We start from the raw sequence: 72,089 nt of genomic DNA on the forward strand, positions 1-72,089 counted from the left end.
TGAGGATAGGAACTCAGTGCTGGGCACTGAGTGAGCTGTGGGTGCGGGGCTCGGGAGCGGCTGGGGGGAGCGGGTAGGTACTGCGCGCTCCCGACAGCTGGCGAGGGCGGAGCGGCGCCGAGGGCTGCAGTGTCCTGGCCTGGCCCCCGCGGCTGGCTGGCTCCACGCGGGCGGAATTTCCCCAGGGTCCGATCTGCTGCGGCCGCTCTGCGCGAGGAAGCCGCGGGCGCCCCCTGCTGCCCTAAACTGTGCAGAGCCACGGCCACCGCACCGCAAATCCCTTCCTTTTCCATCCCTCCCTGCCCAGCCTGCCTAGGACTCTACCAGGCCCACCTTGCGCAGAGCCGGCTTCTACCCTCTTTCTTGCTCTTTCTCACTCCTTCAAGAGACCAAGTCCTGGTTACCAAGGGCACCAGTCACTAACGGTAGCCCCTGGACACAGCCAAGGACAGGGAGAGGTCTTGATGCCCCTCGCATCTCACTCGGTGGGCAAAGAACATCCTGGAAGGAATCAGGAGAGGAGAAGAAAAAGCAAGAGAGGAGGGGCCCGCTGAGCGGCTGTGATGATGGCGAGAAGCACAGAGTTCAGCTCCCTTTGACCACCATCCCCCTACCTTCCCCCACGGCCACCGCCAGCGTCCCCAGCTGTGCCTTTTGCTCGCAGGGCAGCCTGGCCTGCTTGGCTGGCTGGTCTCCCAGGCTTGAGAGGACAGGTTGGGGCACTCTCTAGTGAGCACGCACTGTGTTGGGTGCTGGACCCAGTACTCTAGTGTCCCTCTGTGCCCTGAAGAGAGAGGTGAAGTATCACATGGCCATGAGGGTTCCGCACGAGGCTGTCCAGGCGTTTTGTTCATGTACAACCCCATTCTCTCTCACTGGAGTCCTCTCACTGGTCTTTTGTACTCATGTTCAAGGGTGGGTCCTGACAGGAGAGTCATAGATTACAAGGTCCAAGTGCAGAAGACAGAAGTTCACAAAAGAAAGTCGAACAGCCAAAAATAAGCTGGTTGAATGAGCGGAAATGAATGACCTAGACTCAGAGACTTTCTGCCAAGCCCACTACTGTTCGTCCCCACGCTTGGCAGGAAGGGAGGGTGAGGGCCTTTCTGACATGCTTTGTTTAAACGCAAGTGTATGTGTGTGTGTGTGTGGCTTACAGTTCACAAAATGCATGTGTTGAATGCCCACTGAGTAGTAGCGTCTGCATTGAATACACACCCGGATCCCCACTGGCGGTGGTGGGAGGCTGATGCCCTGACGTGGGCCCGCCCCTCTGCAGCGTGAGTGAGCATCCTGGCTTTGCTGCACCACTGCTGTGCTCTGCAGCAAGAGAGGAGCCAGGCCCTTCCTAGGGAAAAAAAAAAAAAAGGTTTTTGGAGCCAGAGGTAATTTCTATTTCTCTAAAGCTAACTATGTGATTCTTCAGCCCCTCAAAATGTTACTTTGTGGGGAGAAGAGCCTGATGGGAGAGTGAGAAGACTTGAGTTCAAGTCCAGGCCTTGCCAGGAAGTAGATGCCTGTCATGGAGCAAAACCAATTCATTCCTTCATTCATTTAACCAATATGCATTGAGTACTTGCTACGCACCAGCATTGCTCTGCGTGCAAGAGATATAGCAGTGGGGGGCCACCTCTGCGTTGGTGCAGAGTTTATATTCTAACAGGGGACCAGGCAACCGACTGTGGGAGAGTGAAGCGGGGCAGGAGCAGAGGGAAAGGGTGCTACCTGTTAGACTGGACAGGGAGGAGTGGGCTGCGACCACAGGTGGAGCAAGGGATTTCTGAGCAGAGGAGCAAACAGGTATAAAGGCCCTGGGGCAGGAATGAACTTGATGAGAGAACGGGTGTCCTGTCCCTGTCGCAGAGTGAAGGAGAGCGGTAGTGGGCAAGGGCAGAGACAAGAGAGGCAGATCACGTGAGCTGTGGAAGGGAGTTTCAGGTTTTTTCTAAGAGTGAAAGGGAGCTGTTGGGAGGATTAGAGCAGGGGAAACACATGGTGTGGTGGACACATGGAAAAGACCATTCTGGCTCTTGTGTGGAGGAGACTCTGGTGGGATAGGGTGGTATGGCGAGAGCGGATATAAGGGGCAAATCAGGAAACCCCTGCAGAGTTTAGAAAGGAGAGGAGGATGGACTGGCCCAAGGGCGGGGCAGCTTCGGGGGGTGTGGGGGAGTCATACTTGAACCACATTTGGAAAGTAGACTGGAAATGATCTGCTGGTGGATTGACGGTGCTGTGTGAGTGAGAGGCTCCAAGGGCAACGCCTGGATTTCCGGCTGGAGCAAACGGTCAGATAATGATCCTACTTACTGAGGTGAGGGTAGGGTTGAGAGGGGAACTTGAGAATTCCGTTTGGGATATAATAAATTTAAGCAAATAACTTTTCCTCCTCTCTTTTGGGCTCTGTCTCCTCAACTGTAAAATGAAGGGGATGCCCCCTCCATCCCCAGGATCTCTCTATGGTCATTCAGTTCAGTTCAGTTCAGTCGCTCAGTCGTGTCCGACTCTTTGCGACCCCATGAATCGCAGCACGCCAGGCCCCCCTGTCCATCACCAACTCCCGGAGTTCACTCAGACTCACGTCCATCGAGTCCATGATGCCATCCAGCCATCTCATCCTCTGTCGTCCCCTTCTCCTCCTACCCCCAATCCCTCCCAGCATCAGAGTCTTTTCCAATGAGTCAACTCTTCGCAGGAGGTGGCCAAAGTACTGGAGTTTCAGCTTTAGCATCATTCCTTCCAAAGAAATCCCAGGGCTGATCTCCTTCAGAATGGACTGGTTGGATCTCCTTGCAGTCCAAGGGACTCTCAAGAGTCTTCTCCAACACCACAGTTCAAAAGCATCGATTCTTCGGTGCTCAGCCTTCTTCACAGTAGGGTTATTTTTCTTAATTCTTCCACATTCTCATGTTTTTCTCATTGGAAACCCCCTGGTTTCTGCATTGAAGCCGTTCCAGTTTTGGCAATGGCACCCCACTCCAGTACTCTTGCCTGGAAAATCCCATGGATGGAGGAGCCTGGTGGGCTGCCGTCTATGGGGTCGCACAGAGTCGGACACGACTGAAGCGACTTAGCAGTAGCAGTAGCAGCAGTATATTTTTAATTCAGAGAAAAGAAATGATAAGAAGATAGAAGATGCCAAGACTGGGGTGAAGAGGAGATGGAGACCAATGATACTATTTTATGTAAAGAAGTTAGGGAAGGTCTTCAGGCAGAGGATAAGCTTCTAATTCTCTGGACAGCGAGAAAGAGATAGAGAGAGAACAAAAGCAAGTCCCGGAAGGGGTCCCACCCATTGCTGATGCTTTGACGACCAGGAAAGGGGAAATGGGAAGGGTGAGGGGAGTGAACCAGAGCAGACTGCACAGATGAGGAAGAACCTCCGAAAACGTGTGGCTGGCCACAGTCTGACTTAGACTTCATTTCCTATATTTCTTTGGTTTGCACTTGAGAAGTCTCAAGGGCTCCTGAAAGGAAAAGCACTTTAGACTTTCAATTACAAACCACCTCAAAGTTTGTGATTTGAGCCAAAACAGTCATTCAACCTGTATGAAACTCAGTTTCTCTCCTGGAAATGTGAAGACCTCTGCTTTCTCTATGAGCGCGAACATTCTGTGGTTCTATGGCTTTTAAGGCAAGAAAAACATCCAAATGCATGTGAAAGTCCAAGAAACTTGAGAACTGAAGGGTTAATTTTTTTCTTTTAAGTTTTGCCTTTTCATTCAACACAGTATTTATCGGGCACTGACTATGTGCCCAGGGTTGTAAAGATAACAACCTTAAGAATGCAGATCAAAAATTCTTTCCTTATGGAGTTTTCAATCTGGTGGGAGATAGATAGATAGATATGGTAGTACCCATAGAAATAAAGCAGAGAAGGAGGGTAGAACATGCCAAGACTCGGGTGAAGAGGAGATGGAGACCAGTGATACTATTTTATGTCAAGGAATTTGGGAAGGTCTTCAGGCAGAGGAAACAGCAAGGACAAAAGTCCTGAGGTGAAGTCACGGTTAGAGTGTTCCAGGAAGAACAGGGAAGGCAGCTGTATGACTGGAGATGAATGTTAGAAACGGGAAAAAGAGGAGAGAGATTCAGAGAGGCAGGGGCTCCAGACCATCCAGGGCCTTTGGATTTTTGTGTGAGTGAGATGGGAAGTGACTGGAAGATGGAGTGCTGAGGACGGACACAGAAGGACAGAGTATCCACTTGAGGACTTTTCTGTAAGAATGGTGTGATTCTGCCTGAGCCTGGTCACGGTGCTCACCTTTGGGTGTAAAGGCAACACTTGTTAGGCTGGAACAGCCTGTGAGACATCAGGTGGAGGTGGTCTGTAGGAATTCTCTGGAGTTCACAAGGAAGGCTTGGCTGGAGCTTTGCTCTTGGATACCCTGGGATGCTGCATGGTATTTGGAGCTACAGGAGTGGTCAGGTTGCCTAGGCTGAATGCGGAAAATCTGAAGAAGGCGGCCCAGGACTGAGCCCTCGAGGGAGGGGTGACAACATTTACAGGTGGACAGGGAAGGGGTCAGAAAGGAGACCAGGAACGAGCGGGGGCAGAGGAGAGACAGGGCTGTCAAAGGAGCCCCGAGAACAGTGGCGCGAGGAGGGGAGCTGGACGGTGCCGAATGCTTCCCAGAGGTTGCACAGGATGGGGACTGAGAGGCGGCGTTTGATTTGTCACATAGGGTCAAGCAGAAGCCACGTTTGGGTTGATGTTTTAACTTTCCGCTCCCTTGGGTTGGGCTAAATGGCCAATAGCATAGCAGATTAGGTGTTCTGGATAACCCCTTAACTGAAGGAGCTCAAATGCTGGGTTAACCTTTATAAATGTCTCCCTGAGATAGAATGAAAGCAATAAACCCATAGACCCCCAAAACAAAGTAGAACTAGGAACCCTGGCAGGTGAGTGGACAAATCTCACTTTTACCCTGAGGGTTTGCTGATCCCTAGGGATCTGGACCTTTCACTGGCAGCTGTGCACATACCTGCCCAAGATGGCAAGACTAACAGTATTCTCCTGCATGAATCCGGAGCTCAAAAGGCTATATCCTCAGAATAAAGGTGAACAAGAAATAAACCTGCCTTGAAGAAGGCAACGAGCTTGCCTTGACCTTGGCACTGGGTGGAGGGAAATGAATCCTCTCAGGATTTGCAACCATAAGCTAGCCTCAAATATTTCTGTCTGAATTCATCCATCTGTTGGCCTTGAAAAATCTCAAGCATTTAAATTTAATTTAAATGGACTTGGGTTGGTAGTACTCTCAGATAACTGGCAGAATTAAAAAGAAATTCTTTCTGGGTACCCCAAAGAACTTCAATCCAGACTTCAAACAATTCTCACAGGTAAAGTTTTAAATGCACAGTTTACCTTAAAAATTTATAAAACACACAAAGAAATAAGCTCTATGTCTGACAATCAGTTTAAAAAAAAAGCAAACAACCAAAGATTTCAGATATTTGAATTTCCGACGTAGAATATAAAACAATTATGTTTAGTACACTTAAATGAATAGAAAAGAAGCTTAAAAATATGAGCAAGAATAAGAGATTTTAAAGAATGAACAGGCAGGCTTGAGAAATAACCAAAAAGGCCTAAATGAGAACTAAAAATGAGAACTATAACACTAGAAATTTAAGTGGATGGGTTAAAATTAGATTAGATGCAGCTGAAGAAAGAATTAGTTAACTAGACAACAGATTCAAAGAAATTATTGAGAATGCAGTTTTGAGTGATAAAAAGGCGCAATTTACAAAAGAAGATGAAAGCATAAAGGGTAGAATGATAAACACTATTATGCATTTAAACTGGATTTCCCTTTCAAATGGAATCTAGAGAGAATGGGAAGGAGGCAACTAGCATTTAGTATTAAATGCTGATAATTTTTCAGAACTACTGTAAATAATTCCTCAGATACAGGAAGTTTAACAAATCCAAAGAAAAAGCACGATGGGTGGTGGAAGGGAAGAGAGAGGGAGAGAGAAAAGAAGGAGGAAGAGGAAGAGGTGGAGGGGGTGGGGGAAGGGGTGGGAGAGGAGAAGAAATTCAGAACAGCCAGAGAGAGGAAGCAAAGTAACACCAAATAGCCTAGTGATTGACTTGTCAACAGCAACACTGAGGCTAGGGAAGAGAGTGGAAAATATCTTCAATGTGCTGAGAAAAACGGTGAGGTCCTGAAACATAACACTCATAAAAACTATCTTTCAAGAATGAAGGCAAATAAGGACAGTTTCAGACAAATAAAAACAGAAAGCTTACTCTTGCGGACTCTCACTATAGCTCATGCCAGAGCATATCATCCAGGCAGCACGAAAGTGATCCTGAATAGGAAGCTTGAAATTCAAGGAGTAGCAAGTACAGATAGTGATAAATATGCCAGTAAAATATAAATGATAATGATTACTTACATTATTTATGAAAGATTATATTATAAAATTATAAAAAGATGTGGTACAATAGAAATATATGAAAGTACATTTATAAATAATAATAAAATATCCATTTTACATGTGTGTGTATGTGTGTGGAGGGGGGCGTGGTGGCCAACAGGCTAGAACCAAAATCCCGCCTCAGAGCAGCAGGTACCGTGGAAGGGGGACGGCAAGGAGCCAAGTCTTCTAGATTCCTTGTTAAGAGAGGAGAGGAAAGGCGCTGGCCAACATTAAACTACAGAGTTTAGTCTTTACGTATAGATTTGTAACCAGTAAACGGACAGAGATAGGGTATGAGCCTTTTAAACTGGTAAGGGGGTGGGGGGAAGGAACGAAAAAAGCATTAATTTTTTAAAGGCAAGAAGGTGGTGTGGGAGGCAGAGCAAGAAATGGGTCAAATAGACAGAAAGAAAGAAAGAAACAAGAGATAATTACATCCACATACATAATTCAACAGAAAAGATGTAAATGGACTAAGCATTAGAGTTTCAGATCTCAACTGCCAGATGGAATTTTTTAGAAAATCAGCCATTTACAGGAGATAGTTATTAACTACATCAGTAACAAAAACATAACTCGAGAACACAATATATTTTTGGAAATATTACTTTGTAAAAAATTCTAAGCACCTCATGAGTCAAAGCAGAAATCGTGGTAGAAATTGACAAGTAAATAGAACTGAAAAGAAGATGAAAATACAATATACCCAAAGAGACACAAATAGAGTAAAAGTTAAAGGATGGGAAATTATGTACTAGGTAACAGGGAAACAAAATAAAGTGATGTCACTATATTGATATCAGACAGAATCAATGTTTAGGCAAGATATTTACAATAGTTTAAAAAAGATCACTTTCCAATGACAGAATCTTGGATTAACTGGGAAGATGTAAAAATTCTAAATCTGTATGTTCCTAACAATATCATCTCAAAGTATATTAAGTAAAAGTTTGACAGAATGATAAGGAGAAATGGAAAAATCCAACTCATAATGGGAGATTTTAAAACAACTCTCTCAGTAAATGTTGGAAAATGCAGCCAAAAGGTAGTCTGTGGTATACAGAAAATTTGAGCAGTACGTGATCTAGGTGACATTTCTTGAACATTGCCTGTAAACTTGTACCCCTTCTTTGTGTGACACAAAGTCATGAAGCAATGCTAGGCTAAAAAAGCTCAACTTGAAGGGTATCAGAGGATTGAGGCCTTTCAGACTTCCCTCTGACTATAATGCAATATAGTTAGAAATCAGTAACAAAAACATAACTAGGGAACACAATATATTTTTGAAAATATTACTTTTTAAAAAATTCTAAGCACCTCATGAGTCAAAGCAGAAATCATGGTAGAAATTGGTAAGCAGAATTGAAAGAAGATGAAAATAAAATATACGAACAGATGTAAAATTTCACTAAAATGGTATGGACAGGAAATGTACATAGTTAGAAAAGCAGAAAAGCTGGGGAGCTAGGCATTAATTTAAGAATTTATAGAAATAACATCAGGATAAACCTGAGGAAAGTAGAGGGAAATAAAGACATGAGCAGAAATTAACGAAACAGAAAACAAGTATATAATGGATAAGCAGTCACCACTGATTCTTCGATTAGTCTCAAATAGATTGCCAAGAAAGATGCACACAGATGCATCAGAATTCAAACAGGTAATCATAAAATACTATGAACAAGCTTGCCAGTAAATTTGAAAACAAATAAAATGGGTGGGTTTCTAATAAAATACAAATTGACAATACCTGCTTAGCAAGACATAGAAAACCTGAATATCCTTTATCCCTTAAGGAAAAAAATTAATAACTTAAATCTTCTCACAAAAAAAAAAAACAACAAAAACCCACACAATGCCCAGATGGTATCTTCAGTTCAGCTCAGTTCAGTCACTCAGTTGTGTCTGATTCTTTGCGACCCCATGAATCATAGCACGCCAGGCCTCCCTGTCCATCATCAACTTGCTGAGTTCACTCAGACTCATGTCCATCGAGTCCGTGATGCCATCCAGGCATCTCATCCTCTGTCGTCCCCTTCTCCTCCTGCCCCCTATCCCTCCCAGCATCAGGGTCTTTTCCAATGAGTCAGCTCTTCGCATGAGGTGGCCAAAGTACTGGAGTTTCAGCTTTAGCATCATTCCTTCCAAAGAAATCCCAGGGTTGATCTCCTTCAGAATGGACCGGTTGGATCTCCTTGCAGTCCAAGGGACTCTCAACAGTCTTCTCCAACACCACAGTTCAAAAGCATCAATTCTTCGGCACTCAGCTTCTTCACAGTCCAACTCTCACATCCATTCATGACCAGTGGAAAAACCATAGCCTTCACTAGACTGACCTTAGTCGGCAAAGTAATGTCTCTGCTTTTGAATATGCTGTCTAGGTTGGTCATAACTTTTCTTCCAAGAGTAAGCATCTTTTAATTTCATGGCTGAAATCACCATCTGCAGTGATTTTGGAGCCCAAAAAAATAGTCAGCCACTGTTTCCCCATCTATTTGCCATGAAGTGATGGGACCAGATGCCATGATCTTCGTTTTCTGAATGTTGAGCTTTAAGCCAACTTTTTCACTCTCCTCTTTCACTTTCATCAAGAGGCTTTTTAGTTGTTCTTCACTTTCTGCCATAAGGGTGGTGTCATCTGCATATCTGAGGTTATTGATATTTCTCCCAGCAATCTTGACTCCAGCTTGTGCTTCTTCCAGCCTAGCGTTTCTCATGATGTACTCTGCATAGAAGTTAAATAAGCAGGGTGACAATATACAGCCTTGACGTACTCCTTTTCCTATTTGGAACCAGTCTGGTGTTCCATGTCCAGTTCTAACTGTTGCTTCCTGACCTGCATACAGGTTTCTCAAAAGGCAGGTCAGGTGGTCTGGTATGCCCATCTCTTTCAGAGTTTTCCACAGTTTATTGCGATCCACACAGTCGAAGGCTTTGGCATAGTCAATAAAGCAGAAATAGATGTTTTTCTGGAACTCTCTTGCTTTTTCCATGATCCAGCGGATGTTGGCAATTTGATCTCTGGTTCCTCTGCCTTTTCTAAATCCAGCTTGAACATCTGGAAGTTCACGGTTCACATATTGCTGAAACCTGGCTTGGAGAATTTTCTTAGGGGAGTTTTACCAAACTTTCAATAATAATTTATGCTTGAAATAGAAAAGAATAGGAAAAAATAGAGGGCACTTCCTAAATCCAGTAAAAGGTACAACTATAAAATTTTAGAGACCAATATAGGAGCATATGTCTGTGACCCTAAAAAAATGGGAACGATTTCTTAAACAAGACCCAAAATGTGTCCCGTTATAATGGAGAAAGTCAGTGAAAATTCACATCCGTTAAAATGAAGGATTTAGATCTGTGTTACCACTTCAGAACATATATTGACATTACCTCATAAATTGAAACATAATTTATTTTCCTTGAGCTTGAAATTTCACTCTAATGTATGTAAGGTTAAAAGACTTAAGAGTATCAGAAGACATGTATAAAACTGTGCACAGAAAGAGTTCTAATCACTGAAACTAGGAACAACCCAAAGGCCCAACTGACAGATATATAAAATGGCATAATCTTACAGTGGAATATTATACAACAGCTAAAAGGAACAACCATGCCACATGCATCCACATGGGAGTTTCAAAGGCATACTGTGGACATAGATGCCAATCACAGAAGACTTCACGCAGGATGGTTCCATTCACATAAAGCTTAAAAACTAAAAAGACAGTTGGGATGTACATAGGTCACATTTTGTTGATTCTAAAATATACTTTTTCACACTTTAAACTCTCTAAAATTAGGATGCATCTTACAGTTTATGGTGTTTTGTAATTACCCTTAGGAGTACTTTCTCTTTCTTAGACATGAAATAATGATGCATCTCACAATTGTTGAGGACTTAGGTTCAGTGAAATACGGTAAAACGAAAGAAAAGCAATAGAATGATGAAAGGAAACCTTGGGAGCATGATGACCTATGTCACGGAGGGAGGGACCTGAGGGACAGAAGAGGAACCTAGGAGGATTCTAAAGAAGTGGCAAAATGTGTTTTTGTTTTTGTTTTTACCTAGATATTGAGCATATTGGTATTTGTTTTACTATAATTCTTCAAACAGTTTAGACTCTCATATGTATGATATTTTTCACATTAGAAAAGTGTGAAGAAGTATGGAAATGGAGACACATGTATAATTGAGGAAGCTGGAGAGAGAAAGGGGAGAAGAGATGCAGGTGATGATTAGGGGAGGGTGCAGAGGACGCTACAGGAAAGACATGGGACGATGACCCCAAGATGCTAGGAGGCTTCAGCCCATCACACATGGAGATATCAGGAGAGATATCTCTTCCTATACTGTAGCAAGAGTGACGAAGGAAAAGATGGGCTTATGGAACATATGGAGGGTGTGTTTTGGGTGTGTTATGGGTGTGTTTTCCTTGTAGTGATTTCTAATTTTTTAATGAAGAATTTATCTATGGGGTGGCAGTAGTTATCAGAAATGGCAGAGGTGCACAAATGGACTTGAGGAATAGGCATCTAAAAGGCTAAACGTTTATTCAGTGGTTATATGCCAGCTTTAAACAAACAGCTTTTTACATCCATTGTTCTCTTTATCCCCTCATCAAACTGGTGAGGTATATGTTCTCTTATGATGTATTAGTTTCCCAGGGTCACCATAACAAGATACCACTGACTTCAACAGCATAGCTTAAACAACAGAAAATTGTTTTCTCGCAACCTGGAGGCTACAAGGCCAAGATCAAGGTGCCAGCATTGCTGGTTTCTCCTGAGGCTGCGCCTCAATTTTCAGGTGGTCATTTTTGCACCCGTCCACTGTGTCTCTTCTGAGAACATCAATCTTATTGGATTAGGACCCCACCCCAACAGCCCCTAGCTTTGAAGCCCCTAGCTCTAAATACAGTCGCATTCTGAGGTATTGGGGGTTAGGGCTTCAACATATGAACTTTGGGCCATAACAATGCCCATAAAGTAATGGAGATTTAGAGAGGTTGAACAGCTTGCCAAGGGCATGCATTTAGTTTCAGAAGTGGGATAGGAATGCAGACAGATCCAGTGCAATCTCTGAATGCCAACTATTCCACTAAAAAAATAGCTGGGGGACACCTGAAGAGTGGAGATGAATGGAAAGGGGCTTTGGGAGAATTAAAAAAAGCTGACCTGAATAAAAGAGAAATATTATGAGATCTCAGAGCTGTATAATCTATCCCAGGAAATGGAATAGATGAACGATCCTCTCATAGACTCCGTTGTGAAGTTTGAGCTTTAATCAGAAAGACGGTAATTTTTTGGCCAAAATGGCAGGAAAAGAACAATTCAGCATCAGCTGAAGTCCTCTCCCCTTGGTTCCCTTTTTGCAGAGGCCAGTTTAAATTATGGGCTGAGAGGGGCGACACCTGCTGGGCTCTGCGCTGTATGGGTGGGAACCTGGCTCTTTTCATATGCAGTCCCCCACTGCCCTCTGCTGGCCAGTAGTAGGAACACCCAGGAATGTGCACATTGCTGTACTTGCTTCAAAAAAACAAAACTGTAGGGAAAGGTGGGAAGAATCGACTGGAATCAGGCTGTGGAGTATGTCAGTCCCATTCCTTTCCGTACACATACATACACTTCAGGTCAACGGTACAATCAGCTTTCATTTTTTGGAATTCTGTGACTTTTAAAACTTGCATCAGCTGTTTTCATCATTAGAAAAATATATCTGCCACCTTCTCAAAAAAGATGTTTCTCAAGAGAATTCAAATGCAGAATAACCAACAAAATATTGGTTTGCTCATAATTTCATGTTTTTTCAAAACTATAAACTCATGGTATGCTTGTTCAATATTTAAAACCATGATTTCCAACGCGACAATGCAAGGACCCCACTACTTGCTTACAGGATTTTTGTAAAAATAATTGTATCATTTTCAAACATGACTTTTCTTTAAAAAAAAAAGTCAGCAGTTCATGCTTTTAGAAATTATATATCTGGGGGAAATGTTCTAAGTGATAAGGGATTCCCTTGAATTGAGAAGCATAAATGAGTTTCAGAAGAAACTGAATCCCCCAAGAACTCCTAGAATTCCTTGTCTGTGTGCTTCACAGGATGTGTGGCCTTGATGATCTCAGTGAAATTCAAATACATGGGCTCAAGTGTCTTCAGGGTCCCCATCCTAGTGTGGGTCCCCAGACCCCCTTTATACAGTTGCTAGAATGAACATTTAAAATGCAAATCAAGTCATGATACCTTTTGCTTCTGGAGAGGTCAAATGTCACACCCCTGATTTTAGAGTAAAATACAAATTCCTTACCAGCTTTACAAGGCCAAGTGGTCTGACTCATGCCAGCCCCTGGCCCCCCTTTCTTCCCTTTCAGCTGCTCGCAATTTCATCCTCTATTTCATGGCTCTCTTTCAGTATTCTGTTTATTTCCTTTGGGGCATTTGCAATAATCGTATTTATTTATTAGGTGTTCATTTCCTGTCTCCACCATTAGGTGTCATCCGCATCAGGTGAGTCCTCGCCTACCTTGCTTTCTCTGCACCCCCAGTACCTAATGAACATATATTTATCAGTGAACAAGTAAGCAAACCAGTGAGCAAAGAAAGAAACTGAGAGGGGGATGACACCAAAGTCATTCCATGCAGATCACAGCACTGAGTGTCTTCCGTAAGTAGAGGTCCCACCCCAGACCCACAGCATGGGAAGCCAGCACCGGGGTCACTGCACTTCCACCTTTGACACCATTACTCATCAAAACCACGCCCCCTTTCTTAGAGAACACCAGGGGACCAGGTAGACCCACAAGCCCCAGCCAGCATAAGGAGAACTGGAGGGCACAGGGGCCACACAGGCATGCTAACCACCTAGCAGATATAATCAGTCAACCAGTTGTGTTGCTACTGATCCTGAATGCAAACCCCAGCCACTAAAGCAACAATAAAACGTTGTGTTGATCCAGCGCCTTCCCCTTGAAAGGGCAGCAGCACAGTCCTGTCGGCTCACACCCCTGCTCTGGGGGAGGCAAAGGGATAGTCCCATTTAACAAATGGAAAATCATGAGCCTGTGCTCAGTGGGCTGGAAAACCACTCCTGGGAAGCAGGATGGTGCCTGGCCTTTCAGGGTTCTCATCCTGCATCCTCCCCGTCAAGCAGAGCCTGAGTCAGGGAAAATAGATTCAGAAGCACCATCAGTTCAGAGTCTACGGCTCAGGGAAGCCAGTGAGAGCCATCCCCGGAAGAGGTAGCTCGTGGGGCAGAAAGGCTTGCTTGGTTGCAGGGAGCGTGGACCAGACATCATGGGGCAGAGGTTTCCCCGCTGAAATGCTGCTGGGTCGATGTAATTTCCACTGCCATCTGTGGCTTCTCTCCCAGACAGGATCCTGGCATTTGACTGAGGAATGATCCACAGAGAGTGAGGTCAAGCTTGAATGAAATGCCCGAGAATGTCCCAGGGCAGGCAGCATCAGGGCAGGCTGACCTGGGGGTCCTTCAGGAAGAAGGCCAATGTCTGGGCCAGGGCGTCCAGCTCGCAGGAACTGGCATGCTGCAGGAGGTTGCTCTTCCGCACGAAGTAATGCTTGAGGAAGTGCTGACTCACACACTTGTGCAGCTTCCTCACCAGGCGCAGGAACCCCCTAGTGAAGACTTGCCAGTCCTTGGGATAGGGGTACTTCTCACAAGTCCAGAAGAGCACGGTCTGCGGAAGCAAGAGGTGGTGTCTGACATCGTCCTGGGCCACTGAGGAGGGTGTCTTCAGGAGCATTCCTGAGCTCATGTGGCCTTGGGAGGAGGAGACAGGAGCCCCAGGGTTCTAACCACGGATTCAGGATCCCCAGCCTCCTCCGCCTGGCTTCCCTGCCTCTTTGGTACTTTCTCCTCTGACTTTCTTACCTGGTATCACTTGGCCATCTGAAAGTTATCTCAGTCCATATGAGGATGAGATGGTTAGACGGTATCACCAACTCAATGGACATGAATTTGAGCAAACTCTGGGAGATAGTGGAAGACAGAAGAGCCTGGCATGCTACAGTCCATAGGGTCACAAAGAGTTGGATATGACTTAGCAAGTGAACAAACATAATAACAGGTCCAAACTGAACTCCTGGCCCTCCCTCAGGTACCTGGTGTGCTTCCAGGGTTGTTTATTCAGTCTGTTATGCAAGATAGAAATCTAGGAGTCAGCCCCTTCCCTTACCACCTCCTATCAAGTCCTGCCAATCCTCCTGCCTATGTATTTCTCAATCCACCCACTTACCTTCATCACTGATATTATCATCCTCTGGCACAGCCTGCACCTCTTCTAGTTACCATCCTATCTATTGCCATCTATCCATTGTAGCCATTGTGATCTTTTTGAAATATCAATCTATGTTTCTTCTTGTCTAAACTACTTCAAAGTCTTCCCATTGCTTGTTAATTAAAAAACACAATTGTTAGCATGGTTTGGTTGACAAAGCTTGGTCCCTCCTTTCTTTTCAGGTCTCACCCTGTGCCCTCCCTCTTTCTCTCCTTCCATCCACGCTGGCCTCACTTCATGCTCTCGTCTATCACGGGGCCTTGCACAACCCACTTCTTCCATATGGAGCATTCTTCCTGCCCGACTTGTCCAGGAAACTCATCCTTTCAGCTTAGACTTCCCTATGACACTCTCTCCATCACATTCGTTTTGTTTATTCATCACATTCTCATCATCTCAGCAGCAATGATGACAGTGGTGGTCGTTTTCCTGTGTATTTATGTGTATTACTAGATGGCAAGGGCTTCCCAGGTGGCACAGTGGTAAAGAATCCACCTGCCAATACAGGAGATGGAGGATACTGTGGGCTCGATCCCTGGGTCGGGAAGAGCCCCTGGAGAAGGAATGGCAACCCACTCCAGCATTCTGGCCTGGAAAATCCCATGGACAGAAGAGCCTGGTGGGCTACAGGCCATGGGGTCACAATGTGTAGGACATGACTAGTGACTAAACAACAACAGCTAGATGGCAAACTCCATGTGAGCAGAGAATACAGCCTATTCAAATACAGCCTATCTGTATTCACACACATTGTTACTAGCATTCAGCAGAGGGACTGGCCCAGGACAGGTAGTTAGTAAACATTTTTTGACTGAGTGAAATAATGAATTAATATTTGGGTTTAGATACTGAGTATTTTAAAAATATAGTCTTTACTAAAAAGTAAAAGAGCAGTTTTAGGTTCACAGCAAGATCCTGAGTGTGTTTTGATTTACAGGACATTGTTTTGAGTAAATGAGTTGGAGATAATTTCATGCTAGTCAAGATAACCTAGATACAAAAACATGTTTTAATTCCTCTTGTAGTTAAGCTTTTATCTCCCTAAACAAACAGAAGCACTTAAGCCTATTATAAGCTAGCCTCTGTGCCTTTGAGCAGGTTTAAGCATAAATAAGCCAATGAAAGATAAGTTATTTCTTCCATTGAAATTGCTATAGGGGAGGGACTTCTCTGGAAGTCCATTGATTAAGGTTCCATGTTTCTAATGCAGGGGGGCACGTGTTTGATCCCTGGTCAGGGAATTAACATTCTACATGATATGAGGCAAGACCAAAAAAAAAAAAAACAAAAATGTTTAAAAACCCAATTAAAAAAATATTGTTGGTGGGGGAAGCCTCTTTGGGAAGGATGTAACAATCTTCTGTGAGGTGACCGTGATTGGCACATCCTTCCTGATGCTGTTCTGCAACCCAGTCTCTTCCACTTTCCCTGGACTAAAGCCTTGGCAAGGATCCTACACACTCAAGCCATCACCCAGGGTGGTGTTTAATAGCACATTGCCATCAGCCAAGTCCATCCCAGTGTCTGCACATGAGAGGATTCTGCCCTTGGAGCAGGAGTGGAAGACGAGAGGAAAAGGCAGTCAGTACTGTTTTGATTTCTCAACCAACAACCCTGCCCCCTTTTAAATGCCCACTCTTAAGAATGTTCAATTTTATTATGCCATGCAGGTGGGCTAGGGAAGACTAAACAGAAAGCATTTAAGGAGTTGCCCTGAAATCCTCTAGATGAGCTGGAAGTCACTGGAATACAAGTAAATCCTGGCTGGAATACAGCTTTGAGAGCAGTCAAGGGCAGGAAGACCTGTGGTGGCCCTATTCAATCTTCCTAAAACACTCATGCTACTCAAAGCATTTTTATTCAGCCTGATTGCTGTTCAGTGGTTAGTTAAGAGTATGAGATTTGATATGAGATAGCCAAGGGTTTCCTTCTCAGCTCTGACTCTTGCTAGGGTGGTCTGTGGAAAGGTATGTAAGAAAGAAGCTAAACCCCCCAGATGAATCAGACTACCTTCAGAAAATATGCATCCTCGATCCAGGAGAATAGGTGTATGTTTTTAGGGGGACATGCTTGGGGACACTTTAAGAATGCTGAAACAGAAGAGGAAGGCCTCGCTATGTGCAAATAAGATGTTAACAGATTCTCAAGATCTCCTGGAGAAGGAAACGGCAACCCACTCCAGTACTCTTGCCTGGAAAATCCCACGGACGGAGGAGCCTGGTAGGCTACAGTCCATGGGGTCGCAAAGAGTCGGGCACGACTGAGCGACTTCACTTTCTTTTCTTTCAGGCAGGACAGGGAGAACAGGTTATCAGAAAAGACAGAAAGCAAAGCAAAAACTAGTGATTCTGCAGGGGGGAGAGAGAGGTGAAATGTAAGGTCATTCACGACCATGATCAGCAAGTATTTACTGAGCAACTACTATGCACGAAGCATTGGGAGAGATGCAAAGGGTTTGGTACTAGCTGCCCTTCAATAGCTCGTGTTAGGAGTGAAAGAGTAACACAGGGCTAGAAAACAGTCATCCACTGGATGAGATGGGGCACAGACAGGAGCGTGCAGAAGGGCACGGCACACCCCAGGGACTTGCGCTATCCCGTGCGGAAAGTCAAGGAGAAGGGCTGATGCTCTGAGGTGGGTAACAGCGGGGCTGGGGCTATGCTGTCTGTCTGTAAGAGTCAGATACCTCCACCCTCAGTGTGATGCACACAGTATTATAGAAGTATCCAGTTCACCAAGTGTGGTTGGAACTTTGAGAAAGAGGAGTTGAGAGTGTGATCCAAAGCCCTCTCCCCAGGGTGAGCCCCTGATCCCTGAGTCCAGGTCAGGTTCTGCTGCCCTGCATCCTAGGGCAATGCTCCTCTCCTTCCCAGTATCTCCCACGTGGCACGATTCCACGTGCACCTGTAGACTGTTGACCAACATCTGTCTCCCTTGCTGGACCACAGGCTACACAAGAGCAAGACCACGTCGTGTTTGCTCAGCTTGCACCTCCATGTTTAGAGCACACAGCAGGTGCAGGGGCGCAGGTGACTGGCCCACAGACATCTCAAGAAACATTTGCTGGGTGAATGAATGACTGAGTGAATGAGGGAATGCATTCATAGCGGTCTAATGCTAAATCCTTGCCAGGGACCTCCCTGGTGGTCCAGTGGTAAAGAATCTGCCTGCCAATGCAGGGGACATGGGTTTGATCCCTGATCTGGGAAGATTCCTTATGCCTCAGAGTAACTAAGCCCAAGCACCACACTACTGAGCCCGTGCCCTAGAGCCTCTGCTCCTCAACAAGAGAAGCCACTGCAGTGAGAAGAATAGCCCCGGCTCACCAGAACTAGAGAAAGCCCACGCACGGCAACAAAAACCCACGGCTGTCAAAAATAAGTAATTAAATAAAATTTTAAAAAATAAAAATAATAAATCCTTGCCAGGTAGTTTGCTGCCATGTTCGTGGGGTAACCCCAACATTTCCTGGTTTCCTCCTCTGCACAAAGTGTGTGTGTGTGCATGCACACCTGGGCTAGAGTGTAGACTGAATGCACGATAACGAGGGAAAATGCGAATCCACCTGAGGTCTGAGCAGCTCACAAGATCTCACCAGACTCTAGACTTCTCCGGGGTAGAGAATGCATGCTGTAATTCATTTCCGAACCTCAGCAGGGTTGCTGGCACACAGTGGGCACTTGGGTTGGTTTGTTGAGTGAAATAGGGGGAGAGAGAGAGGGAGACAGAGAAGGCAAGACAGAAAGGGAGGAAGAGAAGAGGGGAACCGGAAGAGGGAAGGGAGGAGGCGGAAGGAGGAGGCAGAAGACGGGAACCCTGGGCAGAGCTGCTGTGGGCACGCAGCGGGGCTGTGCTTCTACACACATGCACACACACAGACACATGCACAGACACACACACACAGACACACAGATACACAGACACACAGACACAGGCACAGACACACAGATACACAGACACACAGACACACACACACACACTCTGCAAAGACCCACCCCACCCCAGCCCCTCTGCGCTGGGGCCACCCCCTCACCTGCAGGTGGTAGGACGTGATCACAGGCCGTGTCCCCGGACACCAGACATCCTCCTTCATCTGTCTTAGGGCCTGAAAGCACTTCCGGCGGCAGCCCCCGTCCTCGTCCAGCTGCTCCAGCAGCACCTGCTCCGCCCGCAAGAAGCTCAGCTGCCAGTGATAGCTTGAACAGGCCAGTAAGCTGAACCCGAATGACTGGGGGGGAGAGAAACACCGCGGCAAGTGAGAAGGGTGGGGCTGGTCCGGGAGAAAGCCACCTCTGAAGCAGCCCGCTAGGGTGGGGGCCCTGCCAGTGGGCAGGCAGCACGGCCCACGTGGGGATACTGAGAGAGCCTCCGGGCCAGCCCCTTGCACGTGGGCAGTTCACGGGGAAGGCTGTGCCCACTTTCTCTCGTGCAGTGGTTCTCCGACTTGAGCCTGCCCCAGAATCACCTGGAGGCCTCATGAGAACACAGACTTCTGGGCCCTGCCTCCCACGTCTCTTCAGCAGGGCCAGAGCGGGGCCCAGGAATCTGCATTTGTAACAGGTTCCCAGGTGGCCCTGCAGGTTCTGGGGATCTAGTGAAATCTCAGATATCCTTCCGAAGCTGGATGGCGGCCAATGATGCCCTGGGTGGTTAAGCTGAGAGCGCCTCTGGTGAGCCGAGTCCCTGCAGGATGATACCTTGATGCATTGCACTGTCTCTGGAGAAGGCCAGCGCTTCAGACACGAAGGCCACTGGGCTTTCTTGGACCAGGCGGTGGGAATGTCCACGGAGGGGGTCAGCTGTAGTTCCACCTGACCTGCAGAGGTTTCCACGACAACTCGAACTACAAGGTGGTCCATTAGCATGCGGACCCTGCCTGGTGGTAAATGACAGACAGACAATGAGAAGACAAATAATGGTTCAATACCAGCGTTTGAAGAAAGAATTTGTGAGCTGTGGCTTGTACCAGCCCCTTGTAACTGGTGGCACAATTTTCAGAATGTCATCAGCACCCCCAAGGTGGCATGGTTAGGTCAAAGTGAAAGTGTTCGTCATTTAATCGTGTCTGACTCTGCACAACCCCATGGACTGTAGCCCACCAGGCTCCTCTGTCCATGGAATTCTCCAGCCAAGAATATTGCACTGGATTGCTGTTCCCTTCTCCTGGCAATCTTCCTGATCCAGGGGTTGAACCTGCATCTCTTGCATTGCAGGCAGATTCTTCCCCATCTGAGCCACCAGGGAAGCCCACGTTTATGTCAACATGAGACAGTTAGCTAAGTGAATACTGATAGAAGCATTACTAGAAAATCTCACTGTTGGTGGGGTTTTCTTTTCTTCTTCATCCTCTCCCCCAAGGTTTGACTGTACCTTTTCTAAAAAAGCAGTTGACTCTTTCCAGAAGGCTCAACTGAGCCATAGTATACAAGGAAAAGAAATAGTTTTTGCTACTGTAAGATGAAACCCAAGCATTTTTCTATAACCCAGGTTCCAAGCAGGTTTAGGATAGCCTCAGACCCCTGACTTATTCATTTGCCTTTGGTAGAGTTCAGCTTAACCTGTCTCTTAACCAAGTTCCAGTCTCAGGGATGGTATTTGTTCCCACCACCCATTAACTAGCCCAGCTTTGGAAGATTTATCACTGTAAGCCTTGTGATCATAAAATACTTCCAAGTGTGTCATGGCCACTGGCTTAAAGGGTCAAATGGGCAGAAAGAAGCCTTCATTGTCTTTTCCAACCAAGCAAAGAGAGGGAGAGAAAAGGAATGGGTCTGGGGACATTTTCTAGTTGATAGACTAGAATTTGTTTCTAATCTGTTTCCCCTTTCTTTCAAAAGATAAACAGTAGTTTTTTTGTTTTTTGTTTGCTTGCCTTCATTATAGATAAGGATGAGCCATCCTGAATCGAAATCTATTATTTTGTTTTTCGTTGCTCAAAGAAGGAAATGAAAACTCATTCATTAATTGTGTTAGGTTGTTCAAAAGGAAAACACTGCTCTCCTTGACTGGGGTGTGATAAACAGCTTATTGTCTGTATCTCATCAGAGCCGCCCAGACAGGAACATGACAACGTCTGGCACTTCAGCATTATTTACTGAAAGCACCTCATCAACCTGGCCCAGTTTGAATCTCTTATTTGCTCTTTCACTATTAACAGCGTTGAGTGAAGAATGAGGAGGTAAGCAAACGTATCAGCTCCAGCCTGCCTAGTCCACACCTGGCTTCTGCAGCTCTGCTTATTTGGTGTGTGAAATTCGGCTATTACTTGATCTCGCTAAATCTCAGTTTCTTGTTTGTAGAACAGTTAGAAAAATGATCCTAACTCTAACAGGATTGCCAACACTATTAAATTAAATAATCCATGAAAGCATCCTCTACATTGTAAGAAACCATTCAACATGAACTATCTCCATTACAGAATCTTTCAGAACTATTCTGTCTAGACAAGCAAAAGTACATGCAAATCTTTGCTTTCTACACAAATGGAGTTTCATATTGTTCAGCAGTTTGGTTTTTCACTTAACTATGTTGCACAGATAGAAATCAGTCCTGAATATTCATTGGAAGGACTGTTGTTGAAGCTGAAACTCCAGTACTTTGGCCACCTGATGCAAAGAGCTGACTCATTTGAAAAGACTGATGCTAGGAAAGATTGAAGGTGGGAGGAGAAGGGGACGACAGAGGATGGGATGGTTGGATGGCATCACCAACTCAATGGAATGAGTTTGGGTAAACTCCAGGAGTTGGTGATGGACAGGGAGGCCTGGTGTGCTACAGTCCATGGGGTTGCAGAGTCGGACATGACTGAGCGACTGAACTGATGTTGCACGGGAATTTTTCATAACTCTGTGTGTATACACACACACTCCATTCTTTTTTTAATCCTAATTTCTCTCCATTAGTGTGAAATACATGCAAAATGTCAAAGTCAACAAAGTATTTTAAAAGGGAAATTAAAAGGAGGGTTTCCATTAAAGTCATATATTGGATTGGAGAATTCCAAACCCATGGCCTCTAAGACATATAAAAGTTTGAAAACATTATTTGCAAGTAAGGAAAGAGACTGCTAGAAAGTAGGAGACTCATATGGAATTAGAAATGAAGCAAGAACATCTATCTAGGAAAGTACTAAGTGGGAGACTTGCTAAAATACCCTGATGGCATTAACCCTTGATACTTACAGCTTCTGTGTATAGAAACAGCACAGAGAGGCAGAGAGGGGGTCTAATGGGCCAAGGCTAGGTGGTGAGCCTCACAAGCCTGGAGTCAGGAAAAGCTGTATCTTGAGGAAAATTAGGAACTAAGAGAAATAGACAGATTTTTCTTGTGGGCTCTGGGTTGTTGATTCAATATAAAATGCAACAGCAACAAAAAGCAAGATTTTCCCTCCTCCCTAGAATTTCAAAGGCATTAGTCACCCTCCTGTGTTTAGGGCCTGAATGTTTCCATCCCCAAATCATCCAGGTAAGGTGGAACTTCTGGGAGTACCAGGAAAAATCAAACATAAGTCTTCTTGGAGAAACATACCCCAGGACACTCATAGAGCGTGAATAATGTTGCCTAGACAGATGATGTGAGTCCCTGGTCTCATATTGACAAGCCTTATTATTTTTAAAAGCTGCTTAAAAGTCCACTAGGCAGATGTAGCATAATTTATGCAGTCAGTGTTCCTTTGTTAGCCATCAGATGATTTCTGATTACTCACTATTACCGAGCCTATTTCACTGGATATCCTTGTGCCTATTTCTTTGTGTATCTGTAGGAATGGATTTTCGGAGAAGGCAATGGCACCCCTACTCCAGTACTTTTGCCTGGAAAATCCCATGGGCAGAGGAGCCTGGTAGGCTGCAGTCCATGGGGTTGCAAAGTCGGACATGACTGAGCGACTTCACTTTCACTTTTCACTTTCATGCATTGGAGAAGGAAATGGCAACCCACTCCAGCCTGGAGAATCCCAGGGACGGGGGAGCCTGATGGGCTACCATCTATGGGGTTGCACAGAGTCGGACACGACTGAAGCGACTTAGCAGCAGCAGGAATGTATTTTAGAACTGGAATTGTTGAATTGCCAAGTAAGCACATTACAAATATAAAAACCCTTTTTTAAAAAGGGGGGATACCAATTTACACTTTCTAAAATAATGCATGAAAAATGCCTATTTAACCATACTCACCCCTGCACTGAACAAAATTGTAGGTTTTCATCTCTGTCAATGTACCAGGTGTTTTAAATGTACATTTCTTAAAATATATGTTAAATGGGACAATTTTAAATTTTTACTAGCCTTTTTTTTCCTGTGAATCATGTCTTTTGGTCAGTATTTCTATTGGTCTGCTCACAGATTTTTTTTTATTGGTTTATAAATACACTTTTATAACTAAGGAAATTAGCCATTTCCACAGTTTGAAATTCACCATTTTACTCTGTGTGAACAAAACGTGAATGTGGGACTTCTCTGGTGGTCCAATGGTAAAGAATCTGCATGCCAAGGCAGAGAACACGAGTTTGATCCCTGGTCCAGGATGATCCTGCATGCTGTGGAACATCTAAGCCCACGTGTCACAACTACTGAGTCGAGTGCTGCAACTACTGAATTCTTCACGCTCTAGAGTCGGTGTTCCACAACAAGAGAAGCCACCACAATGTGAAACCTGTGCACAGCAACTAGAGAGTAGCCCCTCCCTTGCCACAACTAGAGAAAACCCGTGTGTAGCAACAAAGCCCCAGCACAGCCAGAAATAAATTAATTTCAAAAAAGTATGTGTGTAGGCAGGTGTGCACATATGGTACACTGAACTATAGCTTAGGATTTGGGGGTTGTGAGAAAACTGTAATTCAAAAAGATCCATGCACACCAAAGTTCATTGCAGCATTATTTACAATAGCCAAGACATGGAAGCCACCTAAATGTCCATCAACAGCTGAATGGATAATGAAGATGGATATATATGTCTATGTGTCTATATATACAATGAAATATTAGTCATCCATAAAAAAGAGTTTATCATACTAAAGTCAGAAAGGGAAAGATATGATATCACTTGTATGTGAAATCTAAAAAAAAAAAAGCATACAAATCAACTTATTTACAAAACAAAAATAAAACTATAGACATAGAAAAGAAACCTTACAGTTACCAAAGATGAAAGGGGCAGACAGAGGGATAAATTAGGAGTTTGGGATTAGCATATACACACTACTATATAAAAAATAGATAACCGGGGGGGACACTCTCTGTCCCCCTTCTGATGTCTATGTCAGAAGCTTTCTATGTCCTTTTTATACTTTAATAAAACTCTGCTACACACACTAAAAAATAAAATAGATAACCAACAAAGACCTACTGTATAGTACAGGGAAATATACTCAATATTTTGTAGTACCATATAAGGGAAAAGAATCTGAAAGAGAAAAGACACATATATATCTATACCTGAATCATTGCTATACACCTGAAACTAACACAACATTGTAAATCAACTATACTTCAATAAAAAAAGGGGGGAAAAAGCTTTTGTGGTTGTCAAACATAATCGGTTCCTTATAGCTTCTGGCTTTCATTATCTGGTGTAAGTCAGTGTTTCCCCAGTGAGCTGCCACAGAACAGCGGAGGGATACTGCAGTCAGTTGGGTGTTGTGGTGAAAATGTGCTAATAACAAAGATCTGAGCTTTATGAGAATTTGCTTGTTCATGAAAATACCCAGGTTTTGAAGCTAACATCTTGGAAAGGGTACATAACCCAAAGACTGCCTTATCTGTGCCAGGGCAGTAATCCACGTGTGTTGTGAGTTTGAATTCCATTCTGTGTGTCACACCAGAAAAAAAAAAAGAGCAAATTCACGTAATGAGGATTAGGCAGATGTAAAAAGCACATGATTTTATCCTCATTTTAGGGGTGTGAGCTTCAGGAAACACCCAAGCAGAGGACACTTTTGTTTTTAGAGCAAAACAGAAATGCCAGACACTTTCCTTGTATGCTCCCCCACTGGCTCACCTGACAGGTGACAGGTCTCAATTGCGTTTTCGACCAGTTTCCGGAACACCTGGAGGACCTTGGCGGGCACAATGTCTCCCTCGATGTTGACGTCTGCCTCTTGCCACTGCCCGGGGCTCTTCAGAAACTGCTCCACCTCCAGCCACTGCTGCAGGCCCTCTGGGTCCTGCAGGGGGCGGGGCAGACGGGCGCCCTTCAGGCTGTAGTAGCGCCAGCGCTGCTGCCGGGCCTCCCTGTACCCGGCCAGGCCTCTCATCGGGACTGTGATGAGGAACTGGGTGGGAGCCAAGACCTGGGGTCAGGAAAGCGGAGAGTGGGGGTGTCAGTCCATAGACTCGGGAGGTGACGCAAGCCCTGGGGGAGCTGCCCTGCTGACCCAGGCCACTCAGTGAACCACTCAACCCTCAGCAATCTGACAAGGAGGACAGAACTGCGCCCACCTGCCTGCCTGTCGGCAGAGGATTCCATCTCTGTTGTGCCACTAGCCCATTGAAATGCTTTGGGCAAAGAAATTAACTCAGTGAGGCCTGGGTTTCATGGATCTGCAAGAAAAAGAGTGAAGTGGGCCCAGAACTCTAGAGTCTCCTGACGTTTGGGGTGGGGTTGGGGTAGGGGAGAAAAAGCAGGGGAGGGAGCTAGTAGTCACCGCATTCTGCGCATACCAAGCACTCCAATGCTGTGCATCCTCCTATCTCGTGTTCACAGTCACACACAAGTTGGGCTTTGCTAACATTGACCAAATGAGGAGCCTGAGGCTCGGAGGGGTTCAAAGTCTCCCCAGGGACACACAGCCAGTCAGTGGTAGAGCTGGAACCTGACCTTGGATGTTCTGATTGTTCATTCAGTGGTTAATTTTCTCTCCTGAGCTGGTTCTTGGTCAAGAATGAATGACCTGGGGAGACTTCCCTGGTGGTCCAGTGGCTAAGACTCTGTGCTCCCAACGCAGGGGGCCCAGGTTCAATCCCTGGCCAGGGAACTAGATCCCTCATGTTGTAACTAAGAGCTTGCATGCTGCAACTAAAGAACCCACGTGCCACAACTAAGACCTGAGGCAGTCAAATAAATAAATAATAATAATAAAAAAGGATGAATGACCTGGGATGGATGAAAGATCTGATAATAAATTAAGGGTGGGAAGGGGTGGAGAGGAGGTGAAACCATTTTGCCAAATGCAGAATTTTTTTTACTTGGACTGATGATCCGCAGACAGTTTTAATGACTAACCCTTACAGAGTCACAGAAATGAAAACCTTTTTGTTGAGACAATGTGAATTACTGAGATGATTCTAAGTTAAATGGGAAAAAGGTGAACACGAAGAATCTACATAACTCTATTTTTACAAGAACCAGGTAAGCAGCTGTCACGCCAATAGTCCAAGAGGTAGAACATGATGGTAAATGGTGCGGTACCACCAAAGGGAAATGATGCTTAACCACATCACACAGCAGCCCACTCCACCCTGTAAGTTTCCCCATCACTCAGTTATACACTGGAGGAGCTACCGCTTTTCCATGGAAAGTTCTGACAATGGAATTGGATAACTTTTGCCCAGGGACCTGTCGGTGCAAATTCAGAGGTGAACACTGAAATCAGCAGCAACTGAATCTTCCTCATTCTCAGGGAACAGTAGTTTGATTCTTGAGATGACGGGTCTGAAACAGAGGAGGAACCTATGGTCCTTCCCCCCGACCCCATGTCCTCTGCCGGCCTTTTGTCTGTGGAAAACTTTAGTCAAAAAAGTTTAATCACAGAAGCGAGAACACGTGGAAACAAAGGAAAGCAGTGAAAGGAGATGAAATAATAATAATGTAGCCATGAAGCACGGGCAAGGGCCTTTAGTTCCCCCCCAGGGGCTGTCATTAATATTCTGAGCCATGTCCTGGAGAAGTCTTACAGATGCTGAAAGCCCCACCAGCTGGAGAAGTTAACTACACAATGCCCAGACTGCAGCCGTGACATAAGCTGCCTCAATTCCGAGAATTGGTCTCAAAGACACGGAAACAAACTGACCCTGCAACTGAAGATTAACTGTACCTAAAACACCCAACACGATGCTGGTCAGACCACCGATGACCAATCTGAAGATGGCTGTCAGAGGTGCCTGTGCTGTTTTTTCAAGCAGCCCCCTCTCTGTCTATAAAAGCTCTTGCCGCCGAGTGTCAGGTGGGGAGACAGCCTCTGGACAGAAGCCCTCCCTCCCCCACCAGTCACCGAATCTGAAATAAACCTTTCTTTGCACCAATATGGCCTGTTTATTGGCTTTTGACTGGTGAGCAGCCAGACCCCACGATTCAGTAACAGGTCCACATGACTTCTGGTATCCATTGACATGTGGTAGGATTAAAATAAGAGGGGGACCTAAATTATGACATTCAAAATCTATACATTTTTTTGAACCCACTTGCACGTGAATCCAAAAACCCAAGTATCATGTCATTAGTCACATGATAAATGGTGCTTAATACATCCTTATCAAATTTGGTCCAAGAGAAAATAAAAACATATTTATATGCCCCACTGTAACTATTTTTTTCAAAACTTAATGTATTATATAGGACATGATGTATATAAATGCAAGATGTATTTTAAGTTATGACTTCTAAGTGAGACAACAGCAGGAAATTTCCCCAGATATAGTTCTAGAAAAAGTGATGTTATGTTTCTATTCATAGTCACTGGTCTATATTTGTCCTGTCTAAGTTGGCAGTGTGGTAGAGGTGGGCAGATGATGTTCTGACGTCCCAAGATCCAATCTAACTTTATAACTATCATCCTGGGGTAAATCTCCTAAAATCTGATACTGTCCCCAAACCCACAAGTCCCAGAATCTTGTGGGTGGTCCTTGTACCCACCAAACTTGAAATGTACTGGACTGACTTCCCAGGTGGCGCTAGTGGTAAAGAACCCACCTGCCAATGCAGGAGACATAAGAGACTTGGGTTCGATCTATGGGCCAGGAAGATCCCCTGGAGGAAGACATGGCAACCCACTCCAGTATTCTTGCCTGGAGAATCCCAAGGACAGAGGGTCCTGTTTAGCTACAGTCCATGGGGTCACAGAGTCGGACACGACTGAAGCAACTTAGCAGAGCAATGGTTTTTCATTCAGGTAGTAATTCTTTTGCTTACTTACTCATTCAGCAGAAGCTGAGTGTCTACCATGGGCCACCATGCTGGGTACTATGAGGGGACAAGCAAGAGATGTGATCCTTAAAAGCAAGGAGCTCACGGTCTGATGTGAGAGCTGGGGCATGTGTACATATAAGTTTACTACTTATATTAAGGCTTCCCCTGTGGCTCAGCTGGTAAAGAATCCACCTGCAATGTGGGACCTGGGTTTGATCCCTGGGTTGGGAAGTTCCCTGGAGAAGGGAATGGCTACCCAGTCCAGTATTTTGGCCTGGAGAATTCTATACAGTCCATGGGGTCACAAAGAGTCAGACGTGACTGAATGACTTTCACTTTCACTTATATTAAAGTATAATATAATTCTTTAATTCTTATGTGTCATAAGAAAAATCAAAATATAGGAGCATGGGGGGCTTCCCTGGTAGCTCAGTGGTGAGAATCCATCTGTCAATGCAGGAGACACAGGTTTGATTCCTGATCCAGGAAGATTCAAATGCTGTGGAACAACTAAGCTCATTGGCCACAGCTATTGAGCTTGTGCTCTAGAGCCCACATGCTGCAACTACAGAAGCCCTCGCTCCCTGGAGCCTGCGCTGCACAACAAGAGAAGCCATTTCAATGATAAGCCCTTGCACTGCACCTAGAGAGCAGCCCCTGCTCGCCACAAGTAGAGAAGAGCCTGAGCAGCAGAAAGACCCAGCATAGCCAGAAATACGTAACATTTTAAAAAACGGTGCAGGGGGAGCGGGAAGCACAGGGATTCAGAATGATTCAGAGCCTTGTTTCTCTCATCTCTAAGGGAGCCAACCATAATGTCTCTTCTACTAGGCTGTGTGCAGGCTTGGGTGCGATCTCTGTGAGCCTAGCTCTGCCCACGCTGCAATGCCTCATGAGTGCTTGTTGTCACACAGGGGGCCTGGGGCTCACAGTTCTGTGGGACTCCTCAGCAGGGACCGGGTTTCCAGGCAGCTCCTGCAATCTCTAAGGGCCACCTCTTCTACTTTCTTTCTTCTCCGACTTGTAGCTCATTGACTATCACTTTCAACTATTTTTCTCATCAATGCCCTGAGTCCCCTCTCTACGCAGTGCCTAGTCTATTGCGTGGGTGCTTAATAAATGACGTGTGCTTCACTGAACATTAATCAGTACGCTAGGACTTGCTTTGGGATCAGATGCCCTGGGTGGAATTCTGGCTTTAGTGTCTAAAAGGCTTGATCAAGTCCCTTGACTTCTCCAAGCTTCCATTTTCATCATCTGTTAAGTAAAACGTGGGACCGCAACTGCAGTAACATCTATGCAATGAGTGTGCAGATGGTAAATACTAGGAAGACTTATTGGTACTCTTGGTGGTGTGAGTGCCTGACACATACTGAGACTACCCACCCATTTCCTGGCTCACTGGGTGGGCACTTAGAGCCAAGTGACCTGCTTACCTTAATGTTCTCATTGTACGTGTCACAGTAAGGAACGGCTTGAAATCGAAAGTCTTGGCAGCTTATTTCTGTGGTCAGGTGATGGACAACTTTCTGCACCTCTTCCACCATCTGGGAAATCCACTGGCGCCTCAAGTCCACCTGCATGCGAAGGGATCAGCAAAGGTGGTTATACCTGGATCAGGCCCCGGGGAAGGGAGGAGACAGAACTTGGTGGTGGGGACCAAAGCAATCAGCTCAGAAAAGCCTGCTTTCCCAAAAACTCCAGGAGAGATGAACTCATATCTGATGATACTCACTGGTGCCTCAGTGTTCTCTTCTGAAATAGAAGAATTTCTCAATATTGATCTAGAACCTGCCACGTGGTAGATGCCTGTCTAGGTCCTTGGCATGACAGTAAACAAAACAACAGCAAACAAGATAGAGATGCTTGCCCTCTAGTCGAAAACACAAGATACATGTATAGATGTCTCCTGTATATATGTCTAAAATACATATATACATGTATATATGTCTCTCTATATATATATCAGTTCAGTTCAGTCGCTATAGACACACACAAATACACACATGTATAATGTAAGATCAGATATGATAAGTCCCAAGAAGAACAATAAAATAGGGGAAAGGACTAGAGAATAAAGGGACTACCATTTTAGGACCCCCTGGAGAAGGAAATGGCAACTTACTCCAGTATTCTTGCCTGGGAAATCCCATGGACAGAGGAGCCTGATGGGCTATAGTCCCATAAGGTCACAAAAGACTCAGACAGGACTCAGTGACTGAACAACAACAACTTTTTTTTTTAACTTTTTGGCCATGCTGTCTGGCATGTTGGATCTTATTCCTTGATCAGAGGTCAAATCCATGCCCCCTGCAATGGAAGTGTACAGTCTTAACTACTGAACCACAAGGGAAGTCCTGGGGCTGCTATTTTAGACTGGGTGGGCAGAGAAGGCTTCTGGAAGGAGGTGACATTGGAGTGAGCCCTGATGACAGCTTGGAAAAGCAAATTCCAGGACCCCTAAAGCAGGAGTAAGCTTAGCAAGGCTCAAGGGCCAGCAAGGAAGCTGCTGTCATTACAGGAGGGTAAAGAAGGAGGGTAGAGAAGATGAACTTGGAAGGGATGGTAGGGGACAGGCTATCCCACAGGGTTTTGTGAACTTGGTGAGACTTGAAAATGGGATAATCATGCCTGCTCTCCAGGTTGGTGAATATGAGACAGTCTAACGTATGCGAACATGGCGCAGCTTGCTTCCTGTATGTCATCGATAAATGATGGTTCCCTTCTCCCCTGTGTTCACTCCCTCCTTTGGCTCCCAGACTCATCAGAAAAGGTGTGCAATGATGTTTCTTCTGACTCTGCACAGAAAGTCTGGAAGAACTGGAAGGGGCTCCTTGTTACTTCACGTGGGAGGCACCTACAGGCTGGCGTGTGATAAGCACCTCCCTCACAGATGCTGGGGAGCACGGTTCTTGTCTGACCTTAACTATGAAGATCAGGTCTGCATGCACATGTGCTCAGTTATGTCTGACTCTTTGCAATCCCATGGACTGTAGCCTGCCAGGCTCCTCCAGCCATGGAATTTCCTAGGCAAGAATACTGGACAGGGTTGCCATTTCCTCCTCCAGGAGATCTTCCCGACTCAGGATCGAACTGGCATCTCTTGCATCTCCTGCATTGGCAGCGTGTTTCTTTACCACTGCGCCACCTAAGAAGCCCGGATCAGGCCTATACTAGCTTCTGATTTCATCTTATTGCCACAAGCAAGAAGTTGTGTCCTACTCTTTTGCAGCCCCATGGTCTGCCAGCTCTGCACATTCCACAACTCTCTGTATGTTCATCTCACGACATTCATCCATAGGAGAAGGGACCAAGGGTAGCTTTCTTGAGCATCTGTAAACTACCAAGATTCTGCATTTTCCAGAGTGTGTAAGTGAAAGAGAGAAGGCAGAGAGGGGAAGGTCATTTGCCATGCCAAAAATGAAGGCAAATGTTTGTAGAAGCATAATCAAGGGTCCTTTCCAGTGTAGGTTCCCTCACATGTTGGGATTCAATTCTATTAGACCAGTTTTTGCTGAACATCCACTTTATGCCAAGTTTTGTGCATATAGTGTTGTCAAGAGGTTGACAGCAGACCAATAAGAAGGAAATGGCAACCTACTCCAGTACTCTTGCCTGGAAAGTTCCATGGATGGAGGAGCCTGATAGGCTACAGTCCATGGGGTTGCAAAGAGTCGGATACGATTGAGTGACTTCACTTTCACTTTCAGTGCTAAATACAGGCTTCCCAGGTGGTACAGTGGTAAAAAATCCACCTGCCAATGCAAGAGGTCCAAGAGACATTGGTTCAATCCCTAGGTCGGGAAGATCCCAGGAGTAGGAAATGGCAACCCACTCCCGGATTCTTGCCTGGAAATTCCAGGGATAGAGGAACCTGGCAGACTATAGTCCACGGGGTTTCAAAAGAGTTGGACGCAACAGAGTGACTGAGCACACGCACGCACAGTGCTAACTATAGGTTTGCACAGGATGGTGTAGGTGCAAAGGAAATGGAAGCTGCCTCTAGTTTGGAGGCCTTCCTGGAAGCCTGGTGTGTCAGAGTTGTAACTTAAAAGGCTGGCAGCAGTTATCTGGAAGGAGAAGGGCATGAAGATTGTTCTAGAAAGAGAAAACTTAACCTGAAGAGCACAAGCAGAGAGACACAACTGTTTCCACTTTGTTGGAGCAGATGTTACCCTGGAGGAGGATGGTGAGGTGGGAGAACCAACAGTGAGAGGTCTTCAAAGAAAAGGAAAAAGAATGTTAAAAACAAGGTCAAAAGTTAGTGGCTGAATGAGATAAGGTCCCCAGATGGCCACAGTTTGGTAACTAGAACCAGAGAGACGTGTTTGGGGAAAACAGTGGGCATTAAGTCAGGCAGCAGTGGGTTTAAAGAGAATGGGAGATGAGCGAGTAAACTTAGAAGCAAGAGACTTCTCTGGGAAGCTTGGCTGGAGAAGGAAAAAACAAGACCAAGGACAGCAACACTTTTATTTCAAAAGGACACACAGATTCAATGCTGAGAGGAAAAAAGCCAGTGGAAAAGGAGGAAGGCAGAGAGCAAAACCCCCCAAGCAAGTGTTTCCCAGCCAGGAGGAGTCATGGAAATCCAGAAACCTGGTGAGGAGCTAGCCTTGGTGTTTCAGAAGGGACAGAAGATGGGTGCAGATGTGGATAAAGGCACAGAGTTCCTGCCTGATGCCCGTCTTCTTTCTAGAGCAAGGCAGTGTGCTGACAGTGAGGTGAGACGAGGAGGGCGGGGGACTTCAGGGTAACAGACGTTGGCAGAAGCCTCTCTAACAGATGAGGGGCTGTTTAGGTCTCCAGAGGCTGGTGTAAAGATTCCAGGCTTCCCGGGTGGTGCCAGTGCTAAAGACTCTGCCTGCCAATGCAGACGATGCAAGCAATGTGGGTTTGTTCTCTGGGTTGGGAAGATCCTCTGGAAAAGGAAATGGCAACCCACTCCAGTATTCTTGAAAATTCCATGACAGAGGAGCCTGGTGGGCTACAGTCCTTGGGGTCACAAAGAGTTGGACATGCCTGAGCATGCATATATGGCAGATAGGCAAAGTTTCCAGGCAGTATCAACACTCCGCTGTGTGTCCATGAGGCTGTGGATTAACAGTGGGCTGAGTTGTAAGAGGTTGTTCAATACCCCTCAACTCTCCAGGGCTAACAGCAGAGAGGTTAAGATTAGAGTTTGCTAGGCTTCCCTGGTGGCTCAGTGGTAAAGAATTTGCCTGCCAATGCAGGAGACTCTAGTTCAATCAATCCCTGATCCAGGAAGATCCTACATGCCACTGAGCAAATAAGTCCATGCACCACAGCTATTGAGCCTACAGTCTAGAGCCTGGAAACCACAACTGTTGACCCCACGTGCGTCAAATACTGAAGTCCATGCACCCAGAGCCTGTGCTCCACAACAAGAGATGCCACTGCAATGGGAAGCCCACACACCACAGTGAAGAGTAACCCCCTGCAACTAGATAAAAGCCTGCACAGCAGCAAAGGCCCGGCACAGTCAAAATAAACAAATCAATAAAAAGAAAGATTAGAGCTTGCTGGCACCATCTGGAGAAGAGAGAGGAAGCAGGTCAGTGGTGGGCCATGTTTTCAAGGCTGGGCAGAGAAAGAATGAAGTCAGTTTGGGAGATTAAGGGATATTGGACAAGTTCACCGGCCAGATGTCTGATCAGGAATAGCGGAAGAAAGTAATACAAGGGCTAACTAGATAGAAAATTGCAGTCAGAATGGTTGGGAAATAGTCATTTCAAATAGTTGAGGTCTCCAAATACGTGAAGGACTAAGGCTACCTTCCCAGATCTTCCAACTCCACTGATGTGAATTCACAGAACTTGCATGTTAGTAACATAATGGTGATTCAGTAGGAAGGCTTCCGCAGGTGGCTCAGAGGGGAAAGAACGTGCCTGCAGTGCAGGAGACACAGGAGACGTGGGTTCGACCTGTGGGTCAGGAAGATCCCCGAGAGGAGGAAATAGTAGTCTACTCCAGTATATATCTGCATACATATTTTGTATCTCATGTTAATAAACTAATGGAAGATTTATGACCATATTCACACTATTATATAATTTTTAATTGATAAAAACTAGAGAGAAAGCGTGTGTGTGTGTGTGTGCGCACGCACACACCTCTTGGAAACAGTTCTCCATTGGGAATCTCTTCTACAAATTATGCCACCATTTGGTGGTAGAATTTTCTCACTGGCAAGGACAAGTTCAGACACTCCTTAGAAGACACCTATAATTTCTCACTCATTATTCCTCTACACCAGCAGTCCCCAGCCTTTTTGACATGAGGGACCCGTTTTGTGGAATACAATTTTTTCCACACACTTGGGGTGGAGAAGGGATGGTTTCAGGATAATTCAAGCACACTGTATTTATTGTGCACTTTATTTCCATTATTATTACATCAGCTCCACCTCAGCTCATTAGACATTCAGTCCCACAGGTGGCGGACCCCTGGTCTAAACCACAACCCAGAAACCCCAGTTGTTTCCCTTCGCTCGTCCTGACCATGGCTTAGCGAGGTATAACAAGAAGATTCTAATTCAGGGTGCAGAAAAGCAGGGAATGGGGCTGGAAGCAGCTTTACAGGGAGTAATCTTGGTGAAAGAAGGAGGCTCCACCACAAGTAGAGACCAGTCGCTAGCCCAACCTCAGAATCCTTTGGATGGCTCTCAGACTTCAGGAAGCAAGCTAAGACATCAATTGCAACCTAGAAGCAGCCTTGTCATTACATTTATTTCATGGCAAAGCTTTGAAGCAAACTGAAGATGGATCAACGCTCATTCAGTTCAAGCTTTTTTTTCCCCTTTGTGCACCACACAGCTTTCGGGATTTCCCTAACCAGGGATTGACCTCCCAGCAGTGAAAGCACCAAGTCCAAACTACTGAACTGCCAGAAAATTCCCCCATTCAGTCGCAATTTGACTTTGCGTGCCTGTTTAAGTTTCATTCACTTTCTCTGCTGATTAGTTCAATGCACTAAGGTGTGTTTCTCTTTCTAAAGAGAAACATTTTGTTTCTAAAGAGAGCATTGGTGGATGCCACAGAGCAAAAACAAAAATGAATTATAATAGTTTAACCAGGCCCAAGATGCTAGGTGTATATGGTTGAACTAGATTATCTTGTTCAACCCCTGCATTGTACTGACTGGAAAAGTTATGCCACGCTCATTAGCGTGCAGATTCAATCACCCTAAGCAGAGTTTCCACAGAAGCAGTCATCAGAGGCTGTTGGCCCTTTCAAGGTTTGGCCATCCATTTTCTGTGGGTCTCCTGCCCTCCAGGGAATGTCTACACGCCCACATGAGTGTCCACCTCCGCAGGCGCAGCATCAGGCGTGCTGTTGGCCCACGTCATTTGCTACTATTAACAGCTCGTCTGTGAACAGTTTACTGTTTCAAGTATAAATTATTGCCAATTCAAGTTTATTCCTTAAAGTAACATCAATCTGACTCACTTGTATTCCCGCATACTTTCCCGAAAGAGGTAGGGGGTGTAAGAAAGAGCGTGACAGGAATGCCACACAGGGCTGGCCACACCCATGAGCAAGTGGCCAGTGCAAATGTCATCCACAAGGAGCGCCGTTGGGAAAAAAGGCTGAGAACTTCTTTCTAAACAACAGGAAGTCAGACTAAATTCTGGAATTGCCTTAACTCCAATAATCAGTTTTAAAAAGCAGTGGTGTGGGACTCCCCTGGGGTCCAGTGATTAAGAATCTGCTTTCTGATGCAGTGCATGTGGGTTCAATCCCTGGTCAGGAAACTAAGATTCCATAAGTTTCAGGGCAATGAAACTCATGTGCCACAACTGGAGAAGCCTGTGCGCCATAACGAACTCTCAGAATAACAACAACAAAAAAAAAGTGGTGGTCCTGGGACAGACACTGTTTCTATCTTTCAGCGGTTAATAATTTAAAGGACTGGAAACTTAAATTCAGTGATCCATACAGATAAGACATCACATTCCCTATCTTTTTAGACTAATTCTTCCATGACCCGAATGCTTGGACCCCACAGGATATCTGCAATTCATACATAGCAGAAGCTATAGTAACAGCAGCCCTGCAGAGGCGAGGCTGGTGAGGCGCTGCAGTGTAAAAGATACTTTATAAGGCTTTTTGAGGCTTCCCTGGTGGCTCAGATGTGAAGAATCCGCCTGCAATGCAAGAGACCCAGGTTCGATCCCTGGGTCAGGAAGATCCCCTGGAGGAGGAATTGGCAACCTACTCCAGTATTCTTGCCTGGGAAGTCCCATAGACAAAGGAGTCTGGTGGGCCTCAGTCCATGGAGTCACAGAGTTGGACACAACTGAGTGACTAACACACATACGGATCCTTAGAGCCTCTGGATAATCCTTTAAGGTGGGTGTTCTGGTAATCCTCATTTTACAGAGGTGAAAACAAGTTCAGAAAGTGTAAGTAATTTACCCAAGGTCTGGGAGTTGGCAAGCCACAGGCATCCACACCCAGGCAGTGTCCTTGTTCACAACCACTGCACCACTCTGCGTGCCCAAGGACAAGGTTACTGGGAATGAAACCCATGCTAACTGCTTGAATGGGGTTCCCTGCATTGGAAGTCCTCTCCGCTTGTTAAAACTCGACTAATTTAGTATGAGCTGCTAAGGCTTTGTCTTCGCTCTGTGGAAGACCTCTCCCATCAGAGCTCACAGTGCTCTCTTCCCCTCCAGCACCCTGTTCAAATCTCTGTGTAGCACGTGTGATGTTAAACATTTGCCTGTCTGCATGGGAACTTCCTCCTTTTAGCTTTGGGCTTATGTGCAAAATCTGCAGGCGAGACAGGGCCACCCTTAAAGACACCCAAACACAAAACGTCTCTTGCACTGAGCAGGCCACATCCAGATCTGTGTTTTGGGCGCTGTGTTTTGTGCTGTGTGTGTTTATGGTGATATAGAGGGTTTAGCAGAGGAAACGCAGTTTGGTGCATAACAGAGTAGGTTGAAACCTCAGCACCTTCATTAACTCTGTGACTTTGGACATATTTAATTCACATGAGCCTCTGCTCCTTTCTATAAAAATGGTCATATGCATGGATCGTATGGTTGTTGATTACATGACACACTGTAGGGCCTCAACCTGCCAGCACCTTTAACACTCATCTCACATTATCTTCAATGAGGCCTGAAGATACTTCTAACCACATACATGCAATGATCCTATGTGAATGTCAAGAGGGAATAAAGATATCCAAGGCACTGTTCTTCCTTCTGGAAACTTCTACAGAATACAATGATCTAGTTAAGTCACCAAGATAACAATAGGAAAGGTGTCAGGAGCTAAGATACAATTGATGGCCAAATAAATATTATCAGTGATGATTATGATGGGAAGTCATAGAAAGGCACAGATGTTTTGTGTTGGGGCGTCAGGCTAATCTTTCATGAGAAGGGGGACTCAGAGCTGAGTTTGAAGGATGAGTATGAGCCAGAAAAATGAAGAAGAGGGGGATGTTTCCCTGAGTGGTGGAGGGAGAGCTTCATCCTGAGACCTTTTCGGGGCACAGTTCTTCTAGGACAGGACTGTCAGACCCAACCACCCATAGGGGCAGAATAATGGACACACGCAGGAGAGGGAGGGCTGGGGAGGGGGACTGTCAGACTCAGCAGCGCCACAGCCTCCAGCGGGACAGATGCTCAACTCCAGCCCATGGCTGCCAGGCAGGAAATTAGGACCTAGTTTCAACACCTGCATTGCACTGACTGGAAAAGTGATGCCGCAGATAGTCTGATTTTTTTATTATTATTATTATTCCATAGAGGAAGGAAATCTGAATTTCTATGCAAAATTTCACTATTTGGAAATGCTTGTAACAAAACTGAAAAATCTGAAAAATTCTCTGTGGGCCAAAGAAAACACGTGCACAGGCTGGAGTCAACATAGAGAGCTTTTGTTTAGAAATTCTGTGATTGAAGATGCAGGGAAGCAGAGAGCAGAAAGATAAAGTATTATTTGAATGCCAGGCTAAAATATTTGAACTTTTTTCTTTCAGAAAACGCAGGACCATGGAGAAATGCCAGGTTATACAGTTTCTCCAAAGGGAGAAATCACTTTGTTTGCTATAACTTTTATTATCATACGTTTTTTCCCTATTTATCTCTCTTAATGGATTTGGCTAAGAAATCAACTTGATTTTATCACTATAATAATGAATTCTACTTTGTTAACTTATAAAGGCATGAAAACACTAAACTAATCTCTAACTCTTAATGTTTCAGTTTAAAGGGTGGTGCTGTCTTAGCAGCTTCATCTGTAAACAGAAAAGCTTAAATTAGATAATATTTATGGTTCCTTCAAGTTCTAATATCCTAAGAGCCTACGAGTCTACAGAGAATAAATTAATTGGTTCTTAATCCATGTGTACTAAAAATACAGTGAATTAGTTCAGTCAGTCAGTTGTGTTTGACTTTGCAACCCCATGGACTGTAGCACTCCAGGCTTTCCTCTCCGTCACCTTTATATTTTAATTTAGCAGTTTTACAGTTTTCAAAAAGCTGTCTTATTCACTCTTTTTCAAAGACCCCCACTAAGATCCTCCCATTTTACAGGGAAAAAAAACTGAGGCTTAGACAGGTTAAGTGCTTTGCTCATGTCCACCCAGACATCAGGCTTCCGAGGTGGCGCTAGAGGTAAAGAACCTGCCTGCCAATACAGGAGACTAAGAGACAAGGGTTCCATCCCTGGATTGGGAAGATCCCCTGGAGGAGGGCACGGCAACCCACTCCAGTATTCTTGCCTGGAGAATCCCATGGACAGAGGAGCCTGGAGTCGCAGAGACCCCACTAAAGTGATTTAGCATACCTGTATGCACCCAGGCATAAGTGGTGAGCCGAGCTCCAGCCAAGTTGTGACTCTTTGTTCCACATTATATACCCAAGGTACCTCTTGCACTGAAATCTCAAAGACAGGACTGAAATATGGTAAATTCCTGAACACTCTCATGGGTGATGGTCTTGGGGCATTTTCTATGTCTTTGGAATCAGCCTGAAATCCTTTCTGCATCAAGGTTGGTGGGGTAGGAGGAGTGGGAAAGAGCTTGTGGAAGAGACTGGTATTTGTCCTTACCTTACTCAGCAGGCAATCTTCTAAGTCTCCTTCCATCCGGGATTTCACGGTTCCTGGTCAATTCTGAGCAGAACAGCAGCGTCTCTGTCTGCCAGTGGAGACAGTGCTTGTTGTGTGGCTTTCCCAGTGATGTTAATCTCTGGAGGCTGAATGTCTCTGGGAATGTGTGTGGACCGGAGACTTACCTTCTCAATTCTTCATTCAAGTTCTTATTTCCAAATTGTGAGCATCCGTCTTTTATCTTTGGGAAATAAAAATCAGAAAAGAATTGAAGAAGGAGAGTTGATGAAATTGAACTTGAGTCCAATCTAATTTTACTCTATTCAGCTCTACTGACATATGCTTTGACCGAAGGGCAATTTTCCAAGTTGTATTTTCCACTCAAATACTCAAAGGTTCCATTCAAGATAGAAATGCCTGTAGGTGGCTTCTTCCCACCTGTTTATGCTCTTATCCTGTCACTAGATGCCTCTTTGAGCTCGGTATCTTATATCTCCTTGTTCTAATCCTGTTGACAGTAAATAGTTTCCTTGCTCTCCCATCCAGAAAATCTTGCAAATGAATCTACCTCCCTTACAATAAACAAATAGGAAACTGCCAAACAACCAGCGGCACCATCAGTATATCTACAAACAAGTGATCAGGACACAACAATGTGCATGTGGAAACACACGCACACAGGTATGGACACACACAGGCGCGAGCACAGAGATACACACACACAAGCACACCCAGGAACGGCAGGACAAGAATCCTTTTGCTCACCTACTGGCCTTCCCCCCAGAAAGCTAGCAGTAAAAATAAAGTCAGTGTAAACAGGCCCCTCAGGAGTTGAGGAAACACTCACATCTGGTTTTGCCAGCAAAACTGTGTTGGAAAACAGCTCAGGCAGCAAATTCCCAATCTGGCTGGCTGAGGCTAGTTTTATTACAGAAAAAAAAAATCGAAATGGCTTGATCTCTGAACTTGGTAAACATCAGACTCAGCTATTGGATAGTCTAAAGAAATTGCAGTGCTTCTGGGAGCTCAGCTCTATTCGGAGCAATGTTCCAAAGGCGAGTGTCTTTCCAAACCCACCTCTGAGAGCTCCCTCTCAGTGCTCAGCAGCCGTGCTGGGTGCCTGGGCCACTCTGTGTTCCGTAACCACAGCATTTGCATATATTTCCTGAACTTGGCATCATCTGAAAGCCACATCAGAGCTCAGGCTGCTCGGCAGGTGCTCCACCCACCTCGGTAATCCCAGTGTTCTGTCCAGCTTCTACAGCTCACCTCTGGGAATCTGTGTGTGCGTGAGTGCATGCTAAGTCAATTCAGTCGGGCCCAACTTTTTGCGACCCCATGGACAGTAGCCTACCAGATTCCTCTGTCCATGGGATTCTCCAGGCATGAATGCTGGAGTGGGTTGCCATGCCCTCCTCCAGGGGATCTTCCCAACCCAAGGATGGAACGGTTGTCTCTTAGTCTCCTTTATTGGCAGGCAGGTTCTTTACCACTAGGGCCACTTGGGAAGCCCTGGGAGGGAACCTGTACGCTGATATATTAATATTAATACATCTGGTAAAGACAGCACTCCTCAATACTGCCTCAATTTTTCATTTTCTTCTATTTGTAATTTTAAATCTCCTGCTTTTGACAGCAAATGTTCCCAAATATTTCTGAATCTTCTTCCTTTGCCTTCTCTTACCACTGGCTAGTTGTTCCAAACTATCGGTTTTTCACAGGAGGAACAAGAGCCTCTCCTTCTGAGCTGCTTGCAATTCTGAGCTCTCTTTCCAATTCATTTCCAACTTCACCAACATTGTCCTGCTTTTCCCAGGTGTTTTTGCTCTTTCCCTTTCTGCTGCTTCGCTGTAGTCATTAACATGGGAGTCCCTTTCCTCTGGTGGGGCCTTTCCTGCTAGTCTAAGGTTACTCCAGATGCCTGTCATCAGATGCACAAACTTTCATTCTTTTTTGCTTGAGGTGGTCCTACATACTGCGATTGCTCGTCCTACAGCTGATCAAGAGGCTGAAAGTAGCATTCTTCTCTCATGCTAGGGTCCAGTGACACTGGCCTGAAGTAGCAGTGAAAGCAATGAACAGGGCCAAGTGAGAAACTTGGAAGGAGAAGGAGCACGTACAGGATGGCTTATTAGACTCTAACTTTACCTGGATGCTGTACCCAGGAAATAGAGTGTTATATAAACACAGCCAGTTCCCTGCTTTGTGATATGGTTCCTTACGGGCAAAGGTTCTGAAATACAGGGCAGATCCGCAAACACAGATGCTGAGAGGTTGGCAAAGACAAGCTTTTTTTGTTGATAGAGATCTCTGGCTAATTGGACATGAGATCAGCAAATATTTATTGAACAACAGACTGCCTGAGGCATTGTGCTGTGTCACTGAGAGGGATTCACTGCGGACTCGTATTCTCCTCCTTCTTCAGGAAACAAATATCCTCATTTCTCATGACTCACATCAAGTGCAAGAATGAACATGTAGACCAGTGTTGGCTCAATTTGGGGTGTGAGGACCAAGAATTCATCCTTTACAGGCAGTTTAACAAGGTATTCAAACCCTAAACCATCAATATGAGAAGCCCTGGGAGGATCATGTCACCTGGTTCACCAACAAAGCTGTTTGCTTATAGATTTAGCCTTAGTAGCCAGGATTTTCATACCCAAAAGTGAAAGCGTTGGCTTGATCCAAATCAATCTTAAATATACAAATTTGTTAAAGTTCACAAAGGTTACAAATTCTGACTTATTCTTTCAAACAATTCTTTTAATCCTGGGGTGACTCAAACATGACGGTTCAGAGGACCAAATAGAGATAACTGTTTAAGCTGTTAGGAAGCTCCCAACAATGAACAGCAAGGCAGGGACTCTGTTCTGTGTCACCTGGGTAGCCTGGTACCTAACACATAACTGACCCTTAATACCTAGTGGTGAATATTTTGTTGCATTAAATGCTAAAGTGACCATTCTAATAGATAAAATAACTTTGAGATGCATAAAACAGCAATGATGATCTGTTACAAAATAGTATATATTCAGTGATATACTATATATATACTATATACCTGTTACAAAATAGTATATACTCAGTGATCCCAGACTGGGCTAGAGGAAAGACAAGGAAAATGTCTAGGCCTGTGTCCATCTGTCTGTGTGTCCGTTCATTTATATTTCTGTGCCCTGGGGTGTCATTCTGAATCTTTCTCATTCAAAAGGCCCAGTGTTGAAAGGCAATCCAGAAACTTATTTTGAACAGAGGTCGATATAATAAAACTCTCACTATGACTTGGATGATATTTTATTTTCAAGTTAAATAGTAAGGTATTTCCATCTTTATATCTCTCTACCTGGTAAACAGAGTTGTATTTTCATCTGAAACTTTTCCTTAAGTCAGGGAAAGTAGTAGTACTTAAGTACTACTCCCTTGCCTCTGCTCAAAGTCATAGAAGCTGGCATATTTTTCAGTTGACATCACCAGAAAAATGCTGAGAGTGAAGAAAACCTTTAAGGAAGAAGATGTTTGGTTTCATTAATTTGCTATCCCATGAGACTAACTGGTTCTCCTCAGTTTCCGTGAGACCTAAGTGAGGAAGTGGCAGGAAATAGATGACGGGAGAAATTAATTATTCATAGTTCTTGGGTGCACAGGGAACTGCTTTTCCTCCCACCCTCTTTGCTCATGACATGTGACAGATTTGTCTGTTTTTAGTTAAAGGAAACCCAAACAGAAGATAAAGACATAGAGATCAATAGAACAAAATAGAAAGTCCAGAAGCTGCCTCACACAAACATAGTCATTTGATCTTTGATAAAAGTGTAAACACAGTTCAGTGGAGGGAAGATATTTCTTTCCACTAACGTGTGTTGGACAAGTTGGTCATCGATAGGAAAAGAAATAAACCTTGATATAAAGTTCATACCTTACATAAAGATTAACTCAAAATGGATCATAGGTCTAAATGAAAAGCATAAGCTAATCCTTGTGATCTGGGGTTAGGCCAAGAGTTCTTAGGAATGACACCAAATAGCTTATCTATGTAAAAAAATTGATAAATTAGACTTCATAAATTTAAAAGCTTTTGTTCTTCCAAAGATATTGTCATGAGAATGAAGAGACAAGATATGGACTAGGAGGATATATTTGAAAACTACATACCAACAAAGGACTTGTACCCAGAATATGTAAAGCACACTCAAATTCAATGATAAGAGAACAAGACAACTTTTTTAAAAAAAGTAAAGGACCTGAATAGACATTTCACAAAGAGAGTATAAGGATGGCAAATAAAAATGCGAAAAGACAGTATCACAAAACATTAGAGAAATGCAAATTAAAAACACGAATAGATACAATTATTTACATACTTATTTGAACAACTAAAATGAAAAAGTGCTGTCCATACCTAGTGCTGACAAGTATTTGAAGCAACTGAAACTCTCATACATTTCTGATGGGAATGGAAAATGGTTTGGTAATTGCTTATGAAGTTACAAATACATATTTGACCCCCAGCTATTCCACTCCTAGGTATATAGCCTAAGGAAATAAAAACTTGGTTTACACAAGAAAATATACATGAATGTTCACAGCACTGTTGCTTGTGATAGTCAAAATTTGGACCCCACCCCAAAGCTTTTCAAGGGGTAAGAATTGATCAACTGTGGTACATCCATACCATAGAATAATATACAACAAGAAAAAGGAACAAACTATTGATACCCACAACTCGGATCAATCTTAAATACACTGTGCTGAGTGAGAAAATCCAATTTCAAAAAGTTACATATTGTATAATCCCATTAATTTAGCTTCTTGCAATGCAGGAGACCTGGGTTCAATCCCTAGGAAGATTCCTTGGAAGATCCCCTGGAGAAGGGAATGGCTACCCTCTCCAGTGTTGTTGCCTGGAGAATCCCCATGGACAGAGGAGCCTGGCAGGCTACAGTCCATGGGGTTGCAAAGAACCAAACACGACTGAGCTATGAACACTTTCACTTTTCATTAATTTGGAAAAAATTCTTCTAAAAAATTCTTGAAAAAAGATCAGGTTATACTGGTAGAAAACAAATTAGTGTTTGTCAGGGGGTTGAGGTGAGGTGAGGGCATGACTATTAACGGATAGAATGAGGGAGCTTTTAGGGATGGTCTGTTTTGTGTTATGATTTTGGTGGAGTTTTCATGAATCTGTATATACGTTGAAATCCTAGAACTTTTCAGTAGAAAAAAAGTTACTATAGATTATTTTTAAAGTAAAGAAACCCAAGGATATTGATTATAATGAAAACATAATCAAGTTACTAGGTCCTCATAGATAATATTTTCTGTTATTTTATTGGAAAATATAAGTATTATGAAATCAAATAGTGTCCTTAAAAAAATCTTTTTTGGGGAATTTTAGGTTCACAGAAAAACTGAGGGGAAGGTAAAGATTTCCCATATATTCCCTCCCCTGACATATACGTAGCCTTGCCCATTATCAACCTCTGCCACCAGAGTAGGACATTGGTCACAGCTGATGAACATACGCTGTCATGTCATTGTCATCCAAGTCCTAGTTTACAATATGGTTGACATTGTTGTACATTTATGGGTTTGAACGAATGTATACATCATTGCAATATTGTACAAAGTATTTTCACCATCTTAAAAATAGTCTGTGTTCTGTCTCTTCATCCCTCCTCCATCACCCTTCTTCTAACTCCTGGCAACTACTCTTCTTTTTTGCTGTCTCCATAGTTTTGCCCTTTCCAGAATGTCATATCAGTTCAGTTCAGTCATTCAGTCTTGTCTGGCTCTTTGCAACCCCATGGACTGCAGCACGCCAGGCCTCCCTGTTCATCACCAACTCTGGGAGCTTACTCAAACTCATGTCCATTGAGTCAGTGAAGCCATCCAACCATCTCATTCTCTGTTGTCCCTTGCTCCTCCTGCCTTCAGTCTGGCCCAGCATCAGGGTTTTTTCTAGCGAGTCAGTTCTCCACATCAGGTAGCCAAAATATTGGAGCTTCAGCATCAGCATCAGTCCTTCCAATGAATATTCAGGACTAATTTCCTTTAGGATAGACTGGTTGGATCTCCTTGTAGTACAAGAGACTCTCAAGAGTCTTCTCCAACACCACAGTTCAAAAGCATCAATTCTTCAGTGCTCAGTTTTCTTTATAGTCCAACTCTTACATCCACACATGACTACTGGAAAAACCCTATCTTTGACCAGATGGACCTTTGTTGGCAAAGTAGTGTCTGCTTTTTAATATGCTGTCTAGGTTGATCATAGCTTTTCTTCCAAGAAGCAAGTGTCTTTTAATTTCATGGCTGCAGTTACCATCTGCAGTGATTTTGGAGCCCCCTCCAAAATAAAGTCTCTCACTGTTTTCATTGTTTCCCCATCTATTTGCCATGAAGTGATGGGACTGGATACCATGATTTTGGTTTTCTGAATGTTGAGTTTTAAGCCAACTTTTTCACTCTCCTCTTTCACTTTCATCAAGAGGCTCTTTAGTTCTTTTTCACTTTCTGCCATAAAGGTGGTGTCATCTGCATATCTGAGGTTATTGATATTTCTCCCGGCAATCTTGATTCCAGCTTGTGCTTCTTCAATCCCAGCATTTTGCATGATGCACAGTGCATATAAGTTAAATAAGTAAGGTGACAATATGCAGCCTTGACAATATGCAAATCTCCTTTCCCAATTTGGAACCAGCCTGTTGTTCCATGTCCAGTTCTAACTGTTGCTTCCTGACCTGCATACAGATTTCTCAGGAGGCAGGTCAGGTGGTCTGGTATTCCCATCTCTTGAAGAATTTTCCACAGTTTGTTGTGATCCACAAAGTCAAAGGCTTTGGCGTAGTCAATAAAGTAGAAGTAGATGTTTTTCTGGAACTCTCTTACTTTTTCAATGATCCAACAGATATTGGCAATTTGATCTCTGGTTCCTCTGCCTTTTCTAAATCCAGCTTGAACATCTTGAAATTCATGGTTCACGTACTGTTGAAGCCTGGCTTGGAGAATTTTGAGCATCACTTTGCTAGCGTGTGAGGTGAGTGCAATTATGCAGTAGTTTGAGCATTCTGAAGACTAGAGATCTCTTCAAAAATGTCATGTAGTTGGAATCACACAGTGTATAGCCTTTTTAGATTGGCTTCTTTACTTAGTAATATCCATTTAAGTTCATTTTCTTGGCTTGATAGCTCATTTCTTTTTGCTGCTAAATAATATTCCAGTGTCTATACATGCCACAGTTTATTTATCTGTCACATACTGAAAGATATCCTGATTGCTTCCAAACTTTGGAAATTATGAATAGAGCTGCTACAAGCATCCAGTTACAGATTTTTATGTATGTGACTTTTCAACCCCTTTGGGTAAATACCAAGGAGGACAATTGTTAGAGCTGACTCATTGGAAAAGACACTGATGCTGGGAAAGATTGAAGGCAGGAGAAGGGGACGACAGGATGAGATGGTTGGATGGCATCACCAACTTGGTGGACATGAGTTTGAGCAAGCTCTGGGAGACCATGAAGGACAAAGAAGCCTGGCATACCACAGTCCATGGGGTCGCAAAGAGTCGGACACCACTGGGCGACTGAACGAAACCAACAAATGACAAGGATATATTTAGTTTTGTAAGAGCCCATCAAACTGGCTTCCAAAGGCATTGTACCATTTTGTATTTCCACCAGCAATGACTGTGAATTCCTGCTGGCCAATCCTCTCCAGCATTCTGGGCTGTCAGTGTTTCAGATTTTACCCATTCTCATAGGTGTGTAGTGGCATTTCACTATTTGCTTTTCTCTTCTGCAAATCACAAATTTCACTTAATATATTGGGTATGGACAATACTCCATAGGAGCATACATAGAATTTCATCTCTTTCTACTAACTGGACAATATTGTATTGAATAATCGCAATTTCATCAATCTGTGTCATAATTAAAACAACTTTGCAAAACACATTATTTATACTTATATATTGATTCAAGTGGGATGAAACTCCTAGATCTAGAATTACCGTTTCCAAAGGAACACACGTTTATAGAGTGGACAGGTCATGCCACATTGCCACCTCAAACCAGAGGAGACGCATCTATTCAGGTCATGATGAACAGCCCCCTGTTTTCCTCCTGTTTTCCACAGGTATGGCATATTAACCAGGTTAGATTTTAATCCATCTGAGAGTCAAGACTTGTTATATATTTGTAAATTTTCTGACTAATGGGGTTAAGAACTTAACATGTTTTCCTTATTCAAGTTCTTTGAGTGTGACACAGCTGTTGGTATGCACTGCCTATATTCTCCCCACTGCTTTGTACGCATCATAGCACTCTGTTCTTAAATGACATATTTATTCATAGGCATTGTGATTTTCTGCCAGTTGTCTATTACATCTTTTTGGCCCCTTCTGCCGTGCCAAAGATGATTTAAATATTTGTATGTGCTGGCTTACTGTCTTCATGTCTTCCAGGGCTCCATGTCCTATTCAGTAAAGCCTTTCTCCTTTCTGTGTTTGCCTCTCATATATTTCATAATTAGAGCAGCTAAATTGGAAGGAATGATGCTGAAGCTGAAACTCCAGTACTTTGGTCACCTCATGCGAAGAGGTGACTCACTGGAAAAGACTCTGATGCTGGGAGGGATTGGGGGCAGGAGGAGAAGGGGACGACAGAGGATGAGATGGCTGGATGGCATCACCGACTCGATGGACGTGAGTCTGAGTGAACTCTGGGAGTTGGTGATGGACAGGGAGGCCTGGCGTGCTGTGATTCATGGGGTCGCAAAGAGTCTGACACAACTGAGCGACTGAACTGGACTGAACTGAACTGAACTGAAATACCATTGTCTCGTATTTCTTTGTCACATCTAGGCATGCTTTTTTTTTTTTTTTTGGAGAGAAGATAACTGATAAAATATCATTTCCCCAATGATGAAAAACTCAGTATATGTTGTTGTTTAGTCACTAAGGCTTGTCTGACTCTCTGGGACCCCATGGACTGTAGCAGTTAGGCTCCTCTGTTCATGTGATTCTCCAGGCAAGGATACTGGAGTAGGTTGCCATTTCCTTTTCCAGGCATCATTGTTTTCATTTGCATTTCCCTGCTGACTTATAAAGTGGAGCATCTTCTCATATGCTTGTTTGCCATGTGTATGGCAGTGGTGAGGTTAATTGTTAAGGTCTTTGGTACATTTTCTAATTGTGGGTTTTGTTTTCTTTTTCTTAAGTTTTAAGAGTTCTTTGTATATTTTGGGTAATAGTCTTTTATCAGATATGTCTTTGGCAAATATTTTCTCCCAGTCTGTGGACTGTTTTCTTATTCACTTGACATTGTTTATAATAGTACAGAAGTTTTTACTTTTACATAAAGTCCAACATATTCTTTAATTCTTACATAAATGATGCCCTTGGTATTCTATGTAAAAAGTCATCACCACACGCAAAGTCATCCAGGTATTCTCTTGTTATGTTTTAGGATTTTATAGTGTGTTTATATGTAGGTCTATTATCCATTTTGAGGTAGTTTTTGTGAAGAGTGTATGTTCTAGATTTTTTTTCTCATGTGCATGCCAGTTGTCCCAGCATTATTTGTTGAAGAGATTGTATTTCATTGTATTGCCTTTGCTCTGTTGTTAAAGATCAATGACTATACTTATAGGGGTCTATTTCTGGATTCTCCATCATGTTCCACCCACCTATTTGTCTATTCTTTTGCCAGTACTACACTATCTTTATTACTGTCACTCTACAGTAAGTTATGAAGTCAAGTTTTATCAGTCCTCCAACTTTGCTCTCCTTCAACATTATTAATATGTTCTGTTCACATAGGTGAGTAAATTTGTGGTCATAGAGTTGTTCATAATATTTCTTTGTTATCCTTTTAATGTTCATAGGAACTAGAGTGATATACCCTCTTTCATGCTTTTCTTCTCTTTCATTCTGATATTATAAATTTCTATCCTCTCTCTTTTTTTCATAGTCTGGCAAGGGGTTTATCAATTTGTCTTCTCAAATAATCAGTTTTATTTTTGCCAATTTTCTCTACTGATTTCCAGTTTTCAATTTCATTTATTTCTGCTCTAATTCTTTTTTTTTTCATTTTTTTTAATTGAAGGATAATTGCTTTACAGAATTTTGCTGTTTCCTGTCAAACTTCAACATGAATCAGTCATAGGTATACATATATCACCTCCCTTTTGAACCTCTGTTCCATCTCCCTCCCCATCCCATCCCTCTAGGTTGGGAACCCCTGTTTGAGTTTCCTGAAAGTGAAAGTGAAAGTGAAGTCATGTCCAACTCTTTGCGACACCATGAACTTTAGACCACCAGGCTCCTCCATCCATGGGATTCTCCAGGCAAGAGTACTGGAGTGGGTTGCCATTTCCTTCTCAAGGGCATCTTCCCGACACAGGGATCGAACCCAGGTCTCCCACATTGTAGGCAGACGCTTTTACCATCTGAGCCACCAGGGAAGTCCATACAGCAAATTCCCACTGGCTATCTGTTTTACATATGGTAATGTAAGTTTCCATGTTACTTTCTCCATGCATCTCACCCTCTCCTCCCCTCTCCCCATGTCCATGAGTCTATTCTCTATGTCTATTTCTCCACTGCTGCCCCATAAATAAGTTCTTCAGTACCATTCTTCTAGATTCCATATATATGTGTTAGAATATGATATTTATCTTTCTCTTTCTGACTCACTTCACTCTGTATAATAGGTTCTAGGTTCATCCACCTCATCAGAACTGACTCAAATGTGTTCCTTTTTATGGCTGAGTAATATTCTATTGTGCATATGTACCACAACTTCTTTATCCATTTGCCTGTCGATGGACATCTAGGTTGCTTCCATGCTCTAGCTATTGTAAATAGTGCTGCAACGAATAATGGGATACTTGTGTCTGTTTCTATTTTGGTTCCCTCAGGGTATATGTTTTGGAGTGGGATTGCTGGGTCATATGGTGGTTTTATTTCTAGTTTTTAAAGGACTCTCTATATCCTTTTCCATAGCAGCTGTATCAGTTTACCTTCCCACCAACAGTGCAACAGTGTTCCCTTTTCTCCACACCCTCTCCAGCATTTACTGTCTGTAGACTTTTTGATGACGGCCATTCTGACTGGTGTGAGGTGATCTCTCATTGTAGTTTTGATTTGTATTTCTCTAATAATGAGCGATGTTGAGCATCTTTTCATGTGTTTGTTAGCCAAGTATATGTCTTCTTTGAAGAAATGTCTATTTTAGTCTTTTCCCCACTTTTTGATTGGGCTGTTTGTTTTTCTGGCATTGAGTTGTATGAGCTGTATATTTTGGAAATTAATCCTTTGTCAGTTGTTTCATTTTCTACTATTTTCTCCCATTCTGAGGGTTGTCTTTTCACCTTGCTTATAGTTTCCTTTGCTGGGCAAAAGCTTTTAAGCTTAATCAGGTCCCATTGTTTACTTTTGTTTTTATTTCCATTGCTCTAGGAGATGGATCATAAAGGATCTTGCTTTGATTTATGTCATCGAGTGTTCTGCCTATGTTTTCCTCTAAGTTTTATAGTTTCCAGTCTTAAATTTAGGTCTTTAATCCATTTTGAGTTTATCTTTGTTTATGGTGTCAGGTCCATGAATCAAGGCAAACTGGAAGTGGTCAAACAAGAGATGGCAAGAGTGAAGGTCGACATTCTAGGAATCAGCAAACTAAAATGGACTGGAATGGGTGAATTTAACTCAGATGACCATTGTATCTACTACTGCGGGCAGGAATCCCTCAGAAGAAATGGAGTAGCTATCATGGTCAACAAAAGAGTCTGAAATGCAGTACTTGGATGCAATCTCAAAAATGACAGAATGATCTCTGTTCGTTTCCAAGGCAAACCATTCAATATCACGGTAATCCAAGTCTATGCCTCAACCAGTAATGCTGAAGAAGCTGAAGTTGAACGGTTCTATGAAGACCTACAAGACCTTTTAGAACTAACACCTAAAAAGGATGTCCTTTTCATTATAGGGGACTGGAATGCAAAAGTAGGAGGTCAAGAAACACCTGGAGTAACAGGCAAATTTGGCCTTGGAATGCGGAATGAAGCAGGGCAAAGACTAATAGAGTTTTGCCAAGAAAATGCACTGGTCATAGTAAACACCCTCTTTCAATAACACAAGAGAAGACTCTACACATGGACATCACCAGATGGTCAACACCAAAATCAGAATGATTATATTCCTTGCAGCCAAAGATGGAGAAGCTCTATACAGTCAACAAAAACAAGACCAGGAGCTGACTGTGGCTCAGATCATGAACTCCTTATTACCAAATTCAGACTTAAATTGAAGAAAGTAGGGAAAACCACTAAACCATTCAGGTATGACCTAAATAAAATTCCTTATGATTATACAGTGGAAGTGAGAAATAGATTTAAGGGCCTAGATCTGATAGATAGATTTCCTTGATGAACTATGGAATGAGGTTCGTGACATTGTAGAGGAGACAGGGATCAAGACCATCCCATGGAAAAGAAATGCAAAAAGCAAAATGGCTGTCTGGGAGGCCTTACAAATAGCTGTGAAAAGAAGAGAAGTGAAAAGCAAAGGAGAAAAGGAAAGATATAAGCATCTGAATGCAGAGTTCCAAAGAATAGCAAGAAGAGATAAGAAAGCCTTCCTCAGCGATCAATACAAAGAAATAGAGGAAAACAACAGAATGGGAAAGAGCAGAGATCTCTTCAAGAAAATTAGAGATACCAAGGGAACATTTCATGCAAAGATGGGCTCGATAAAGGACAGAAATGGTATGGACCTAACAGAAGCAGAAGATATTAAGAAGAGGTGGCAAGAATACACAGAAGAACTGTACAAAAAAGATCTTCATGACCCGGATAATCACGATCGTGTGATTACTCATCTAGAGCCAGACATCCTGGAATGTGAAATCAAGTGGGCCTTAGAAAGCATCACTACGAACAAAGCTAGTGGAGGTGATGGAGTTCCAGTTGAGCTATTTCAAACCTTGAAATATGATGCTGTGAAAGTGCTGTACTCAATATGCCAGCAAATTTGGAAAACTCAGCAGTGGCCACAGGACTGGAAAAGGTCAGTTTTCATTCCAATCCCAAAGAAAGGCAATGCCAAAGAATGCTCAAACTACCGCACAATTGCACTCATCTCACATGCTAGTAAAGAAATGCTCAAAATTCTCCAAGCCAGGCTTCAGCAATACATGAACCATGAAATTCCTGAAGTTCAAGCTGGTTTTAGAAAAGGCAGAGGAACCAGAGATCAAATTGCCAACATCCGCTGGATCATGGAAAAAGCAAGAGAGTTCCAGAAAAACATCTATTTCTGCTTTATTGACTATGCCAAAGCCTTTGACTGTGTGGATCACAATAAACTGTGGAAAATTCTGAGAGATGGGAATACCAGAGCACCTGACCTGCCTCTTGAGAAATCTGTATGCAGGTTAGAACTGGACATGGAACAACAGACTGGTTTCAAATAGGAAAAGGAGTGCGTCAAGGCTGTATATTGTCACCCTGCTTATATAACTTATATGCAGAGTACATCATGAGAAACGCTGGGCTGGAAGAAACACAAGCTGGAATCTAGACTGCTGGGAGAAATATCAATAACCTCAGATATGCAGATGACACCACCCTTATGGCAGAAAGTGAAGAGGAACTAAAAAGCCTCTTGAGGAAAGTGAAAGAGGAGAGCAAAAAAGTTGGCTTAAAGCTCAACATTCAGAAAACGAAGATCATGGCATCCAGTCCCATCATTTCATGGGAAATAGATGGGGAAACAGTGGAAATAGTGTCAGACTTTACTTTTTTGGGCTCCAAAATCACTGCAGATGGTGACTGCAGCCATGAAATTAAAAGAGGCTTACTCCTTGGAAGAAAAGTTATGATCAACCTAGATAGCATATTCAAAAGCAGAGACATTACTTTGCCTACTAAGGTCCGTCTAGTCAAGGCTATGGTCTTTCCAGTGGTCATGTATGGATGTGAGAGTTGGACTGTGAAGAAGGCTGAGTGCCGAAGAATTGATGCTTTTGAACTGTGGTGTTGGAGAAGACTCTTGAGAGTCCCTTGGACTGCAAGGAGATCCAACCAGTCCATTCTGAAGGAGATCAGCCCTGGGATTTCTTTGGAAGGAATGATGCTGAAGCTGAAACTCCAGTACTTTGGCCACCTCAAGCAAAGAGTTGACTCATTGGAAAAGACTCTGCTTCTGGGAGGGATTGGGGGCAGGAGGAGAAGGGGATGACAGAGGATGAGATGGCTGGAAAGCATCACTGACTCGATGGACGTGAATCTGAGTGAACTCCGGGAGTTGGTGATATACAGGGAGGCCTGGCATGCTGTGATTCATGGGGTTGCAGAGTCGGACACGACTTAGCGAATGAACTGAACTGACTGAACGGAACTGACTGAACTGATGGTGTTAGGTAGTGTTCTAATTTCATTCTTTTACATGTAGCTGTTCAGTTTTCCCAGCACCATTTATTGAAGAGACTGTCTTTGCCCCCATTGTGTATTCTTGTCTCCTTTGTCAAAAATAAGGTACCCATAAGTGTGTGGTTTTATTTCTGGGCTTTCTCTCTTGTTCCATCAGTCTATATTTCTGTTTTTGTGCCAGTATCATACTGTCTTGATGACTGTAGCTTTGTAGTATAACCTGAAGTCCGGAAGGGTGATTCCTCCAGCTCCATCTTTTTTTCCCTCAAGACTGCTTTGGCTATTTGGGTTTTTTTCTGTTTCCATATGAATTGTGAAATTTTTTCTTCTATTTCTGTGGAAAATGCCATTGGTAATTTGATAGGGATCACATTGAATTTGTAGATTGCATTTGGTAGTATAGTGATTTTCACAGTATTGATTCTTCCTACCCAGGAACATGGAATATCTCTCCATTTGTTTAGGTCATCTTTGATTTCTTTCATTAGTTTCCTATAATTTTCTGTGTACAGTTCTTTTGTCTCCTTATGTGTTTATTCCTAGATATTTAATTCTTTTTTTGCAATGGTGAATGAGATTGATTCCTAAATTTCTCTTTCTGATTTTTCATTGTTAGTATATAGAAATGCAAGTGATTTCTGTGTATTGATTTTGTATCTTGCAACTTTGCTAAATTCACTGATTAGTTCTAGTAATTTTCTGATACTATATTTAGGGTTTTCTATGTACAGTATCATGTCATCTGCAAACAGTGAGAGGTTTACTTCTTCTTTTCTGATCTGGATTCCTTTTATTTCTTTTTCTTCTCTGATTGCTGTAGCTAGGACTTCCAAAACTATGTTGAATAATAGTGGTGAAAGTGGACACCCTTTTCTTGTTCCTGATCTTAGGGGGAATGCTTTCAGTTTTTCACCATTGAGAATAATGTTTTCTGTAGGCTTATGATATATGGCCTTTACTGTGTTGAGGTAGGTTCCTTCTATGCCCATATTTTGAAGAATTTTAATCATAAATGGGTGTGAATTTTGTCAAAGGCTTTTTCTGCAACTATTGAGATTATCATATAACTTTTAATCTTTCAATTTGTTAATATGGTGTATCACATTGATTGATTTGTGTAGATTGAAGAATCATTACATTCCTGGAATAAACCCAAGTAGACCATGGTGTATGAGCTTTCTGACATGTTGCTGAATTCTATTTGCTAAAATTTTGTTGAGGGTTCTGGATCTATGTTCATCAATGATATTGGCCTACAGTTTTCTTTCTTTGTGTTGTCTTTGTCTGGTTTTGGTATCAGGGCGATAGTGGTCTCATAGAATGAGTTTGGAAGTGTTCCTTCCTCTGCAATTTTTTGAAAGAATTTTAGAAGGATAAGCATTAGCTCTTCTCAAAGTGTTTGCTAGAATTCTGTGAAACCATCTGGTCCTGGGCTTTTGTTTTGGGGAGATTTTTTATCACAGTGTCAATTTCAGTGCTTGTAATTGGGTTGTTCATAAGTTCTATTTCTTCTTGGTTCCGTCTTGGAAGATTGAACTTTTCAAAGAATCTGTCTATTTCTTCCAGGTTATCCATTTTATTGCCATACAGTGGTTCACAATAGTCTCTCATAATCCTGTGTGTTTCTGCATTGTCTGTTGTAACCTCTCCTTTTTCATTTCTAATTTTGTTGATTTGATTTTTCTCTCTTTTTTTCTTGATGAGTCAGGCTAAAGGCATGTCAATTTTGTTTATCTTCTCAAAGAAACAGCTTTTAGTTTCATTAATTTTTACTATTGTTTCCTTCATTTCTTTTTCATTTATTTCTGCTCAGATCTTTATGATTTTTTTCCTTCTGCTAATTTGGGGTGGGGGTGGTTTATTCTTCTTTTTCCAGTTGTTTTATGTGTAAAGTTAGGTTGTCTACTCGGTGTTTTTCTTGTTTCTAGAGGTAGGATTGTATTGCTGTAAACTTCCCTCTTAGAACGGCTCAAATCCCAAAGATTTTGAGTTGTCATGTTTTGTCATTTGTTTCTAGAAATTTTTTATTTCCCTTTTGACTTCCTCACTAACCTGTTGATTATTTAGAAACATGTTGCTTAATCTCCATATATTTAATCTCTTACAGTTTTTTTCTCGTAATTGATATCTAGTCTAATAGGGTTGTGGTCAGACAACATGCTTGATATGATTTCAATTTTCTTAAATTTACTGAGGTTTGATTTGTGACCCAAGATGTGGTCTATCCTGGAGAATATTCCATTTGCACTTAAGAAGGAGGTGTATTCTTCTGCATTTGGATGGAATGTCCCGAAGATATCAATGAGATCCATCTCATCTAATGTATCATCTAAGACTTGTATTTTCTTATTAATTTTCTGTTTTAATGATCTATCCATTGGTGTGAGTGGGGGTGTTAAAGTCTCTTACTAATATTGTGTTACTGTCAGTTTCTCCTTCTATGTCTGTTAGTGTCTGTCTTATGTTCTGAGGTGCTCCTATGCTGGGTGCATAGATATTTACAATTGTTATACCTTCCTTACATGCAGAGTACATCATGAGAAATGCTGGACTGGAAGAAACACAAGCTGGAATCAAGATTGCCGGGAGAAATATCAATAACCTCAGAGATGCAGATGACACCACCCTTATGGCAGAAAGTGAAGAGGAACTAAAAAGCCTCTTGAGGAAAGTGAAAGAGGAAAGTGAAAAAGTTGACTTAAAGCTCAACATTCAGAAAACGAAGATCATGGCACCCGGTCCCATCATTTCATGGGAAATAGATGGGGAAACAGTGGAAACATTGTCAGACTTTACGCTCCAAAATCACTGCAGATGGTGACTGCAGCCATGAAATTAAAAGAGGCTTACTCCTTGGAAGAAAAGTTGTGATCAACCTAGATAGCATATTCAAAAGCAGAGACATTACTTTGCCTACTAAGGTCCGTCTAGTCAAGGCTATGGTCTTTCCAGTGGTCATGTATGGATGTGAGAGTTGGACTGTGAAGAAGGCTGAGTGCCGAAGAATTGATGCTTTTGAACTGTGGTGTTGGAGAAGACTCTTGAGAGTCCCTTGGACTGCAAGGAGATCCAACCAGTCCATTCTGAAGGAGATCAGCCCTGGGATTTCTTTGGAAGGAATGATGCTGAAGCTGAAACTCCAGTACTTTGGCCACCTCAAGCAAAGAGTTGACTCATTGGAAAAGACTCTGCTTCTGGGAGGGATTGGGGGCAGGAGGAGAAGGGGATGACAGAGGATGAGATGGCCGGATGGCATCACTGACTCGATGGACGTGAGTCTGAGTGAACGCCAGGAGTTGGTGATGGACAGGGAGGCCCGGCATGCTGCGATTCATGGGGTCGCAAAGAGTCTGACACGACTGAGCGACTGAACTGAACTGAACTGAACGGATACTTCCTCTTGGATTGATCCCTTGATCATTACATAGTGTCTTTCCTTATCTCTTGTAATATTCTTTATTTTATGATCTATTTTGTCTGAAATAAGGATCTCTACTCCACCTTTCTTTTGCTTCCCATTTTCATGAAATATGTTTTCCATCCTCTCACTTTCATTCTATATGTGTCTTTAGGTCTGAAGTGTGTTTCTTGTAGAGAGCACGTATATAAGTCTTGTTTTTGTATCCATTCAGCCAGTCTGTGTCTTTTGGTTGGAGCATTTAATCCATTTACATTTCAAGTAATTATTCATATATATGTTCCTATTGCCTTTTTCTTAATTGTTTGGGGTTGATTTTGTAGATCTTTTCCCTTCTCTTGTATTTCTTGACTATATAAGCCCCTGTAGTATTTGTTGTAACACTGGTTTGATGGTACTGAATTCTCTTAACTTTTGCTTTTTTGAAAACCTTTTTATTTCTCCATCAATTTTGAATGAGATCCTTGCTGGGTACAGTGATCTTGGTTGTAGATTTTCCCTTTCAGTACTTTAAATATATCCTGCCATTCCCTTCTGGCCTGCAGAGTTTCTGCTGAAAGATCAGCTGTTATGCATATGGAGTTTCCCTGGTATGTTGCTTGTTGCTTCTCCCTTGCTGCTTTTAATACTTTTTCTTTGCTTTTAGTCTTTGTTAGTTTGAATAGTATGTGTCTTCTTGGTGTGTTTCTCCTTGGGTATTTCCTGTATGGGACTCTTTGTGCCTTTTGGACTTGATTGACTATTTCCTTTTCCATGTTGGGGAAATTTTCAACTATAATCTCTTCAAAAATTCTCTCATACTTTTTATTTTTCTCTTCTTCTTCTGGAACCCCTATAATTTGAATTTTGGTGCATTTGATATTGTCCCCGAGGTCTCTGAGACTATCCTCAGTTCTTTTCCTTCTTTTTACTTTATTCTCCTTTTCAGAAGTTATTTCCACTATTTTATCCGATTTGTTCCTCCACTTCAGATATTCTGCTATTGATTCCTTCCAGAGTATTTTTAATTTCAGTAATTGTGTTGTTTGTCTCTGTATGTTTATTCTTTAATTTTTCTAGGTCTTTGTGAATTGATTCTTGCATTTTCTCCATTTTGTTTTCAAGGTTTTTGATCAATTTTACTATCATTATTCTGAATTCATTTTCGGGTAGTTTGCCTATTTCCTCTTCATTTATTTGGACTTCTGTGTTCCTAGTTTGCTCCTTCATTTGTGTAGTATTTCTCTGCCTTTTCATTATTTTTTAAATTTACTGTGTTTGAGGTCTGCTTTTCCCAGGCATCAGGGTTGAATTCTTTCTTCCTTTTGGTTTCCATCCTCCTAAGGTTGGTCCAGTGGTTTGTGTAAGCTTCATATAGGGTGAGATTTGGGCTGAGTTTTTATTTGTTTCTTTGTTTGTTTTTCCTCTGATGGGCAAGGCTGACTGAGGTGGTAATCCTGTCTGCTTATGCTTGGGTTTGTATTTTGGTTTTGTTTGTTGTTTAGATGAGGCATCCTGCACAGGGTAATACTGGTGTTTGTTGATGCCAGGTCTTATATTTGAGCAATTTCCTGTGTGTGAATTCTCACTATCTGATACTCTTTAGGTTTAGTTCTCTGGTAGTCTAGGGTCTTGGAATCAGTGCTCCCAGTCCAAAGGCTCAGGGCTTGATCTAGAGTTTTGCGTGGTTCTATATATTCTCTTCTACTTGTCAGGTGCTCCTGTCCACTCTCACTGGTGTTCTGCATGCACTTCTGTGTCTGAAGGTGTATTCCTGATGTATCTGTGGAGAGAGATGTACTCCACACCCACCTACTCCTCCGCCATCTTGTTCTCTCTATTTCTGCTCTAATTCTTTTTGCTTTCTTCAGTGGACTTTGGATTTTTTTCCCCTAGCTTCTTAAGATGAAAACTTAGATTACTGATTTTAGATCTTTCTTATTTTTTAATATATACATTCAAAGCCATAAAATTCCCTCTAAATACTGCTTTCACTGCATCTCACAAATTTTGATAGATTGTGTTTTTATTTTCATTAAGTTCAAAATATTTTAAAATTTCTCCTGACATTTCTTTGACCAGTGTATTATTTAGAAGTGTGCTATTTAATCTCCATGCATTTGGGGATTTTCCAGTTATCCTTCTGTTATTGATTTTGAGTTTAATTCCATTATGGTTTGACAGCAGATATTGTAGTTTCTGTTCTTTTTAAATTTGCTTTATGATGCAGAATGTGGTCTAGGTGAATGTTCCATCTGAGTTTAAAAATAATGTGTATTCTGCTGTTGTCTATAGATATCAATTATATTTAGTATTTTTATTAGATAGTTTTTTTATTAAAATAGTTGATACATAATATTGTTAGTTTCAGGTTTTCTATATAATGATTGAACATTTGCACACTTTGTGAAATGATCATCATGAAAAGTCTAGCAACCATCTATCCCCAAATAATATAATGTTGACCATATTCTTGATGTTGAATAGTACATCCCTGTTCATCTCAGTTTGGTTCAATTGCTCAGTCGTGTCCAACTCTTTGTGACCCCATGGATTGCAGCACGCCAGGCTTCCCTGTCCATCACCAACTCCTGGAGCCTACTCAAACTCATGTCCATCGTGTCAGTGATGCCATCCAACTATCTCATCCTCTGTTGTTCCATTCTCCTCCCACCTTCAATCTTTCCCAGCATCAGGGTCTTTTCTAAGTGAGTCAGTTCTCTGCATCAGGTGGCCAAAGTACTGGAGTTTCAGTTTCAGCATCAGTCCTTCCAATGACTATTTAGGACTAATTTTCTTTAGGATAGACTGGTTGGATCTCCTTGCAGTCCAAGGGACTCTCAAGAGTCTTCTCCGACACCACAGTTCAAAAGCATCAATTCTTCGGTGCTCAGCTTTCTTCATAGTCCAACTCTCACATCCACACACGACTACTAGAAAAACCACAGCCTTGACTAAATGGACCTTTGTTGGCAAAGTAATGTCTCTGCTTTTCAATATGCTGTCTAGATTAGTCATAGCTTTTCTTCCAATGAGCAAGCATCCTTTAATTTCATGGCTGAAGTCACCATCTGCAGTGATTCGGGAGCCCCCAAAAATAGTCTCTCACTGTTTCCATTGTCTCCTCATCTATTTGCCATGAAGTTTTGGGACTGGATGCCATGATCTTGGTTTTCTGAATGTTGAGTTTTAAGCCAACTTTATCTCTCTCCTCTTTCACTGTCATCAGGATGCTTTTTAGTTCTTTGCTTTCTGCCATAAGGCTGGTGTCATCTGCATATCTGAGGTTTTTGATATTTCCCTGTAACTGATTATATAACTGGAGGTTTGTAACTCTTAATTCCCTTCATCTATTTTACCCCCTTCACTTCCCTCTTTTCTGGTAATTATATCTCGTATTGATGGTGCTGTTGAGTTTAACTATGTCTTTACTGATTTTCGGTTTGCTGGGTCTGTTCATTTCTGTAGAGGGTTATTGATGTCTTCAACTATGATAACAGTGTCATCTATTTCTCCTTGCAATTCTATTGGTTTTTGCCTCATGTAGTTTGATACTATGTTGTTAGGTGCATACATGTTAAAAATTGCTCTGTTTTCTTGGAGTATTGACTCCTTTATCATGATGCAATGTCCTTCTTTATCCTTGGTAACATTCCTTGCTTTGAAGTCTGCCCTGTCTGAAATTTATATAATTACCTGTGCTTTCTTTCTATGAGTTAGCATGGCTTCCCAGTTGACAAAGAATCTGCCTGCAATGTGGGAGACCTGGGTTCAGTCTCTGGGTTGGGAAGATCCCCTGGAGAAGGGAAAGGCTACCCACTCCAGTATTTTGGCCTGGAGAATTCCATGGACTGTATAGTCCATGGGGTCACAAAGAGTCGGATGTGACTGAGCGACTTTCACTTTTGCTTTTCATGGAGTATTTTCTCCACTTATTTACCTTTTATCTTTATACTGAAAGTGTGTTTCTTATAGATAACATATAGTTGGGCCTTGGGCCTTAGTTTCTGATCCACTCTGACAATCTGTGGCTTTTAATTGGTGAACTTAGACAATTGACATTCAAAGTGATTATTGATATAGTTGGATTATATCTATCGTGTTTGTGACAGTTTTCTCTTTGTTGCTCTCGTTCTTTGTGGCTGTTTTGTCTTCCACTCTTTTTTCTGCCTTTGGAGGTTTTAACAGAGCATTTTATATGATATCATTTTCTATCCTTTCTTAGAATGTCAGTTAACTTATTTTATTTTAATTTTAGTGGTTGATCTAGAGTTTGCAATATATAACTAACTCAAGTCTATTCTCAAAGAACACTATACCACTTCACAGATGGTGTGAGTACCTTACAATAACAAAATAATCCTAATTACTTCCTCTTACTCCTTACATCCCTTGTATCATTGTCATCATTAATTTTATTTATATATAAGCAAACATAAATGTGTGTATATATACATTTATTATAATTAGATGCACATATATAATATACAGAAATATACATAATCAAATTCATTCTTGCCATTATTATGTTGAACAAACTTTTGTTTGATCAATTAATTAAAATTTTTTTTTAATTTTACTTCATATATTCCTTCTACAATGCTCTTCTTTATAAAGGTACAATTTTCTGACTAATTTTCCTACTCTAGAGAACTTCATCATTTCTTACAAGGCAAATCTAATGGCAACATATTCTCTCAATTTTTAATCTGTCCAAGAAAGTCTTTCTTTCTCTTTCATTTCTGAAGAATAATTTCATAGGGTACAGAATACTATGTTGGTGGTTTTTATTCTCGCAACACTTTAAATATTTCGCACCACCCTTTTATTACTTGCATCATTTCTAAGAAACCAGCCATAATTCTTTTCTCGTTTCCTTATGCGCACTTAGTTGCTCAGTCATGTCTGATTCTTTGTGACCCCATGAACTGTAGCCCGCCAGGCTCCTCTGTCCATGGGGATTCTCCAGGCAAGAATCCTGGAGTGGGTTGCCATGTCCTCCTCCACGTTTCCTTATAGGTAGGTGTATTTTCTTTAGATATTTTTTCCTTTTCCTTGATTTTCCATAATTTGAATATGATATGCCTCAGTGTGGTTTTTATGGCACTTATTATGCTTGGTATTCTCTGGGCTTCCTCATCTGTGGTGTGGTATCTACAATTTATTGAGGGGGAATTCCCAGTCATTATTGTTTCAAATATTTATTGTTTATCTCTTTTCCTTCTGATCTATTCTTTATGTGTACTTGTAGCTTTCCCACAGCCCTTAAGTGTTTGTTTTTTACAGTTCTTGTTGTCTTTATTTTTCAGTTTTGGAGGGTTCTGTTGAAACAGCCTCTAGCTCAGTGATTTTTTTTCTCTCAGTTATGTCCGTTCTACTAATAAGTCCATTAAAGGCATTTTCATTCCTGTTTCTGCATTTTTTTTATCTCTTTTTTTTTTAAGGATTTCCATCTTTCTGCTTACATTACCTATCTGTTATTAGATGCTATTTAATCCAACAGAACCTTAGCATATTTTAAAAATATTTATTTATATATTTGGCTGTGTCAGTCTTAGTCGCAGCAAATGGGATCTAGTTCCCTGACCAGCAATCGAGTCCAGGTCCCCTGCACTGGGAGCCTGGTGTCTTAGCCACTAGACCACCAGGGAACTCCCTTAGAATATTAATCATTGTTGTTCTAAATTTCCTATCTGAAAATTCCAACATCTCTGCCATGTCTGATTCAAACTGTCTCTTGTCTTTTCTTATGCTTTTTCATGTCATTTTTCCTTGTCAGTCATAATGTACTGGGTGTAAATTGAACCCCTGTCTCTTGCATTTCCTGCATTGGCAGACAGATTCTTCACCACTACCCCACGTAATGTGGTCGACGGGCAGGAAGGGGGCAATTCTATGGTCCTATGATTGTGCTGTGCTATGCTAAGTCACTTCAGTCATGTCTGACTCTTTGCGACACTATGGACTGCCAGGTAGTCCTCCAGGCTCCTCTACCCGTGGAAATCTCCAGGCAAGAATACTGGAGTGAGTTGCCATGCTCTCCTCCAAGAGATCTTCCCAACTCAGGGATGGAACCTGAGTCTCCTACATTGGCAGGTGGGTTCTTAACCACTAGTGCCACCTGAGAAGCCCAGTCCTAGGACTAAAAGATCAGTCTTTTAGCAAGCCTGTGCTTCTGACCATAACCCTCACTAGTGCTTCTCAGCCTTCCTTTTTTTTCCTCTCTCCTGAATTGGGACAGGATGGCTGAGTGAGCTGGAGTTGGCTATTCTCCTTCTCCCTTGTAGAAGGCTAGAGGGTACTACTAACTAGAGTTGGGTACTTCCCTTCTCCCAGGCCTGACAATATAGCAGCAGACTAGGTTTTTGTTGACCAGTTTCTGCTGAGGATAGGCCTTGCTAAGAAGAAGACATTGATCTGGTGTATTTAAAAATGGTTCGTTTCTTCTCCCTTGCAGGAAGCACACAGGCTTTTCTCTCCCTCCTGATATTTACTGTGAGGATTTGGTGGAGAACCTAGAGGTAAATCTCACAAAACTGTGGCGGCCCCCCATGACCAAGTCCCTGGAGTTTTCTGCACTGAGCTTCCAGCAATCCATCAGTTACAGTGCAGGCCTCTCTTCCCTGGTACTGGTTCCCTGGTGGTTTCTACATCCAGATCTCTGCTCTGTGTCTCCCTGTATTTGCTTGTCTGTCTCTTCAATTTTGGAGACAGTGGCTACCTTGTGTTACCTCCTCTCTTACAAATCCAAGAAGAGTTGTTGACTTTTCAGTCTGTTCAGCCTTTTGTACTGTTGTGAGGATCAAATGGCAACTTCCAAGCTCTACATGTGGAACCAGAGACCAGACATCCAATGGTGTTATTTTGAATTCTCATTATTAGAGTTCAAATACTGCTAATTATTAAAATACTAATAATAATTTAAAATTTTAAAAAAGATGGCTAACAAGTCAGATTTAAATAATTAAGTCTAATATTATGAGTGAAAGATCAGGCAGGTCACTCTGGATATGTAAATATGCTATTACCACTTTGGATAGTGGCCTTTCTGAAAATATATTTTAATAAACAGATAACATTTTAAAGAATTTAAAGGAGATCAAACCAAATCCTAAAGAAAATCAACCCTGAATATTCATTGGAAGGACTGATGCTGAAGCTGAAGCTCCAATACTTTGGCCACCTGATGCAAAGAGCCGACCCATTGGAAAAGACTCTGATGCTAAGAAAGATTGAAGGCAAAAGGAGAAGAGGGGAACAGAAGATGAGATGGTTAGCTAGCATCAACAACTCAATGGACATGAGTTGGAGCAAACTCTGGGCGATAATGGGGGACAGAGGAGCCTGGCATGCTGCAATCCACAGGGTTGCCAAGAATCGGACACAACTTAGCGACTAAACAGCAACAATAAATATTTAAGAACATGCCAAAGAAAGAGAAAGTGGAGAAAATATGCGATAAAATTAATGATTGTCATTTTGGGATGGTGGAACAATTACAAGCTTATTTCTTTTGGTGAATTGGTTTGTATACATTTACTACAATGAGCATATGCTATTTATAATCAGAAAAAAGTAAAAATAATACAAATGGTATTTAAAAACAAAATGAACTCACTTCTTGGTGCTTCTTTTTATATTTGCTTTCCAGTTTTGCTAACATTGTTTTGCATAAGTAGAAAACATCAATCTTATAAATGTTAAAAAGTAGGAAAATAATGTCACTCAACTATGAAGACACTTCTATGTTGACTTTCTTTATCAGTTGTATCATGCTGAGGCAGGAAATAAATAATCAAAAAAAGAAACAAAAATATACGTAGGTCAGAGGCAGTAAGAGAACTGCCATAATGATCCATAAATCATTTTCCAGTACACATCTAACTTTTCAAGGTAGCTACACAATTTCAAGGGCAAACATATAATATTTGCAAGTACACTGGGAAATTTAAAAGAATCTTCGGACGATACGCCCAAACTCATTGCCCTCTTGCTTTGTACAAGTCCTATGCTGGCTGTCCCAAATGCAAAGATCCTATAGATTCCATAGGTTTCTCTCTTAGGTAAAGTTAGAGAGTGGAGGCCATAGGATAAAGAGTGGTATCACCAGCCCTGTACTGAAGGGTCAAATCCCAGCTGGCCCAGACCGGAACTGCTGTAGAGAAGCATGGGAAGGAAGGCTTAGTGTACACGGAGGAGGTGAGGAATGAGAGGTAGATGGGAGGGGTATCCTAAGCCAGGGATAACGGCTGGGAACAGGCATAGAGAAGTAGCCAGGAACTGTGGTCAAAGCAGCACACCTGACAGGTGCCTGATTAGTTTGAAGAGATTACATGAGATGCTGAATTCAAGCCTAAGGTATTTTGGTTTTTCTTTGTAGGCAATGGAGAGCCTTTGAAGAATTGTGAACATGCACTGATAAGATAGAAACTGTTCTTTAGAGTGATTTATTTTGCACTATGGTGTTATCCATCTCTATCCATCTGTAGCCTTGCAGGCATAGATTGTGTCTGATTCACTGATGTCACCACACTCAGGGCTGATTCTAGCTGCTTCACCACCACTGTGCAAAGCAGAAAGGGTGGCCCGTCTGGACAGACTCAGTCTTCCAAGGCCAATGCTTGGTGAGCTGACCATATCTGTGTGAAAAAGATCTGGGAAGAAGCACCCCTCACAAAGTTCCGTGGCTTGATGAGTAAATAAGATAATATTATATACACTGCCTCTGCATCTCACTGTCCAACAATACAGAGTGGGTATTCCCATCCCCTTACCCTGCCATGTTTACTGCTAAAGACAGAATTCACTGTTTAAACAGTTAGAGAATCATGTCATAATTTACTCCACTTCTGTTGGGCATTCCCTTTGTTTTGAGGTTTCTACCTGAAAACAAACAATGCTCCAATTCATTTATATTTTTTTGAGAGTATGGTATGGTTTAAATAATGTAAGAAATGTCTTTTCTTCAAAGCTTAGATACAACTCAGCAGCCAAAGCATTTTGGCTTGATCCTTTTCAAAGTGAGAAATCTATTTTTAACATCTCCCGAGGCTATTGATATGCTTAATTTTTTTTTTACTTCTTCTAGGGTCAATGTTAATAGTTTACGTTTGAGTCAAAAATCATCCATTTCCTCTAAATTTTCAAGTTTATTGCCACGGACTTTTATATAATCATATTTCTTTATAATTATTTTCATTTTTTTCACACTAAATTCTTGATGTTTCTCCAAAATCTGCTCTTTGTCCAGTTTTATGGAGATCAGAAAAAGAAGCCATCATCATCATCCCAAATTTAAAGTCATCTTTAAACTTCTACCCTTCACCTCCCACATTCAATCTTCCATTCAGTCCCTCTAGTCTCTTCATAGACCTGGATTCAGGGCTACAAACCCCCCTGCCTCGCCCCATGCCAACTCCCTGCCCCACCAACGTCACAACAGAACCTAGTGCCAATTAGAATCTGACTCTTAGTCAGATTGGAGAAGGAAATGGCAACCCACTCCAGTATTCTTGCCTAGAAAACTCCATGGACAGAGGAGCCTGGTGGGCTACATACAGTCCATGGGGTCGCAAAGGGTCAGACACGCGTGTGCGTCTGAGCACACTTAGTCAGATGGCCTTCCCAGGTGGCTCAGTGGTAAAGAGTCTGCCTGCTAAAGCAGGAGGTGCAGGAGACAGGTTTGATCCCCAGGTCTGGAAACTCCCCTAGAGGATGAAATGGCAACTCACTCCAGTATTCTCGCCTGGAAAATCGTGTGGACAGAGGAGCCTGGCAGGCAAAGAGTCAGACATGACATAGTGACTAAGCATGTACTTGGTCAGATTCTTTTTGGAGAGGGTTGAAGAAACTGAGGCATTTTACTGTTCTTTTGCATTTTATCAGGATACAACATACACAGACTCAAATTTTTACCCCACTGACTTTTATTCACTATGCACTATTTTCTTACAGGAAACAGCATCTGAAGTCATTTTTTAAGGGACTAATAGTGAAAGTGCCAAACTTCAGGGTTTACTGTCTCTTTGAAAGAGTTAACTTTTTGCCAGGAAAAAACACTCCCAGCTTAAACCTTTATCCTTAAGAAAAATGAATAATAACAATATCTGAAGAGAACTTTAACGTTAACGAGGTACATGTGTATATATGTAAATATAACATACTAATTTTTCAGTAACATAACCAACCTCAGCAAGTCTAAGTTTTACCTGTATTTAGATTGGTAAACTGAAGTTCATAGAGTGTAATTGACTTGTCCAAGTTTCCACACTTGGGAAGTGGCATGAGAACACATATTTTCTGACCCCAGAACTGGTGCCTTTTGCTCTGTGCTGCTTTTGGGCTTAAACTTAGGACTTTGCAACCCAAGACCTTGGCTACAGTAGAGAGTAGACAGGAGGGTACACTCTCAGGTTCTAACCCTACTGTTGATGATGCAAGAGAAGTTATATAATGTGTGAAAGTGAAAGTGAAGTCGCTCAGTCGTGTCCGACTCTGCAACCCCATGGACTGTAGCCTACCAGGCTCCTCTGTCCATGGGATTTTCCAGGCAAGAGTACTGGAGTGGGGTGCCATTTCCTTCTCCAGGGGATCTTCCCCACCCAGGGATTGAACCCAGGTCTCCCGCATTGTAGGCAGATGCTTTACCATCTGAGCCACCAGGAAAGACATTGAAATAGGTATATATTTGATGAAATTTGTTTCAGAGAGTGAAAATTGCTGCCCATCCTCCACTGGGCCATCTAAATGGTCCAGCTTAAAACTAACTGTCCTTCAGTTGTGTTTGCTGCCTCTCTCCCTCACAGGGCTGCTCTCGTCTCTGTGTCTTTGGTTTTCCTGGGGAAAAGGCACCTGATGAAGTCACTCATGCCTTGGAGAGCGCTGAGGATATATTTGACTTCTGCTCTTAGGTCCACAAAATCTAGGAAGTGTTGACCCTGATTCCATTTGATTCCTGACTCTGTTGTAGGATATGGGGAGACAGGACAAGGGTCAGCGAAGAGGAAGGTGGGAGACTGAGTGTCTTTCTGTCTACATTCCTTATTTACTGAATGTACAGGTAGGGTAAGCAAACCCAGCCCTGATGCAGTCAGACGGGGGGATGGTCAAGGCCAGGTAGAGAAAGGATACTCCTAACAAATTCAAATGTACCAGAGAGGGTCTAAGTGGATTGTCTCTCTATACTTCTGGCTTACTTCCTGGGACAGGTCATATTCCAAACTATGTTGGAGACCTGAGATGATTTTTAATAACTAGGAGATAAAGTAAGTACTAGGACTTCCTCATAGCTCAGTCGGTAAAGAATCTGCCTGCAGTGCAGGGGACCCAGGTTTGATCCCTGGATTGGGAAGATCCCCTGGAGAAGGGCATGGCAGCCCACTCCAGTATTCTTGCTGGGAGAATCCCATGGACAAAGGAGCCTGGTGGGCTACAGTCCATGGGGTCACAAAGAGTACACCATGAATGAGCACACACTGCACGTATATAACATACAGTAACACCTGGGAAAGGTGCATATATGTTAACATGAAAAAAATACAGAAATATACGCACATTAGCTAAGAAATGGGGTACAAATGGTTTATAAGTGGGAGACAGAGAGAGGAAGCAGAGGGAAGATAGGAAGAAGCTAAAAAAAGGAAAAGAAGCTTATAGCTGCTCTTCACCATATAAAACAGCATATATTCTCACAGGAATTATCTCAAGGAAGTGAAATTTCAGGTAAGTTTTTATAGATCCCTGGGTTAAAAAAAATTTTTCTAAATGTAAAAAAAAATTTTCTAAATGTAAAAAACATTTTCATGGGATTTCCCCAGTGGTATAGTGGCTAGAAATCTGCCTGCTAATCAGGGGATATGGGTTGGATCCCTCATCTGGGAAGCAACCAAGCCCCTATGCCACAGCTACTGAGACCGCACTCCAGAACCTGCAAGCCACGACAAGTGAAGCCCACGTGCGCCTAGAGAAGCCACCGCAATGAGACGCCTGCACACCACAAGGAAGGCGTGCCTCCATTCTCTGCAACTAGAGAAAGCCCCTGTACAGCTTGTGGGCACCTGTACCAGTGCAACCAGAAATGATCAATGAATGAATAATGAAAAATTGTCATTGTTTATATAATCAGAGTAAAACTTTTACATTATCTTTTTTTTTTTTTTCCCAAGCTTTCTTCAGTGTTCCCTGTTGGAAGAATGCTCCTCTGATCCTCCGCCTGGCTAACTATTCCTTATCTTTAAGAGCTCAACTTACACGTCAGTTCCTCAGGACTCCTTCCAGTTGGATCAGAATGCGTTCCCTCTGTCACGTTCAATCCTATCCCACTGTCCTTTGCTTTCAGAGCTCTTATCAGAGTTTGAGATGGAATGTGTACGCAGAGCACGTACATATGTGGACAGAGCACGTCTGTTACCCGCTCTAGAGTGGAAGCCACAAGCAGTCGGGAACCAGCTCTGCTTGGCTCTCAGTGAATTCCCAGTTCCTTGCCCAGGGCTGGACACACAGAGATCTCACAAACAAAACAAAAACTTTGGTAAAGTGCTTGGATCATTTCTCTGAATTTAGGAATTTTCCACATGGCCTTACTTCTACCTTAATGGGATTTTGTGCTCTCTGATGTCTGAGACTCTCTTTTACCTCTCAGCCGTCTCTTGAGTGCTCTAACGATCTCTGGCTGATTGGATAAGTTGCTAACCCTGGTTTCTCCAGGAGTATTAGCATTTTTCCTACCAGGACCACTGTTGCTGTCTCTTTCTGCTGCTGTGGGAGAAAGATAAGTGGGGATAAAGTTCCCAACTACCCCCAGTGGTCTCAGCTCTTTTGACTATACTTAGATGTTCTTTAGTTGCCAAGACAATTACAAGTCTTTTTTTTTTTTTTTTGGTAGGCTTTCCCCTTCTTCACCGCCCCCCTCAAATGATGGAGTTTACTGTCTCCTCTTACTATGGACTTCATTGCTGCTGCTGCTGCTGCTAAGTCGCTTCAGTCATGTCCAACTCTGTGTGACCCCATAGACGGCAGCCCACCAGGCTCCTCCATCCCTGGGATTCTCCAGGCAAGAACACTGGAGTGGGTTGCCATTTCCTTTTCCAATGCATGAAAGTGAAAAGTGAAAGTGAAGTCGCTCAGTCGTGTCGACTCTTAGTGACCCCATGGACTGCAGCCTACCAGGCTCCTCCGTCCATGGGAGTTTCCAGGCAAGAGTACTGGAGTGGGGTGCCATTGCCTTTTCCGACGGACTTCATTACATCCCCCCAAAACTCCTATGCTGAATTCCTAATCCCTAGTATCTCAGAATGTGACTATATTTTGAATGAGGGCCTTTAAAGAGGTAATGAAATTAAAATGAAGCCATTTGAGCAGGTCTTAATCCAATCTGACTAGTGGCCTTACGAAAAGAGGGAGAAACACCAAGGATGCACGTGACCAAAGGAAAGGCCATGTGAGGACAGAGTGAGAAAGCGGCCACCTGCAAACCAAGGACAGCCCTCAAGAGAAATCAAACCTGCTGACGCCTCGATCTTGGCCTTCTAACCTCTAGGACCATGAGAAGATAAATTTCATTGTTAAGCCACCCAGTCTGCAGTATTTCGTTCCAGCAGCCACGCCACAGCAGTGTATCTCTGCTGAAGAGCTCAGTGAGTTCCCCAGGGCTATCCAGGCTGCTTAGAGGCACCACCCTTTGTTCCCTCCATGATGTCAGTCAACTATTTGCCCCAGGAAGGTCAACAACCTTTCAGCCAGTGTCTTCTGAAGGGTGAGTTTCTTACTTTTCTGGGTCATGTTTCTGCCACTCTTTCCAACTCTACTAGAAGCTGGGGACAGCTTTATCTTTTCTCTATCCTTAGGACTTTTCAATCCTAAGACCACAGAAAGCTCACTCTTTGAGAAAGGTAAAACCTCTCAGAGTGCCTGCCAGAGGTTTTGTCACCAAAATGAACACTCAGACCCCACTTCTCTGCTTCACTAGTCAGAAACCACAATATTTGTTCTTGAAACATGATTAAGGAAACAAAATGACAAGGAAAACACAGCTTTTTACCATATGTTTATGGCAGTTTATAATCTACAATCAGTGTTGAGAAAATAAAAATTGGCCTTTTGGGCATATGTTTCTTCAATAAAAGTGATCAAGGTCAACCCAGTCAGAGAAAACAGCAACAAGAATAGAAAAGAATGAATAAAGTTTGATACCTCAACATCAAGGAGTCTTTATTATTAAACATTTTATTTAAAAAAGATGGTAGAACAAAGTGCCAAATGACTGGCACCTCCTGAAATAACTCTTTTACATTTTGCTCTATCATATAAACAGTGACATTTTTCTTACTACCAAGTCTCTGCCTCAGGATGTAAGCCTCCTGGGGGTCATGGGATAATGGAGTGAACACAGAGACAAGTCTGATTTGCAGAACCACAGGATTCTTTTACTGTCCTCATTTCACACTCCAGCATCAGGAGAGGCAACATGATATTACAAGCCCTCTTCAAAGAAGGCTATAACAAAGACCTATTAACAAAGGATATGTAGGTTAAGCCCCCTTCTCCCACACTGCAATGTCTATCCCAGCCACCACCCAGTTCATGCTCTCTCATCACCATGACAACCCCCATCAGTCATAAGCAGCCAGAACACTATCAACCAAGAAGTAAAGCGTAAGCCTTTATCCTCAGCTCATGCGGGTTTATTTCAAATAATGATCTTGTTTCTCAGTATAAATTCTTGCCTTATTACAACATCAAGTAGCCAGTCATCAACACTGGAGAGATACAAGGGCTTCTGGGCTCTTGGTGCCAAAAACTGCTTAGATTCTGCCTTTTCAATATCCAATTAAGGGTAAGATTACATAAATCGTCAGCTTCCCAGCTAAATCCAGCCATAGCTCAATCATTAAATGAGACTACAATGATCTCAAATAAAAAGCAATGCTGAATGATACTAGGCAGCAAATTAATCACACATAGGACTTATCAAAAAGAAAATGAAAGTAATATCATAGACACCAACTATGTCTGCACTTGTTTTAACCTCAGCTTGGGTGCCCAGTGCAGTATAACTACTTTTGATGAACTATTTCTAGAAGCTTCCTAAACCAAAATATCTGTTAAAAATATTTCAGTTTATTTGAGATGACTCAGTTAAAGATAGAACAATCCATGGCTGTAATTATGAGGGAATTATAATCGCTTTTCTCCACAAGCTGAGGGCAGAGTAATTATTCTTCATATAGCCTGCAACCCTGAACTGAACAAAAGCCAACACTGCCATGTAAAGTGTACAGAAGAACACATAACTGATGAATATGTCTGCCATTTGGAGGTCTACTGATAAGCTGG

The 72,089-nt window shown here is 42.8% G+C and overlaps 1 protein-coding gene and 1 non-coding gene across 5 annotated transcripts; one reads left to right on the plus strand and one right to left on the minus strand.

Annotated features, from left to right (window-relative positions):
- Positions 1-9,864: 9,864 nt before the first annotated feature.
- On the minus strand, positions 9,865-39,805 carry MAB21L3 (mab-21 like 3). 4 transcript variants are annotated; one of them, XM_068963566.1, is made up of 8 exons: positions 39,781-39,805; positions 39,119-39,174; positions 38,934-39,021; positions 29,283-29,423; positions 24,721-25,012; positions 19,422-19,600; positions 18,758-18,952; positions 9,865-14,124 (listed from the first exon to the last, which is right to left on the minus strand). In XM_068963566.1, the coding sequence occupies exons 3-8, from the start codon at positions 38,967-38,969 to the stop codon at positions 13,891-13,893; spliced, it is 1,077 nt and encodes a 358-aa protein (XP_068819667.1). In that variant the 5' UTR covers positions 38,970-39,021; positions 39,119-39,174; positions 39,781-39,805; the 3' UTR covers positions 9,865-13,890. The 4 variants fall into 4 exon arrangements, with proteins under 4 accessions (XP_068819667.1, XP_068819669.1, XP_068819666.1 ...); XM_068963568.1 differs by having other exon boundaries at positions 24,721-24,886; positions 38,934-39,174; XM_068963565.1 differs by having other exon boundaries at positions 38,934-39,174.
- On the plus strand, positions 25,624-25,696 carry TRNAG-CCC (transfer RNA glycine (anticodon CCC)). The gene has a single exon. It is a non-coding gene; the product is annotated as a tRNA-Gly (tRNA).
- Positions 39,806-72,089: the final 32,284 nt, after the last annotated feature.

This window comes from Capricornis sumatraensis, chromosome 2 (assembly GCF_032405125.1).
Source record: "Capricornis sumatraensis isolate serow.1 chromosome 2, serow.2, whole genome shotgun sequence".
In the NCBI taxonomy this organism is placed as follows: domain Eukaryota; kingdom Metazoa; phylum Chordata; class Mammalia; order Artiodactyla; family Bovidae; genus Capricornis; species Capricornis sumatraensis.

Bases quoted from the DNA above. Each gene is read 5' to 3' on its own strand.
- MAB21L3 (XM_068963566.1), bottom strand. From the start codon at position 38,969: ATGGAAGGAGACTTAGAAGATTGCCTGCTGAGTAAG. The intron at 25,013-29,282 runs GTAAGCAGGTCA...TCCTGACCCCAG, and splicing joins CGTACAATGAGAACATTAAG to GTCTTGGCTCCCACCCAGTT. The intron at 19,601-24,720 runs GTGAGCCAGTGG...ATTTACCACCAG, and splicing joins TGAGACCTGTCACCTGTCAG to GCAGGGTCCGCATGCTAATG.